This window comes from Pagrus major, chromosome 3 (genome assembly GCF_040436345.1).
Source record: "Pagrus major chromosome 3, Pma_NU_1.0".
NCBI classification, from domain to species: domain Eukaryota; kingdom Metazoa; phylum Chordata; class Actinopteri; order Spariformes; family Sparidae; genus Pagrus; species Pagrus major.
In genome coordinates this window covers 8,557,495-8,629,583 of record NC_133217.1, presented here as the reverse complement: position 1 = coordinate 8,629,583, position 72,089 = coordinate 8,557,495, and the positions used below count along the sequence as shown (strand labels likewise).

The 72,089-nt window shown below is 40.0% G+C and overlaps 1 long non-coding RNA gene across 1 annotated transcript; it reads right to left on the bottom strand.

The window, feature by feature from the left end:
• Positions 1-31,780: 31,780 nt before the first annotated feature.
• LOC140993811 (uncharacterized) lies at positions 31,781-59,617 on the bottom strand. Its single transcript, XR_012178683.1, has 4 exons — positions 59,513-59,617; positions 59,041-59,258; positions 32,602-32,737; positions 31,781-32,013 (listed from the first exon to the last, which is right to left on the bottom strand). It is a non-coding gene; the product is annotated as an uncharacterized lncRNA (long non-coding RNA).
• Between the last annotated feature and the right edge of the window lie 12,472 nt (positions 59,618-72,089).

Genomic DNA, 72,089 nt, shown 5'->3' with positions numbered 1-72,089 from the left:
AATGGCAAACTGAGTACTTTCCAGTCCTGTTGAGCATTTTCAAAATCATCCATCAGTTTTTTGATTGGTTTCCTTCTTTTAAGGCAGCAATTAGTATCAGTTCATTTCATTTGAAAATCAACTTGCAAGGATTTAAGGACAACCATGCCTACACACCAGACTTCAGAGGAAAACAAACACCCAATTCTACTGTATTTTTTCCTACAATTACTTCAGCTATTGTGTGTTGTCACACACCTTGATAACAAGAAGCTTAGTGGGGACATTTCACACACCACGTTGTCATCATTTATGGGGACCAGTTGTCTCCAGGTCATCAGAAACCTCACACAAAGTTTGCACTCGTACACCAGAGTAAAAGTGCACTGTGGGGACATCGTGAATGTCCCCGATTAGAGCAATATTTCTTGCTAAGGAAAATGTCTATTAAAGTTCAGATCTATCCTAAATGTCCCTTAATCATCTGCCTTATGGGTGCAGTAGATTAAACTGTTTGGCTGGCCTGATTCACAATAGATTTCCCTCATAATGACCTTACTTTTTGCATTTACTTGCTTAAAGATAACAACAGCATTAAAAGAAGACTCACAGAGACTCCAGAAGTTAAAAGAAGTTAACATCAACTATGAACATACCTGTTGATAAGTGTCCTGTGGACAGGAAGCGTCAGTTATCTCCGTCTCTGTCACGACAGCATGGTGGGAGCCTGTGACAGGAGGAACATCCCTTGTGGTTGTGGTCATCTGCAATGATTTGATGGAAGAAATAATCAAAAATATGTTAAGCAATTGGTCAATTTGATGTAAACACTCAATAATTTTCAATTAGAGTAATACATTTCAACATTCAACGTTGTGAATGTCCCCGATTAGAGCAATATTTCTGCCCAAGGAAAATGTCTATTAAAGCTCAGATCTGTCCTCAATGTCCCAAATTCGTGAAAGCATTCATACATAGATTAATTAGATTTAATTTATTTTTCAAATGACACTACATTCAACCACCATGTTATTCTGAGACAATATTAAACCCTACACACTTAAACACTGTGCTGTGCTCTTCTCCATAGTCATATGTAATTTCTTCACCTTCCTTCATGTCTTTTAGAGCAAAAAGACATAAGTGTGGTGTTCCTTCCACGTCAATTTTTTTCATCTTACAATTTGGATGTCTGTGTTTATCATTAACTAAACGCCCAAATGAACCGTCTTCTCTGGAGGCATCAATACTAAAAAAGGACAAAAAACAAGAAAAGGGAGTGGAAAATATTACAGAAATGAAAATAGTCTCCTACAGGTCATATATTCTATTTGTTTTAATTTTGATACATTTTGAAATGTATTTCATTTACATTGCAGGATTACATTAGCAGATGGCAAAATGGCAGTCACTGATTGTGCAAGCCTGTATGTCAAATTTAACAATGTATTCCCACTTCTCTCCGTATTACCATCTGGTTTTGCTCTGATACAGGAGAGACGAAACATAAGTGAGTAACTCAACGACAGCGTTGCAGACTTACTGCAGGAAACACATTTGACAGAAAATGAACATGTTAAACTGAAACAAGGGGGTTATAGTCACATATTTTTCTCATCATATACATCTCAGGCTAGAGGAGTGGCCATACTACTTCATAGAAATGTCCCATTTCAGGTGAATTCAGTCATTAAGGTCCCTTTCGGAAGATTTGTGATAGTGCAAGGGTTATTACACTTGGAACCCATAACACTGGTTAATGTTTATGGGCCTAACACAGATAATCCTCAATTTTTTGAGAAACTGTTCTTTACCTCATCTGACCTACACACAGAGGTCTACATGGGAGGAGACTTCAATTTAGTTTTGGATCCAATCTTTGATCGGTCTTCTCAGAAAACCAGCTCTCTAACACAGAGTGCTATATATTTAAAAGAAGAGATGCTAGGAATGGGGCTTGTAGACATTTGGCATACACTAAATAAAGATACTAGAGAACACTCATTTTATTCTCCTGTCCACAATAGTTATACCCGTATAGATTTATTTTTGATGCCCTCCTCTAAGATACACCAAGTCACTTCTTGTGAGTACTTGGCTAGGACCTTGTCAGACCACGCTGCTTTGTTAGTAACTATACCTGCATCCACACCAATTATCAGGTGTTACAGATGGAGATTTACCTTACACTTACTTAACAATTCAGAATTTGTGAATATGATTAGCAGGGAAATTGACTCTTTCTTAAATATTAAGGGTGTCACGATTTCGATTTTAAATCAAAATCGATTTCGATTTTAAATCACGAAATCGATCGAAATTAATTCACAATCTCGAACTTCAAATTAAAAAATTAAATCGTCGATGCTGCCACGCCCCCATGTCACGTCCGGTCGGCTTGCCAAGGGGAAAAAAACACACGTGTTGAAGTGCTGCGAGTCAACCTCCTCTAACTTAGCTACTAGCTAAGCCAGTAGCTATTAGCTACAGCCAGTCAAACGATAGCATGGTGTTACACCATTCCTGTTCGGCTCCTGGACCGTGGTCGGGAAGCACAGGGGAGATGATTTCCTCCAGGTCTGAAGTTTATGTTTACCTTCGGGGTGAACCCCCATTCACGTGTTAAGCTGGTCGGTAAATAATACCAGGGAGCTTTGCTGTATCTTGAGGAGCCGTCGCCTTTATTCACAGCCAAACTGCAGCCTATATTGTTCACTTTATTGCTCTCGCTACTACTGCTACTCCTTTCACTTCTCCTTCCTCTCCCATTCATTCACTGTCCGCACGTACGCACGCTCCCTCACTCTCGCTCGCCCACTCACACCTTACGCACCTTGTGTCCAACTGTAACTGTGGGAAATAGTTTGTTAAGACACTTAATTGTTCAGAGAAGACTATGGACATGGCTGATTTATTTTTTTGTTTGTTTTGTTGTAAACTTGAATGTCATCTTCTGTGAAGAAGACTGCAGTTACAAAAGAGAAACTAGATGGCAGGTTATTTTGTTTAAGTTTAAGTGTTTTAAATTTGACAATGTAGTGTGGGTTCATTGCTAACAAAGGTCAGATATTATATTGCATAAAAGTCTAGTCTAAAAATGGCATAGCAACCTGTGCTTTAAAAAAAATAAATGTAAAAATCAAGAATCAAAGCGAATCGTGACCTTAGAATCGAAAATTGAATCGAATCGAGGATTTGGAGAATCGTGACACCCCTATTAAATATAAATCAAAACACTGCAAACCCTAACATTGTATGGGACGCTATGAAAGCGTACCTCAGAGGTCAAATAATAGCTTACACCTCAAGTAAACGCAAAAAGTATATAACCAAAATCCAAGATCTTGAAAATAAGATTAAGAAACTAGAAAGACAACACGTACAGTCATGTGACAATATCATTCTCCAACAACTGAAATCAAAACAGCTGGAATACAACATGCTTAATACACATAAGACAGAAAATGCTATAAAAAGAATGAAACATAGATATTATGAACAGGGAGACAAGGCAGGGAAGCGTTTAGCTTGGCAGATAAAGAAAGAGGAGACAAACATGGCAATATACATAATCCAAAAGGATGACACATTTACTAGTAATCCTAGAGAGATTAATGAGACTTTCTTGAGTTATTACCAGTCATTGTATACATCTCAAGGATGTAACACTGTGAGTATACAGCATTTTTTGGATAAGCTCGTTCTCCCTACTCTATCTGATGATAAGAACGATGATAAGTTCGATCGTGTAGAGTGGCAGTACTTGTTTGATACGATGGGAAGAATGAACATAGGTCCCAAATTCACCAATTTGGTCAAACTGCTTCACGAACACCCTACAGCACAAATACAAACTAACAAAGACATTTCGGCCAGATTTGTTCTATCACGCAGCACTAGACAAGGCTGTTGCCTTTCGCCACTATTATTTGCTATCGCGATTGAACCGCTAGCTACAGCTATAAGGTCTAACCCAGCCATTCATGGTATACAAATTGGTGACTGTACTCATACTTTGTCTCTATATGCGGACGATATATTGGTATACCTCTCAAGTCCAGATGAATCTATCCCAGCTCTTATGGACACACTGACAGAATATGGTAAAATATCTGGCTATAGATCAATATAAATAAAAGTGTTGTCATGCCCCTGAACGCCAAAGCTAAAGCTGACCCTCCTGACACTATGTTTCGATGGAGCCCTAATCACATTACCTATCTTGGACTTAAAATTCCAGTTGAAGAGCATAATTCAGTCTCCCTTAACTATACACCATTACTAAAAAAGACAAAAGAGGACTGTAAGAGATGGAATGATTTACCTTTGTCTTTAATCGGGCATATTAATTGCATAAAAATGAAAGTATTACCAAAATACTTGTATCTTTTCCAGATGTTACCAGTTCGGGTCCCGAAGCAATTTTTTAAACAACTCAACCTTTGTATCACACAGTTTATATGGAGAAACAAACCACCCAGGATAAAGATGACAATATTGCACAACCCTCTAGAAAAAGGTGGACTGAAAGTCCCCAATTTTGAGCGTTTCTATTGGGCAGCACAAATTAGAGCAATATGGGTCTGGCAAACAGTGCAAGCCCATTCACCTAAGTGGAAACAAATTGAACAGAACCATTTAACAGAGTTGAAACTGGAATCAGTTCCATATATCAGCTCGCTTAGCTCTCTTTTGGTTACAACAACAAACCCAGTTATTGGCCATACTTATAAGATATGGCAGCAAATTCGGAAGAAAACGGGCTGTATTCAACCTATTTATGACAAATCCCCTTTCCACTTCAATCCCTCTTTACCTAAAGCCCTTAGAGATATTATTACAAACCTATGGTTTACAAAAGGTATTACAGCTTATGGGAATTTGTTCAAAGATGGAACCCTTCAGACTTTTGAAGAGCTCTCATCTCAGTATGGACTACCCCACAGCCATTTTTCAAATAACTCCAGGTTAGGCACTTTGTTATCTCCGAACAGGGTGGCCATCTTCAACCATTAAAAGAGCAGCCTCTAGATAAACTTCTGCGTAGTAAACAGGGAGTGAGGGGGTTTATATCCTACTCTTACTCAGGAATTTCTCAGATTATAGGTTGGGAAGAGCTAAGAGTGAAATGTAAATGGGAAGAAGACCTGGAGTCTAATTTTGAAGAAGGGGATTTAGAATCATTGTGTATTAGTAGTCAGTGTTTTCCTTTTAACTCTAGACATAAAATTACACAATACAATCTTATTCATAGAATATACTATACCCCTGACAGACTATATAAAATAAAGTCTCAGTACTCCCAGTTTTGCCCAAGATGCAAATCGGGAATAAAATCGTTGGTACGTATGTTTTGGACTTGCCCTTGTTTTAATTCATATTGGGTGTCTATACACAAAGTGCTTAATGATATCACAGGACTAACCATCCCCGCAGAGCCAAGAGTAATTTTCTTGGGTGACACATCTATGTTGAAAGTCAATAAAAACTAGAGATGCACAGATCGATTGGCAACCGATCGCAATCGGCCGATAATGCCCCTATCGGTTTTGATCAGAGTTCTCAAAATAGATCAAAGCAGGCCGATCAGAAGACGTTTCAATATAGAGACAGTGCATTGACTGCATGCATTCCCACTTCTCAGACCCAGGTCTCCTAAAGGGGGTGTGGCAGTCTCTACATTGAAAGGCGGGCAGGCGAGGAGGGAGGGTGAGAGAAAAAAAGCATCAACACTGAAAATTTACACTGTGTGGACAACAAATTTGTAGTTTGCAAGGTGTGTGCAAAGGAGATACCTCGAGGAGGAATGCTACAAAAGAATTTCAACACAACGAACCTGATAAGACATTTGAAAGTTTCTCACATTGAGGAGTATACTGAGTTTTCAAAGTTGGCTGCTGCTAAGGCAGAGAAAGAAAAGGAGCGTGTAGCAACCCAGACACCACTTACTCAGCTGACTGTAACAGAGACATATAAACGACAGCAACCCTACAGCAACGACAGCAAGAAAAAGAAAGAACTAAATAAAAAGGTAATGGAATTCATATGCCTTGATCATCAGCCTCTTTCTGTTGTAGAAGACATCGGGTTCAAACGCCTCGTTAACTGCTTGGATCCACGGTACACGCTGCCTAGTCGTAAATATTTCACTGATGAATGCCTGCCAGAGCTATACCAAACTATATACAGTCACATCCAAAGCCTTATGAAGGACGACAAGATCGTGTCAATCGGCTTCACGAGTGACATTTGGAGTTCTAGTGTGAGTCCCATTTCGATGCTGAGTCTAACTGCACAGTTTATTGATGAAAAGTTCGAGCTGAAGAGAGTTGTGCTTCACTCACAAGAGTTTCCTGGGTCACACATGGCGGATGCCATCGCTAAAGCTTTTTACAGACATGTTCCAAGCATGGGGGATCCCAAAGGGAAAAGTACACGTTATCCTACGGGATAATGCAAGTAACATGGCGAAGGCTATGAATGATGCTGGTTAACCAAGCCTACCGTGCATGGCGCACACACTCCAGCTCGCTGTGAATGAGGGCGTTTTGGCACATATAATAATCATATACATATATTATATACATATATAATCTGCCTGCCATTTTCACCGCCAACCAGTGGAAATTGATTGAAAATATGATTTCACTGCTTGACCCCTTTGACGAGCTCACACACAAGATAAGCGAATCAACTGCATCGGCTGCAGATGTAATTCCATCCATCAAAGCCTTAACTTGTCTTCTTGAGAAAACACAAGAGATTGACCATGTTGTGAAAACCGTCAAAGCCACGCTTTTGGAATCTGTCAAGAAGAGATTCAAAGACACTGAATCTGAGCCCCTGTACACGATTGCAACACTCCTCGATCCAAGGTGTGAATAACTTCACATTCCTCTGTGTGTGTGTGTGTGTGTGTGAGAGAGAGAGAGAGACAGAGAGAGAGAGAGATTGATTATTATGCTTATCTAGCTTTGATTGATAAAAGGGGGTATGCTTAAAGATAAAATTTAACAATAGCGTTGTGTTGTGCTATCCTGTAGTGTAGGATGGTTTGCATTTCCCTCAAATTCGATTTCAAAATAAGCAGTTAATAGAAACTAATATAGAATAGATTAACCACGTTTGGACTATGCTATGAGGCCAGCCAAGCCCATGACTAATCAAAACACAAGTTAGGCATGACCTATGAAATCCATCATGACAAATTAATTAATGTTTAGTTCTGTCTTTTGTTTTCTTCTAATAAAAAGGTATAAAGACAGATTTTTCCACACTGCACTCAAGCCACAGATACGCAGGCTGCTTTCTGACATCCTGGCACTGACACTGCAGCGTAGCAATAGGTTGGTGAGGAGAGTTCTGCAGCGAGCGACTCCGAGCCCCCACAGAAGGTACCACGGACTGGCTTGCATGCTATGTAAGCTGAACTGTTGGCTGAAGATGGGCAACATGAAGCTGCTGCTGACATCAACACAACATCATCACAGATTACTCTTTACCTATCAGAGCCAGTTATCCCAGACAATGAACAGCCACTTGATTTTTAGAAGGTCAATGAAGGCCGCTTTCCTGCTCTCGCACAAGCAGCACGATCCTATCTCTGTTCACCTTGCACAAGCGTAGATAGGGAGCATCTTTTCAGTACAGCAGGACTTATTATGGATGAGAAGAGGAGCAGGTTAACTGCAAAAAATGCCGAGATGCTTATATTTAGCAAGGCAAATCTGCCATTCATGCTGCTTAATCAGAAGTAAGCTTTGAGTCTGACTCTAACCCCCCCTCCCTCTACCCCCACCCCCTCTCCCTATATTTCTAAAAGTTACATGAAATGCCTCAGTTGAAATGAGAGGAGATATAGCCAGGCCTACAGATTGAGCTACAATGTTTATTTATTTATTTTTACTTTTGTATTTTATTGTGCACTTCATTGCCCATGGCTCTCTCCCTACTCCTCTCTAAAGGGCACAGAAACTACCTCAGCTGAAATAGATATGCCTACAGATATAGCTCAATAGTTTTTTGTTTGATTATTGCTAATGCTGTGAACTTGTTTGCACACTATTGTCTGTTATCTCTTACATGCAGACAAATTGTCTTGAAACTATATTATTGTATTATATTATTTTGGCTATAGCCTGTTTATGTTGCAGTTTGAGTTTATTTTTTGACAGGAAACCTCGAGTATAAGCTCCAAGTTGTATGTCCAAGAAAGTGTCTCTAGAGATAATGTTGCAGTTGCACATATGTCAGTGTACATAGTTCTTATTCTCATTTGTATGACATATTTATTTTATTTTTCCACAAAAAAGCTTGTAGCTAAACTCCAAATTGTGTCTCTAAGAAAGCGCCTCTAGAGAGAGTGAAATGTTTATTGTTGGTGCACATGTTGTGTGTTGTGCACATAATCCATTTTTATTTAATTCCTTTTTCCACAGGAAAACTAAGGTTTATTGTTTACAACTTGTATCGACTCTAAGAGAGTGAAATGTTTACTGTTGTCTGTGTTGGTGCATTGCACATGTTGTGTGTTGTTGTTGTACACATAATTATTGCCACAAGAAAGCTTAAGCTAGTAAGCTACAGTTACTCTATGTAAGCTGAGTCCAAGTTGTCTCTAAGAGAGTCTCTAGAGTGTGAAATATTGCACATTGCCTCAGCCTGCAATAAAACGGTGGTTAATTCATGATACTTTCTCATCTCCCAATTTTTATACTTAATAATACAATGTCAATGTTGTGTAAGAAGAATCATTAATTAAATATATGAAAGTTACACAAGACAACAATATAGAAGAATTTATGGATTTGACGCTGTGATCGGTGATCGGCAATATCGGGATCGGCAGATACTGCTTTCGGTGATCGGTGATGGGTGATCGGCCCCAAAAATCCTGATCGGTACATCTCTAATAAAAACCAACTCAAATTTATTAGAATTGCCCTTATTACAGCCAACAAATGTATAGCTATGCATCGGAAAGATGCATCACCACCTACATTTGCTAGATGGATGAATGAATTAGCATCATGCATACCAAGTGAAAAGATTATGTATAATTTGAAGGGTAAACCTAGAGAGTTCCAAAAGATCTGGGGTGGTTTTCTAACATATGTGGACACGGAGTCCACAATACAGTAATCCTCTTATATTTAAACAATGTCATGTGATTGTTAAACATGCTTATTCAACATTTGGTGCTGTTTCTAGCTTTATTTTTTATTTGTTTTAATTTTCTTTTCTACCTTTCCCTGCTATTTAATCCCTCTCTGCAACAGTTTTGTTTTAGGCTATTTTTGTTTATGTTTGTTTGTTTTATGATATACTGAAGGCTTGTATTTATTCTTACTTATTTGACTTGGTACACACTCTGAAAGAATGTACGGTCTGACCTGTAGGGGTGGGTTGAGTGGGTGGGTGGGTGGGTTGAGTGGGTGGGTGGGTGGGTGGGGGGGATGGGCTGATCTGGTACCTATTTGTTATATTGATGTACATTGCCCTTTCATTCAGCTCTAGGGTTCTTATGTAAAAAAAAAAATCCAATGAAGATATTGTTGAAAAAAAATGTAACAATGTATATAACTATAAAGCAGTATAGTAACTGAAACTCTTACCACCATGTTTTCCCTCTCCACTTGAATGCAAACAAAAATGCAGAGCATGAGGGGTGGTAAGAGCTTCTTCTCCTCTGGGCTTCATCATCATTAATCAAATCTCCCCTGTATTCAACTACAAAGTCTCCTTTGCAGAATGAACCTCGGGTGAATAAACCACGTCCTGTGAAAAAAAATGAAGACAAAGAAAACAAATTATGTCTACTACAATTGTTTTTTGATCTGTAGCTAAATGTATTAAAAAACACACACTGTAGATAAAGAGCGAGAATAATGTCTAATTTGAATTTATGAAAAAGTGGTAGTGGTGTGCTCATGCCCTGTCTTTATACTGTCAAACTCAAGAAAATGCCGGGGCTCTTAAAGAAAAGGGTCAACATGAGGAAAAAAAGCAATGGAGCAGGAGCATGGAGCAGGACAAAAATACTTGAATTGGATTTAAATGCCTTTGTTTAAAACATGGCTACTTATGTCACTATAAAACACTGCCCTGTTTCAACCTAGAAGGCATTCATCAGGGTACAAAATGGTGGACAGAGAGCAAAAATGTTTATAACTTTGGTAAGGGGTGCCACCTAATCCTGATTGAGTGAATACAGGAGGCTGACATCAGGACATCCCAATACAAGTCATGTTTAAGATGACACACCTCCCCCACATGTTCTTCCTGTACATCCTACACTCATAAGAAATACCCAAACATTAAATTGCATCCATTATTATATCCATCACAAGAACACATTCCTGTACCTAGCCATGTTTTGAATAAAGGATTTTAAATCCATTTTAATAATTTTTATTAGGGATGTCCCGGTCCCGATCCCGATCGCGGGATCGGGATCGGGGCCGATATGGGCATTTTTTCACTGATCGGGATCGGCAATTTTGAACGTGGACCCAAGCCCGATTATTTTTACGTCAGCTGTCGTCAACGGAGCACAGTTTGTGGCAGAATGCAGTCGTGCTCGTAACGTTAGTCTGGAGAACCTGTGGATGAAATGTCTGCAGTGTGGAAATATTTCAAATTAGAAAGCGAACGCAGTCCAACGGCAACACGTAACATCTGCGATACGACCGCTTCACGAGCTGGTAACAAAAGAGCTGCATTTAATACTACAAATTTGATATGGCACATAAACAAAAACATGAGTTCACTCAAACAATATAGGCAAAGGCACCAAAGCGACAAACACTCGTGGATACTTTCAAAAGGAAAGAGAAATATCCTCGAGTCAGCGACATGGCCACAAATATTACAGAGAAGGTCATTGAATTCATCGCTCTGGATAACCAGCCCACCTCTGTGGTAGAGGATCAGGGTTTAGTTACTGACTTTGTTTACTTGGTTGTTTTTGTTAAAAAAAACAAAAAAAAACTAATGAAAACCAATGTTGCAATAGGATATACAGAATAAGAAAGAGCCATATGAAAGTATTTACTTTGTTTCAACAAAATAAAAAAAGCTATTAAGAACAGCTTGGATGCAGGTGATTTTTTTCTTAATGCAGCTGTATTATCTAGAAAAATTCTAGTTAGGGCTAAGTATCGGATCAGGACTCGGTATCGGCAGATACTAAATATTAAATGACTCGGATCGGGATCGGGGTAAAAAAAACCTGATCGGGACATCCCTAATTTTTATCTTCCACTTCCTGCTTTTTCCCTTTTCAACATTTAAGTTCACTTCATGGCTGCTTGATTGAGATGTGCTGCCAACTGCCAGCTATTAAGGTGATCCTGTTGGTATACGGTTCAGCCATGCAGCTGCTGCTGAGGTGATACATGCAGGCAGTGCATCACCTCAGCAGAGGGAGGAGGACAGGATGAATGGCTGTTACTGTATGACGTCTGTATGCTTTATCCTTTCTAAACTTCACTCAATATTATGATTTCAGGAATATGTATTTATTTTACTGACATTTTGACTCATTTCCAGTGATATATTAGTTTATATAGTGATGTTCCTGCTGTTAGCTTTACTGTTGCCGCTCAAGAAACAACATAATGTTACATAAAAATGAATAAAAAATTCTTATCATCTGTTTCTGAATCTATTCTTGGAAAAAGAAAATAGTAAGCAAAATAACTGATAAGGAGTATAGGTACTGATAAGAAACTTATCACCATCTGTCCATCTATACATCTAGATAGATAGCCAGATAAACAATACCACATTTAACACCATCTTACCTTTCACTGCATTGCTGTAATTCACCTCCAATCTCCATGTTTTGTCAGTCTTTAAAACAACATGGTGACAGGCATCTTTAAGAGGACTGATCCTTGGTGGCATTTCAAACTGCAAAGAAATTAATAAAAAATGAGATAGAGTTTTAAACAATATGTTACCCGAGTAACATATGGACTCTTCCCCTTAGCAAACTGAAAAACAGGAAGTGCAAACATTCCATTTTTACCATCTCTCTCCACCTGCCACTTTTGAAGCATTTAAACTGATGACGAGACTCAAACAAAAGAGTACCTGTTCTTCTGTTCTTTCTATTGTGCTATGCCAACTCAATTTTTGTTAAATCAAGCCTAAACTTAGTTGTGAAATATTGAGTTTATTGTGTAATGAAATCAATCAGTACAGTAGGGTCCCTAAATTCTTCATTTAACATATTGCTCGCTTAATATTTTCTTCTATGATATATAGATATATATTCTCTTAATTTTATTTCCACTGGCATGATTTAGGTTACACGTCCACCACGTTCTTAATATTCCAAGCAAAACCTGGCTTGCTACACTGTTTAATAACTATAACCAACCAACATTAAAATCGTTTGAAATTAACTGCGCCTTGTCTGGAAAGCATGGCTCTAAAAACTTTGCCCGCTTCAATATGGTTGGATTATCGTCGCCCACATAAGCATGACTTCAGGTCAAATTGTGATCGAGTCAAGTGCATTGTCCTGCGAAACCAACCACCCATCCCCCCACACCAGGTGTGATGGACTCGGTGAATATAGCCGCTATATTCCTACCCTGGCACAGATAAAAAATAAAAATAAATAAAATAACTGACACCCGAACATACAAATGACCTTAATTTTAACGAGTCAGTCCACCCTGGTACCCGAAAACTCTGATAACTGTCTTAATTAGCTGACTGTTAACGCTAGCAAGTGCTAATTTATGATAGCTATACCTGTGTTCGGCTAGCGAGTGTGTTGATATTAATGTGTCATTACCAGTGGTGACCAATAGAGGGGGCTGGTGATTGTGAACAACATATAGAGGCACTTCCTGTGGTGGTCATTCAGAACGTGGATGAAGACGTAAATAAAGGTTTTGAGTGTTAGCTCATATGAAAGACAAAAGCCTCATCATTTTAAAAGATGAACAAGACATGGTACCAGGAGTGAAAGGCAGGTCAAGCATAACTTTCTACTCGAGATGGAGACTTTGAGGCCACCGGAGGGACTGAAACTGGTGGGAAATGTCAATGGCAACTGGCGGTGTTTCAAGCAGCAATTTGAGCTGTACATGGCTGCCATTGGACTGGACTCAAAATCGGGAAGTTCCAGGCACATTGCTCACCAAGAAAAAACAGTATATGAGAGATACGTGTTCCGTTCACGGATGCAACAGCCTGAAGAGACGTTTGATTGCTTTGTGACTGATTTAAAACTAAAGGCGCAATCATGTGATTTCGGGGATCTGAAAGACTCCATGATCCGTGATCAAATTGTGTACGGGATCTATGATAAGCGGACCAGGGAACGGCTGCTACGGGATGCGCAGCTAACTCTCGAGGAGGCGGAGAGACAGTGCCATGCAAGTGAGTTGGCACAACAGCATGCAAAGACGTTCAGTGAAACAGGTATCACTGCGGGATATGACAGTGTAAAAGTAGCTGTGGTTAAAAATAAAAAGAAAAGAATCACGCCACAAAAGAAAAGCACAGATGATGCGAGCTACTCCTGCAAACGCTGTGGTGGCAGACACGAGCCCCGGAGGTGTCCTGCGTATGGCAAAAAGTGTTCAAAATGTAATGGAAAAAATCATTTTGCAAAACAATGTCTCTCTAAAAGCAAGCCCAATTCAGTGCGGTTAGTGGAAGAGACTGACCTGAGTGAGACTTTCTTTGTCGGGATGGTGTCATGTGATAATACACAAACAGAGCAGGAGGAAATGACAGGCGCTCAGAAAAAGGAGACACGTGGCTTGTGTCATTTCAAATAAATGGAGCTATAGTAGCACTAAGGATTGATACAGGTGCACAGGCGAACCTGATCAGCATGACAGAAATCAGTACTATGAAAGAAAAGCCCAAAATAATCAAGAAAAGAGTGCCGCTGAAGGACTACAATGGAAAAGACATTGAAAGCAAAGGTCAGTGCAGACTGAAGGTAACAGTGAAGAATAAAACTTACAATGTGCTGTTTTCAGTCGTACCTGAGGGCCGTGAGTCACTGCTGGGCGGGGTTGCATCAAAGGCATTAAACCTGGTGAGGAGAGTGTACCACATTAACTGCTCAGAAGCAATAAGTGTACACTAATGCACAGTTGACTCCATTTTGCAGTGTTATGATGATGTCTTCAAAGGATTGGGATGCCTGCCATACACATATAAAATCCAACTAAAAGACGATGCAAAACCAGTAATTCATGCGCCACGCAGAGTTCCAGCTCCACTTCGAGAGAGTCTCAAAAAGGAACTGGACAGGATGTCTCAGCTGCAAGTCGTCACAAAAGTGGAGGAACCTACTGAGTGGGTAAACTCGATGGTGTGCGTGGATAAAAAGAATACAAACAAAGAACTGAGAATATGCATGGATCCTGGAGATTTAAACAAGAACATAAAACGTGAGCATTACCAGATACCAAAGCATGAGGAGATTGCAAGTGAAATGGCAAGAGCCAAATATTTCTCAAAACTTGATGCAGCGCAGGGATTCTGGCAAATCAAGTTGGATGAGGAAAGTTCAAGATACTGCACTTTCAATACACCTTATGGCAGATACAGGTTTCTCAGAATGCCATTTGGCCAAGGGAGTAGGTTTGATTTTGAGATTGGTGGGGACACAAAAGTGCTCCAAGGCAGCACTCCTAAAAGTTGACGTTTTTTGCATTAGCAATCATAATTTCACGTCATATCTGCATGACGTGAAATTATGATTGCTAATGCAAACACATACACACTAGTAATACATGATGAGGCCTCTTAGAACACCAGACTTGATATAAAGCTCTGATTTTAAAGCCACATGGGTGAAGCATTGCTATTCAGATCATCATCACACTAACATTTGTCACAGTGCTGAATCTCATGACTAACATATCCATCATTATTTAACCTCACCTGTGAATTTCCAGCCTCTCTTTCAGCTTCTCCTCCTCCATCTCCTCCAGCTTCTCCTCCTCTATCTCCTCCAGCCTCTCCTTCTCTACCTCCTCCTGCTTCTCTTCCTTCATCTGCTCCAGCCTCTCCTTCTCTACCTCCTCCTGCCTCTCTTCCTCTACCTTCTCTGGCCTCTCCTCCTCCATCTCCTCCAGCCTCTCTGCTGTCTGTCACCATACAAAAATATGTTGATGCATGACATGAACAGATACATTAGGGATACAATGATCATAGAGCTTGATGGTACAGTTATTGCCTGAGCAAAAAATGCTTTTACTAAATATTAGGATTACTTAATATTAATTAATTATATTTTATAATTATAAAATAACATGATCATCTAGAATCTGATGTTTTATTGTATTTCCACCACAAATTTTCTTTATTTGTGTTTTTAAACTCTCTGCTCTCTTCTACACAAATACATGAAAATAAGAATTAAAAATAACTTTAAAAAAGTGTATCTCTTTGGCATTAAATATTCTCTTTTATTCAATATCTGTATTGTTGAGCCTCTACCTATACACCCTTGAAGTAACTTACACTTTGACTCCTAAAGAAGTCTCTTATTTCCAGTTTTCTTTTCTTTGACATTCTTCAAATCCTATACAGCACACACGCACGCAAACAGACACAAACACAAATGTAAATGACACCACTGATATTAAAATCCATCTAGCTGACGTGACCCAGGAAGAACAAATGCCGAACATGTTGACAACTTACACTCGCAGTTGCAGATAACATGCACTGCCTCTCCTCCGGTCCAACTAGCAGATTGCAGGTAGTTTTTACAAGCAGAAGGAGTGACAGTGGGGACAGCCAATCACATGTAAGTTAGTGAGAAACCGGCAGCCGATCAGGGAGCGGTATTTAGGTTAGAGGCGGGACTTCTAGCAGAGACCGACATTTAACCCTTTGTGTGCCATAATCATTGACTAAACACTACGGACAGCGGTTGTATTGATAGTGACTACACAGTAGCGGCTGAATAGTGGTAGGGACGTGTCCCTAGCGTCCCTACCCAATTCTACGCCCTTGCATTTGGCATAATCTCAGTTTCTGAGATTTTTCATCCTGCCATGGACAACATGTTGGAGGGACTAGTACATGAAAATGGACTGAGACTAAACCGTGCCAAGTGCCAATTTGGTGTACAGGAGATAACATTTTTGGGTGACACACTGTCTGCTCAGGGCATTGCGCCTGATGAAAGAAAGATAAAAGCTATCCTAGGCATGCCACGCCCTATTGACAAGAAAGGTGTGCTTAGAGTAATGGGCATGATAAACTTTATTGGAAAGTTCATACCAAACTTGTCAGTGAGAACGTCAGCATTAAGAGAGCTCCTTCATGATTCCACAGACATGAGTGGACAGAGACAAATGAGAGAGAGTGGAATGCTTTAAAGACCACAATGACAGCTGTCCCCGTGCTGGCTTATTATGATTCAACCAAGAGACTGAAGATTTCCACAGATGCTTCAAAGGACGGGCTTGGTGCTGTCTTGCTACAGGCAGAAGGAGAAGGTTGGAAGCCAGTAGCGTATGCTTCCAGATCCATGACTAAGACTGAAAGCAGATATGCTCAAATTGAAAAAGAGTGTCTTGGACTGACTTATGGACTGGAAATCTTTCATTGTTAGGGTTAGGGTTATGGACTTCCCACTTTCACAGTTGAGACGGATCACCATCCTCTTGTGTCGATCATCAAGAAAAGCCTGAATGAGATGTCGCCGAGGATTCAGCGCCTCATCATGAAAATGCAAAGGTATGACTTCGAGTTGATATACACACCTGGCAAGCATCTAGTGTTAGCCGATGCACTGACTGCTAAAGACAAGGAGCTGCAAGCTGTGATAGAACACCTCCAAAGTTGCTGGCCCAGGGGGTCCTGCCCAAAGTACTATCACATCAGATCTGAGCCAAGTGTGGCAAATGGACTGTTATTAAGAGACAATCGGATTGTCATTCCACACAGCCTGAGACTGGAAGTACTACAGAAACTACATGAGGGACACTTGGGAATTGAAAAATGTAAAAGGAGATCCAGAGACACTGTATACTGGCATGGTATAAACAAGGACATTGAAAACATGATAGGAAAATGTGAAACATGCAAAAGGCACCAGAGCAAGCAGGCAAAGGAACCCATGATGATTCCTGATCTTCCTACTGAACCCTGGAAGAAAGTAGGAACAGATTTGTTTCATTGTAATGGGAAAGATTATGTGTTAGTTATTGATTACTATTCCAATTTCCCAGAAATTGCTCTGCTCACAAATGCAACTGCCAACAGTGTTATTACTCATGTAAAGTCCATATTCGCTAGGCATGGAATACCAGAGACTGTAGTTAGTGACAATGGTCCGTGTTATAACTGCAATGAATGGCGGCAGTTTGCAGAACAACATGGTCTCCATCATGTTTGTTTGTTTATTTTTATGGATCCCCATTAGTCACTGCCTCAGCAGCGACTATTCTTCCTGGGGTCCTACATCACAATACAAAATTTAAAATATATACTGTATATATATATGCTCAATCCGAAAACATATATACACATATACATGTACAAATATTACATACATGTTAAAATATTTAAGACATTCAAGACAACAACAACTACAAATGACACTTATCCTGTAGCACTTGTCCTGTAACAAACAACCACTACAAAAAATAAAATAAAATAAATGACAGTTGAAAAAAAAGAAAATAAATGAGGCAAATGTATGTCTAAATATTAAATGCAGTCCAAAAAAATCTCTTTCTGTGCAACACTTTTTTTTAGTCTTTTCCGGAAACCAGCTCTACTCGTGATTGAGACCAGATGCTGTGGGAGTCTATTCCAGCATGTAATTGCCCTGTACATAACTGTTCTTTTTAAAGCATCTGATCTGGGTATAGGCAGGGTAAAAACACCTCTTAAGGCTCATCTAGTTCCATGGTTGTGACTGTCACTAGCACGCACCAGCTGAGAGTAGAGACAAGAAGGCTTAGTTGATGTATAAATGTTTTTCAAAAATAAAATTAGGCTACAAGCAAGTCTCTCACCAACTCTCATCCATGACAATGGTGCATTTTTTCGACACTGTGCCTAAATGAGCAACGTAGAGCAAGTCTTGCAGCCCTATTTTGAGTGAGCTGAATTTTATTTAGTTGTAGTTTGGATGCATTTGCTGGTAAATAGTCAAGATGTGTAAGCACAAGTGATTCTATTACTTGCTTAGTAGTTGTTTTGGTTAAAAAGTAGGCACTTCTTCTAACGACTGAAATACTTCTGCTCGTTTTTGCTACAATGTTGTTAATGAGAGTAGCCCAAGAAAGTGTTTCATCGACTGTAATCCCCAGCAGTCTGGCCTCCTTAACTTGCTCAATATTAGCTCCAAGCAAAGAAACACATAATCTTTGTTCCTTTCTATGAGCATAATTTGAGCTAATAACAAGACATTTGGTTTTTGATATATTCAGTTTCAACTTATTTTCAGTGACCCATTGAGAGATCTGCATTAACTCATCTTGAAGTACACTACTCAGATCTGTATCATTCTCTGCCGAGGCATATATTGTAGTGTCATCTGCGTAAATTATACTGCGAGCGTTTTTTAAGACATATGGAATATCATTTACAAACACTGAGTATAATAAAGGTCCAAGGCAGCTTCCCTGAGGGAGGCCACAATTTAATATTTTGCAACTTGAAAGAGATCCAATAAACGAGACACATTGCTGTCTGTTAAACAGGTAGCTTTTCATCCAGTTAATGGCTGGAAGTTTAAAACCATAAGCAGCTAGTTTTATAATTAGCAATTCGTGGTCGATAAGATCAAAAGCTGCGCTAAAATCCGGCATCACTGTTCCAACTAATAATTTGTTGTCAATTTGTTTCAGCCAATCATCCGTTAATTGCGTGAGAGCAGTGCATGTTGAGTAGCCAGTTTTGTAAGCGTGTTGAAAGTCAGAATTGATACTATTACTAGAGAAATAGTTTTGAATTTGCCTAAATACAATTGTCTCCATAGGTTTTCCTAAGACAGGTAAAATACTGATTGGCCTACTGTTCAATCCAGTGAATGCTTCTTTCCTGTTTTTCTGTAGAGGAGTAAGCTTAGCTACCTTCCATACTTAAGGATACTTGAGGACATTTGGTATGAAGTCAGTAGAGAAAATATGCAGATTAGATGTCAGATTTATAAGACACACTAGATTTAGAAAAAAGCAGAGGCAGAACATAAGCCACCAAAACATATAGACTGGAAAACCACAAACTACCATGAATAAAGGCAGAGTTGTACTCCTATGCAAGATTGTCCAAATCCTTCAAACTCCTGACCATCAACACTTTTGCTTGTCCTGGAGTGCCGTTTAGCTCTATGTAAATGTTGCAGTTGGAGGTCCATGTTGCTTGAATTTTTTTCTCTTTGTGTAGGTATCAAGCTCTCTGTCGATACCACATCCAGTCCCCAGCATGCACATCCACATCCACATCCAGTCCCCAGCATGCACAGGCAAATAGCAAAGCTGAAAAGGGAGTGCATATCATTAAGCAGTTTTTGAAGAAGGCCACAGATAGTAAGTCAGATCCATATTTAGCTCTGCTGAGCTACAGGTCTGCCCCCCCTTGACTGTGGTCTCTCCCCAGCAGAACTTTTGATGAATCGCAAGCTGCGCACTACACTGCCCCACTACACAGAGAGCAAACAGAGAACTGAGATTCAGTCGAAAATGTAGAACTTGAAATGGAAACAAAAACAGCGTTATGACAAGTCAACAAAAGCTCTCAGACTACTTGCAAAGGATGATGTGGTGAGAATCCAAGACCAGGATGCATGGAACAGAAAGCGACAGTTCTTCAAGAAATAGGACCAAGGTCCTATGAAGTGAGAACTGAGGATGGACATGTGTTCAGAAGGAACCGTCGTAACCTTCTGAAAACCAGAGAGACTTTTCAAGGGACACTGTGTGGTGATGCAGATGGAAAGAATGCTGTGTCACAGGCTGACACGGTGCCTGAGTTGAAATCAGATGGACATGTGCAGGTGAAAACAAGTGATATTTCCACAGAGTTACCTGTACTGAGGCGATCTGAACGTCAGATCAAAAGACCAGTTAAACTTGATCTTTAAATCAGTGTATTGGATGCTGAGGTTCTAATGTTAAAAAAACAAAAACAGAACAAAACAAAACAAAAGAAAGAAGGATTGTACAAAGTATGGTTTTGAAATGTGTTTATTTGTCTATAAGAGCTTGGTGTTAATTGAAAACATGGTGAACAGTTCAACAAAAACAAGCTGGAGATAACAGTTTACAAGAAGTTGATATAGAAATGAGAAATGTTGTAATTGTGGTTACAATAATTCTGACTTATCGTACTGGTACTACATAAGTGTGTTAAGGCATATGTTTTCTTATGCTCATAGTTAATAACTTCAAAGAAAGGGGGATGTGTTGATATTAATGTGTCATTACCAGTGGTGACCAATAGAGGAGGCTGGTGATTGTGAACAACATATAGAGGCACTTCCTGTGGGGGTCATTCAGAACGTGGATGAAGACGTAAATAAAGGTTTTGAGCGTTAGCTCATATGAAAGACAAAAGCCTCATCATTTTAAAAGATGAACAAGACAGCGACCTTTAAACAAGAAAGCCGACAGTTTTAGTAAATAAATAAATGGCTACACAACGCATCAAACTGTCATGGCATTACGCTACTGTATATTTCAAGAAAATACTTAATACTTACTGAACACGCCGCTTGTTATACCCTGTTTAATCGACTTCAGTGGTGGCACGGAGCTGTTGCGGTGGCTCGGAGCTGTTCTATGATAGTCCACTTCCTGTTAGATTTCACATTAAAAGCCTACCGGCGGAAGTCACAATGTAATGGCGATTTAATGAAGGGAAGGTAACGTGCTACTCAGCAAATTAAATGGATTTCCTAGTCTGGTCTGCTGGGGCTCTGTCACAAATCATTTTGCTTTTGATTGAGTTCACCATACTTGCCATAAGAGCAAATATTGATATCTCATATCTCAATTAACATATATAAATATATATTTGTTTTCCCCTTTTCATTGCTTTTAGAAATGGAATCATGGACAATATAGAAAATGTATACAAAACAAAAAATATGCAAAAAAAAACAACTCTTCAATGTCAAAGTGAAAATAGATTTCTACAAATTGATGTAAATTAATTGAATATATAAATGATTGCATTTTCGCCCCTTAAAGTCAGTATTTAGTAGATGCACCTTTGGCCTCAATCACATCACTGAGTCTGTGTGTGTGTGGATAGATCTTAATCGGGCCTGCACATCTGGACACTGCAATTTTACTCCATTCTTCTTTGCAAAACTGCTCAAGCTCTGTTAGGTTGAACGGGGATCGAGTGTGAACAGCCCTTTTCAAGTCCAGCCACAAATTCTCTTTTGGGTTGAGGTCTGGGCTTTGACTGGGCCACTCCAGAACATTCACCTTGTTGTCTTTAAACCATTTCTGTGTAGCATTGGCTGTTTGCTTCGGGTCATTGTCTTGCTGGAAAATAAATCTTCTCCCAAGTAGTAGTTGCAGACTGCATCAGGATGTCCTCCAGGATTTCCATATATTTTGCTTCATTCATTAAACCCTCTCCCCACAGCATGATGCTGCCACCACCATGCTTCACAGTGGGGATGGTATGTTTGTGGTGATGTTCAGTGTTTGGTGTCAGCAAAACATAGCATCTAGTCTGATAGCTAAAAAGCTCCATTTTGGTCTCGTCAGACCAAAGAAACTTCTTCCAGTTGACCTTGGAGTCTCCCGCATGCCTTTGGGGGAACACTAGTTGAGATTTAATGAGCTTTCTTCAACAGTGGCTTTCTCTTTGCCACTCTACAATAAAGCTTTGACTGATGAAGAACCTGGGCAACAGTTGTTGTATACCGAATTTTCAGCTTTCCCCCATTTCTGAAAATGTTTTGTTTTGTATATTTTTTATATATAAGAGGAAAACATCCAAGGGGGTGAATAATTTATACAAATATATATACAGTATATATGCACACAAATATATGTATACAGTGATATAATATATACATATTTATGTGCATAGGTGTGTGTTGACACAAACAAAAGATCAAAAAACAAAATATAAAGGATTAATTTTACCACATTCTCTAAGACAAAGTACATGCAAAGTACATACAGTATTACCTGATCCTTGATACTATCAATTAACAAATATACATTAGGACGGACCTGAAATGTGAATGCTCAAGGAGAATTATAGTTGAATCTTAGCTTTATCATCTGTCTTTCTTATTAATTAACCTGATCAGGGCACAAGATGAAGAGTAACAATCCACAAAATTAAAGGGACATGGGGCAGGATCAAGAAATAAGATTCGATAGTGACACGACGGCCATTGCGGCCGTTAGGGTAACTGCAGCCAACGGCCAAGCCGGCACGGGAGCGCGCATGAACTCTTCACATTATTGCAGCTGATGCTGTGACACTACCATTGTTTCTTTACTCGTTGTTCACGTGACTGTTTACAGCAAGACCGACGTTGGTAGCCTAAAACTGCAAACAGCATCATGTCAAGCGACAAAGTAAGTAAACTAACAATGTTTATTTTAGTGTAACTTTTTGTTTGGTGACTGAACTGTATCTTGTATTTATCCACTGTACAATAACACAATGCCATATACAGTCCTCTATATTTATTTTTATTTTATTCTTATCTCTATTTTCTATTTTTAACCAAGAATTTATTGTTTATTCTTTATTTTCAGCTAAGAGTTTATTGTTTATTTTTTATCTCATTTATGTATATATATATATATATATATATATATATATATATATATATATATATATATATATATATATATATATATATATATGTGTGTGTGTGTGTGTATATATATACATATTTATTTTTATACACCTCTTTGCAAGTAGTTGTTGTTTGCAAACTGCCCTGTGTGCTGCTTCCTGCTGGAAATTCAATTTCCCTGAGGGAGTCATCCCAAAGGGATCAATAAAGTCAAGTCTAAATCGTAGTCTAAGTCTCTTTTCATCTATCTCCTTAATATTTCAATTATATCATTATGATGATCATGACATCTTTTGACTTCCAAGGGAGCCCTCAATACTGTCTTGAAGGACAGCAAAGTCCTCCTCATTCATGGTGCTGAAAGTTCCTTCAGTTACTGCAGACTTTAATCCAATCACACCTCAGACAATTGCGCTTCCATCGCGCACGCTGTTTAGCGTTTTCCAGCATTTTTTGTGGGGTTGGCACCTGCAACGTGGCCTTGATAATCCCTGACCATTTTTTCTGAAGAGAAAGAATCCAGAAGCAAAATAATATCAGATAGTAGTTAACATCTAACTCTGACATCTACACTACTGACTGTGCAATGGAAATATGATGAAATATGGTATATTTACCATAAGCAGGGGTTTGTGATGGCGAATATGTCTTGAGGCGTTTGTACTTAACAGCCTGGAATAAAATAAAATGAAAGAGGCATCCAAACTACCATTACACAAAAATCTATTTATAATTTAGCAGTAAAATCACACAAATAGATAGTCAGCTATATTCCTGAGGACCACCCTACAACTCTGCACATCTGCTAAATGAAAAAAGGTCAAAAAAGCTCCCGTAGGTTTGTTGTTTTTGTCAACGCCGTCATTTTCTCTGTGTGACGGTGGTGAAAGAAAGTAAAATTTACATGATGTGACACAGCATAAAAATTGAATGAAAAAGGAATATTCAACATTTAACATTTGTGTACTCAAGGTGAAGACACAAGGGTTTAAATGCTCTAAATCTATATCAGACCAAACAAATAGTATAGTATAAGTTGACAGGAAAAACACATACTTTATGAACAAATGACATAAAACTTTATTTACATTACTTAATTGTTGAGAAATTGTTCTATGAACATGAGTATAGATTTCTTAATTGTTTTGTTTCAAACCAGTTTTATCCAAATTCACAAGAATTTAATTCAAAAAGTGACAAAATAACAGAACACTAATGTCCTCATTACTTTATTGGAGGAAATGTCAACCGTGAAGTTAACATTGTGTTGTCTGATGCAGATATAAGTAGGAATATTTACCTGGTCTGTCTGGTTTCAAATGTGGTCAAAGTTTTGGCAAGGGTTCAGTATCAATCACATCCATCACACCCTCACAGATGAAAGTCTGGAAAATGTGAGAGTTGAACTTTCGAATGATGTCAGACAAAGAAACAGTGAGATGGTGAAGCAAAACCCAGCAGCCGGAGAGTTTAAAGCCAGGTGGCCTGCATTCTTTCATATTGATGAGGTAAACACATGCTTGCCTTTTCCCCTATTCTTATTATGCAATTTCAGTGTGCAGCTGTTAAAATTTAACGTCTGATAAGGTAAAACAAAAGATGACCAACATTTGGAGAGAGAAAAGCTCCTGTAGAGGAAGCAGTTCTTTATTTTGGCCACTTGGGGGCAGAAGAACTCTATGGCAAGCTACTCTTTTAACTTCTAACAGATAAATGCTGAATTCCAGCAGATTACACTTCCACTTGAGACAAACTTCATGGTACAGTTGGACAATCTTTTACCCCAGCTGACATCTGTTTTCCAGAAGAAAGGAGGTGTTTCTGGCCAGAAACTATCCAACCATCTGTAAATCTGTGTATACAATGTTATGGAATTTTTTTTCATACATACTTCATACACTGTGTAATTGTATTGTCCGTATGAAGCCCCAGTTTGCATCATCAGTAACAGCCTGGATTATTTGCAAGGTGCAAAAATAATTTCTAAGGAAATGTATTGTCTTTTTAAGGCAATAATACCATATGGGCTAGAGATGCAGCCATGTGATCAGACAGGTGCCAGTTCAATCCTGTGTTCCCAGGTGGTGATAATAAGATCGGGCTGTAGATGTACTAAGCACTTATGTGTTAAGAGGACAGCATTGTTGTCAGTTGTACTCAGAGGTGTCAAAAGTATTCACATTCATTACTCAGGTAGAAGTATAGATACTAGGGTTTAAAAATACTTCTGTAGAAGTTGAAGTATCAACTCAAGCTTTTTACTCAAGTAAAAGTGTAAAAGTACTGGTTTCAAAACTACTTAAAGTATAAAAGTAAAAGTAATGTAAGGGGAAAAAATGCCATTAAGGACAAAAGCTTAGGCTGCGCCACAGGGGCCTATAGTGCTACCCCACCTCCCCAAAAAAACATTTTTCTAAAGGCCATAATGACTATAATGTTATGGGGCGATGGATCGCGTACAAACCAATAGGGTGTCGGACAGGGTTGGAATTTCGTCATTTTAGGGGCACCAAGGCCACATGACAGGGCACAAAGGCCATTGAGTAAAATTCCATGGTTTTACCTTTCAGATTGATACCATAACAACCTAATTTATAATAAGACATGGATTATGTATTAAAACATTTTTTAATGTCAATATCAAGTTAATGTTACATTAGAAAACAGTTTTTTTAAAGTACATACAAAAAAGAGTGTAAAAGAGTGTAATTCACACAGAAAGTCGGCGCCGCAGCTCCAAAAGAGGCGTGACGGTACACGTCATGATGATGACGTGTGTGTCCTCCTGTTAATCTAAACATGTATCCGCTGACTGTTTATAATCATATGGATGCTGTTATAATGTGCTGTGATTGGGATCCTGACCCACCAAACATCCTGTAAAATGACAAAGTTACGTTTTTTTCTTAATTACATAATCGCCATCAGTAAACAGGATGCTGTCTGACTCTATCACTTGCGGGGAGGGAGGCTGTTTATGGGGGAAAGTTCACTGAAGTCTTCACCGCAACAAACATTTGGCGAGTTAAAGTTTTTTGCCGGGGACGCTGTTTTTCGGGCAGAAATGTGACAAAGAGTCGGTCGGACTTCTCCACGAATAACTGCAGTATTTTTTTCCTCATATAAGTTGCCAAAGACACAACCAGTTACTACGTTACTGTTGTATGGTCATGTAACGTTGCTTTGTATCTATATTTTGTTGAGTGAAGGATCTGTACAGTTATCAGACAGTGAACACCAGACCGACACGCCCCCGCTCCGCGCCGCCGGCTTATCCGTTCACACTGATTCGGTTCGCCAATACTGTGCCTCTCCGGAGGCGCATCAGAGGTGCAGCAAAATTTCACGAGTAACTAGGCTATTTTTAAAATGTAAGGAGTAGAAAGTACAGATAATTGTGTGAAAATGTAAGGAGTAGAAGTAAAAAGTTGGCTGAAAAATAATTACTCCAGTAAAGTATAGATACCCAAAATTTCTACTTAAGTAAGGTAACAAAGTATTTGTACTTCGTTACTTGACACCTCTGGTTGTACTGTATGTCTAACCCTAACCCTAACCCTATCTTCCCTTGTTATAATTGCCTTTTTCCAGGGCTCAGGAAATTCATTACTTCTGATAGAGCAGTTGACTACATGAGTCACTGGCACTTGAACAACAGAACTGTGTTTTTTAATAAATAAAGTATCTAATCCAAAATAATCCTTAGCTTTAGATTGCTATAACTGCATTATAACTTTACCAATTTCACTGATTAACCTTGATTAACCTCTTTAATATGAAAAGAAGTCGAGAGATCTCTCTGTATGTCTTCGAACTCAATTGGTCAGAAATTAGTCGCCAGTTCCTCAACTGATTTAATGAAAAAAGTATTAAATTCGTTTGAAATTTCCAAAACATCATTACCAACTCTTCCATTTATATTCAGTTCCACGTTAGATCTTTTCATATTTGATGCCCGATTGGTCAAAATATTTAGATGTTTCCAGAGTGCTGTGCTTTTCCCTTTTGAGTCAGCAATTAGTTGCATAAAGTAACAGCTTTTTGCCATACGCAACTCCTTTGTTACCTTATTTCTTAAGCCTTTGAAAATAAGTGTGTCTGAATTATTTCTTGTTACCAATGACTGTTTGCGAGATCTCTTTTCTTCATTATCTGGTGAATATCCTTATTTAAGCATGGTGAAGCCCTGGAACGTCATGGCTGTTTCAATTTCTGAATGTATTTCTGCATCAGATCAGTAAATGTTTTCATCATTGTATCACAAGAGGTGTTTACATTGTAAGATTGTATAACATCGTCCCAATTAATATATCGTAACTCATTTTCAAATTGTGTTGTTTTGTTCTTTGGAATACCTGCAAACTCTGGTTTACCATTGCACCAGGATTTTAGACGTTTTTTGGTAAGTTTTCTAACTATTAAAACCATATTGTGGTCAGACAGGCCTGTGATTAAATTGTATGTCTTTGTCACTCTCTCAGTTCTATTAGTGAAGACCAAGTCAATAAGGGTTTTGCTGACTTTAGTAAGTCTCGTTGGTCCTTTAATTATTTGCTGAAAATTATGGTTTGAATTGTTTTTAATTTTTGCTTGCTGCCTTTGTCCAACCAGTTTATATTATAGTCTCCCAAGAATATAGTTTCACAGCTACAATTTAGTTGTTTAAGTAGTTCGTCTAGATCTTGGTAAAATGAGACACCATGTGAGGGAGGATTATATAGGGTTACAATATTAAATTTCATTTTTGTTGACAACACTACATTAATAGCAGTACACTCTAAAGGTGTGTCCAGATTAATTTCAACACATTTAAAACTCTCTCTTATATAAATCATTGCTCCACAACCGCCACCCCCCCACCTCCCCACCCCCCGCCCATCAATCTAACTTTCCTAAAGCATACATAACCTGATACTTCAGTCATATGTGTTGGGATATTACAGTTAAGCCATGTTTCAATCAAACATAAATAATCTACATTGGAGTCTGTTAGTAGGTGTTGAACCTGATCTTGTTTTGAAATAATACTTTGAATGTTTAAGTGTCCTCCTACAATACCCTTTGGTTTGGTCTTTGACTCCCATATGACCTTTGCATGATTTACAGTCTGGAAGAATCTAAATCATCTTTGTTTACCTTCAGCACTACCACTGTGTTTGCAGGATTCACTGATTGCCCGTTTCACTGCATATTTTCTTCCTGTTGTTGTGTGTTGTTATGAGCAGGAAGGTTCTGACACTGTTGGCAAACTAAAGTCGACAGCATGAGGAGTGGAATCCCAAGTGTGTTGTTGTGGGTCAGGCAGCAGTTTCAAATGGAGCAGGTCTGTGGGTTCCCTCTCTCCTGTGGAAACATGCTGCACCTGCATGGCCTCAGCTGTATCTAATGTTCTCTGATTGCTCAATTCATTATGGATTTATCACTGTAATATTAAAAAAGTCCCCATTCCATGTGCGTGTGTGTGTGAATGGTAATATCTCCAAAATATTTACTGTCTGTGAGCCAACTTCCTTAAAAGACTGAGCTCTTCTTTGTTTTTCACCTTCTCTGTGACTTTGAGATGCTGCATTATATCCACGTAAGTCCACAAATAGGACACTGATGCCCAGCTGTTTTATTGCTGGGCCTTCTTCTGGGGTGAGGAGACTTTGCTGGCACAGGATTTTTCTGCGCTTCGGCCTTCTCTGGTCTCTGTGTTCAAATGGAAGAGATGGAAAAAATAACATGATGATTTACAGAAATACAATCTTAATCATGTCAAATTTTGCACTAAAATTAGGCGAATTGCTACTTTTTTTGTCCAAGAAAAATGTTTTCAAAAGTGGCATCATCTCACCTGATTGACAGTTGTTAAAATGTTTTGCTTGTTATTGTTGTTATGTTTATTACTATGCACAGAACTGAATTGCTGAGGTTTGCACAATAACTGCCCTTGTTTGGAGATAATAGTAACTCAGACCTCTATATATTCACAAGTTGTCACACCCTCTTCTCTCCCTCACTATTTTCACTTATTCTATCATTATCATATTAACTTCAAGGTTATGTTAATTCATGTGTTTCAGCTCAAGTTAATTCATTTGATTTATAAAATGTTGTATTTTACATGTATATCTACAACTGCCTATTTTCATACTAGTGTTTTACATTTAGCATTAACATGTTACATATTTCCAGAAGCATCTTTAAAACAGCTATAATAATGTGTTGAAATTGGTTCACATTGGACTCTGAGTGGATAGTGTAGTCACATGAGAGCTGATAAACAGGAAACTTAACATGTGAAGCCGCACAGTGACAGAAATACTGTCCTATAAAGTGGATCTGTCTCCCCCTGGTGTTTCTTTTTATCAAGAGTAATTGACTACTGTCTACTGTCATGTCATGTTATATTAATGCAATATAATTACAAAGCAACTATTATTTTTTTGTTATTATTATCATTAGGCTTGCTCAATAAATCCAGTTATAATCAGATAATGTCAGACCACTGCATGAAGACACGTTGTTACACATGCACCCTCTTCTCTCCCTGCAGGTTTCAGCAATGGAAATATTTTATATTTAATATTATTTCATATGTGCTGGCTTTATGGGCTAAATATCAAGTAGCAAGAGTTCATAGTAAAATAGATGTTCTTTGCTCAGAATTACTATAGAAGATATAACAACAATTAAGGACAATGTAGTGGAAATAGGACTCTTTAATGTTTTAAAGTTTTAAAATTTTCATTCTGCAGTTTGAAATAATTCATGCAGAACAAACACTATCTGACACGTTCATTTTAATGGAACGACAAAGTCAGGTGAGCTATCTTACCTCTACATATGCCATTATTTTCCCTAGCTGTAGCAGAGCGCAGTGACTCGGACTTCTCCAATTTCGGAACAAATTAACCACTTAGCGCCCGCCACGGGTTTAAGTTGCTATAAACAAGCGACACTGCATGAAAGCATATGAGACTGTGGGCGGCACATCCGGTTACGAGATGTAGGGTGCTTACCTGAGAGGTAGGTCCCTCCAGTTGACCAATCACCGCGAATTTGACGTTGTTCCGACGTCATTGACCCTTTTTACTTTTTTTTTCGCAACTTTGACTTTTCAGAAATATTTGCCGCAAAATCAGGTATTTTTGAATTTTAGCGCAAGGTTTTTGCCCGCTTTTTTGTTTCTTTTTTCCAAAGTTATATTTTGTGTGAAATCAAAGGTGTGTTTTCTGAATTTGATATGGTAAATCGACACCCATTTAGTCTTTAAAATCTCCTCTACTGTAAAAACACAGACGGAGTTGATTGTGTTGTTTTATATAACACAGCACTGGTATGATAATTCTGAGGGCATCATGTACTATACTATATAGTGGTGTCTTTGTATTTAGCAAGGACAAAATAAAATGTAATTTTTTAAAGAGGGGAGCATTATTTGTGAACATGAAAGTAAGAGTGTGAGAGTAAGAGTGTGGTGGTAATTTGTGCCACAAGTTCAATTACTCATTATTAAATTAATTTTTCATGTTAGGAGTTTGTGCAAAGGTTGGGTCCTTTGTCAGACTTATACTGAGGGGACAAAGCAGAGAACTACGGGAAGGGAAGATACTGGAATAGTAACAGGCATCAGTGGGACATGCATGTGTACAGATGAAGAGGGAATGAAAGAAATAGAAGCTCAGTGCATCATGGGACATCCCCCAGCAGTCTAGGCCTATAGCAGCATAGCTAAGGGATGGTTCAGGGTTCAGCTGAGCCAACCCTAACAGTAAGCTTTGTCAAAAAGTCTACTCTTAAACAGAGAGAGGGTGTCTGCCTCATGGACCAAGACTGGAAGTTGGTTACACAGTAGAGGAGCCTGATAGCTGAAGGCTCTGCCTCCCATTCTACTTTTAGAGACTGTGGGAACCACAAGTAAGCCTGCATCCTGAGAGTGTAGTGCTCTGGCAGGGTAATAGCAAACAATTAAAATACAATACTTCTTGTGAAGGCTGACTCCAAGACAGGTGTACCTTACAGACATCAAGGACATTGAGGTATAGACACCTGTGAACACACAATACTGTGCTTCCACACACACACAATGACTGGATAATCATTAATGCTATCAAGACATGTTTTTAATTATGCTCCTTTGTTTGTATTAACCAGCCACCTGTGTGGACCGGAAGAAAAATTTACAACGCTGTATGTGACAGGCCAAAAATGTTTCTAACGTGTGGAATTTCAGGGATTGGTTTGACGTAAACAGTTTTGTTTTTATTTAGAGTCTACACCACCATGCAACCAACCTGCGTGGAACAAATCCTCATTCCGGTTGACCACAATGATAATGGCTACCATTAGTCACCCTGTGAAAAATAGGTCTTTACTTTCTTGTGTTCATGTAGGTGTGCTGTCTTCATTTAATGTTGAACTTGTACACTTCATACTCTACTCTTGCCAATTCATGAGCAAAACCACCGAGACTGTAATTACCCTGTATAACATACATCCTTACATGTTTCCTGGTACTCTTGTAAAAGTGAGCTATGATATAAAGTATTAACATAATACAATATCTAACTTATAAACTCCATTTTCTATTCTAGCCCATTCATAATGAACACTCACCCCCCTATGAGGCTGGACAACATCTGATGGGACAAGTGCAAGCACCTATTATTGTGTTGAAGACAGGGGTAAGTGGCTGCACTAGAAAATGGTCATGACTACAGAATCTGAATTACAGTGGCCAGAGTGACTGACAGATTACCTTTGCCTCCTTTGTAGTGCTGCTGTGGAAAGAACTCCATGACTATTTTCCTCGTGGTCTGTTTTGTCGTGGTGTTAAGTCTACTGCTCGTCTACATTGTCTACCTCACATTATTTATTTGGAAGTAAGAAGTTTGTGTGGAACCCACGTTACCTGTTTTATCATTAAAAAGTATTACACTTTGTGTTCAAAAGCAGTAATTGTGTGTCTTTCTGTTTATTACATCTTTATTTACATGTTCAGATCTTCCATCACACAGATTAAGAATTCCAATGTTTCAATTCAATTTTATTTATATAGCGTCAAATCAAAATACAGGTTAGAGAGAGGGAGGGAGAGAGAGTGGCAAAGCACATTCCACTAGATGCAAGATGGAGGAAATAAACAATGACAATGTCAATGATACTAATGATACAACAACAATAATGACAATATTACAGATGGTGTTGAGCAGAATCATGGGACAGAGGGTGGTTTGTACAGGTCCAGGCCCTACAGCTCCAAATACCTACAGAGAGTAAGAGGGGAAGAGAAAGTATAAAATGGTGGGAAAGGGAAGATGTTGGGTTAGTAACAGGCATTAAGAATTTCTCAATGAACACAAAGATGGTTTCTCCAGATAATATTGCTGTATTTACACTGCAATACAAACATGCAGACAAAGGCAGATGATGTGGCTTCTCCAGCATCATTTATATTAATATTTATGTAAGTTTTAGTTTGAATGTATGTAAAACAATGGCAGTCAGAGCCCGTCATTTTTCATCAATATCGCTGAGGTTCTTCTGCAACACAGGAATATATCTGTTATAGGGACTTCCTAACTCTGTTGTAGGCTACAATAAAATAAGTAGTAACTGGTAGAAAGAATAGAAACAAAAGTGCTACATAAATATATACATACATAGGCCAAATATTACTAAAGCAATAATTCTGATTTCATTGAATTTCACTGTATTGAGTGTGGTGTCAGAATTTTCAGAGGAGAATCTCAATCTCTCGTGCACACACTGCCTGTCACAATGCAGCACCATGAAATAAATTAATACAACCTTGGAAGAGGGCACAGTAACTAAGTTTGATGTTAAAACTTTACCTTTTTCCATTTCTGGTGACTGGTGGTAAAAGGCTTGTGGAGGGGTCATAGGGTCCTACTGTACTGCTGCATCACTATAGAGTGCATCAGGCATTGGGCTCTTGTTCTCTTCTCCCTGAGTGGATATAACCTGACTCTGAAAAAACCCAGAGGAAAACAAATTACAACAATCTCCATTAAGTAACAGTCATACCACAGTACTACAGTAAATTAGACATGTCTTGAGTAAAACTGAAAGACCAGTATTGGGGTTGATTCAGACAAATGAAGTTGATCCAAATCTAGTCCTTTGTTGATTGTATTGCGTTTTCCCCACCTCAGCCTGTTAGCTCTGCTGCTTTCCTTTACAACTTCTTGCCAGCTTTTACATAGCCAGGAGCCACAACCTAGGACAGGGCAGTTGATTAAAACCACCCCAAACATGGATGGTACCCATCTATTGAGCATCAGTGTTATCAATGATATGAGGTTCCTGTACAGAGTCCAAAAGCTATTAAAAGACAATATCTACCCCAGCAACAACATGTTCAAGGTTGGTAGAATAACCAAAAGCTGTACTTAAAGTTGGGTCCAGGGTCTGAATATCTGGAGAACTGTGGGAGGCTGAATTCAAGTTTCTTTGTCCCATTGCATCCATCTGTGTAATTCAGACTGTAAGTTCAACAGTTCTTAACCTGAGGACTACGGGCCCCCTGGAGCATCATTATCTTCCTCAGAGGTTCCTGTTTTTCAACGTGCCTTTTAACAGTGTTAATGGATGGGCCCTGGGAACATTTAACCCACAATGTCAGTACATTATGTCTACATGATCCCACTTCTCCTTCCAAGACACTGTTTGGTAGAGCTGCACAATATATCGTTTGAGCATCGTCATCGCGATGTAGGAAGCAAATGAACTCATCTAATTCCAAGGGTACCTGACACACGCTGTACATGCGGACTCTGCATGTGCAGCGATCCACCAATCACATTAGTTCTTATTCAGTGTGCCTCAGCAGACCACGCCCCTGCACATGGAGTGAGTCGCTTGTAACAACATTAAAAAATGAGCAACGAACAAGAGAAAATCACCAAAAAGGAAGACTTGGTGCCAAAAAGAAAAGCGACGTCAGTTATCTGGAATTATTTCGGCTACAAGAAGGATGATATTGACCAAACACGTGTTCTGTGTCGACAGTGCCTTGCATCTGTTGCCACAACGAGAGGTAACACAACTAATTTGTTTACTTATTTTCTACTATTTACAAAACAAGGGGTTGTGGACCACTCAAGAATCTGATGTAGAGCTGCTCTTATTATTTTATATCATTTTTGATAAAAAGAAAGATGTTTAGTTTTGCTGTAAAAGATTTCAGTTGTTGAATCAAAGGTTGAATAACCCGTTTATCACTCATTGTTAGTTACTTAATGTAAGTATGAAGCTAGAATGTTCCATTTTAAGATGGAGAGCTCAAAAGGTTCAAAGGTTTGTTTATTGTCATTCAATTCACGTTTGCACATGATAGAACGAAACATGTACTCAGGTCCCAGCACAATAAAAGCAAGCAATAAAAGATAACAATAAGAATAACCCATTGTTTCGACCCTGTCTGGGTTTTCTTCAGGCTTGCAAACAAATGCTAATTGTCTGACTGACTTGTGGAGAGATGCTTCCCTTTCAGTGGTCTGAGCAAAGGTGAGATCCTTCTCCTGAGCGTATCATTTCATACCCCTCTACTCTTGTGTTTCAATGGTCCCTCCCCCTTTCGACGTTACGGAGCAATACTATAGTTCCCCTACGGATTTAAACTTTTTGTACATGAAATAATCTGAATGTAGGTTTTTAAAGTAAGTATGAATTTATGTATTTATGAAATGATCTAATTTAAGACTAACTTTTTAAGGTAAGCATAAATTGTTGTTTTAATTTTTTAACCCTTGTTCAATCCTCCCAATTGCCATACACCTTTTGTCCTCTGGGGTCAAAAATGACCCCGTCTGGTTTGACTGTTATTTAAAGCATATAGTATAAATTGTCAATCAATTCTGTGTTACACCTTTCGTCTTACTTCAGTCCAACCCATTACCACAAATTTTTCCCTTTGTTTTGGAATTTAGGGCCAATATAACTTGTTTACATAAAAGTATACCCTGTTTTTGAGTGAAATTAAAATGAAACAATTAATTATTTTGACTTTATATCATTTTTAACTATTTGACAGACCCCGTCTGGTTTGACTGTTATTTAAAGTATATAAAGTGGATACTTTACCCAATACTGTGTTACACCTTTAATTACAACTTCATTCAAACACATTAACACAATTTCTTTATTCCATTTGAAATTTAAGGCCTGTAAGACCTCGTTTAAATGAACTTTTACCTTGTTTTTGAGTAAAAATAAATAAAATCATCAATTATTCTGACTATAGTTAACGCGTCACGTGTGTTGATAGATCATCAGACTGGTATATGTCAAAGTAGAGTTAGGACGCTGTTTTTAAACCACTTCAATTTTTTTAATGGCAGCAAATAATCACACCTGTTGTCCTCCCGGGTCAAAAATGACCCCGTCTGGTTTGACTGTTTATGAAACAAAGTATAAATTATCACCCACCTCTGTGTTTCAACTTTTTAGTCAACTTTATTTCAACTCATTACCTGACATATAAAACATGTCAACATTCATTTCCAAAATATTTAACTTTTCAAAACTAACTTTTCAGAATAGGGAGAAGGAAGAGCAACAGAAATGTAGCTTAATGCTGACCTTGCGTCGCTTGATGTGAGGTATCACCAGTTGTCGCCCGAGCTCATATTCAGGAAAGGAAGTTTTTTTCCCTACACACAAATTCAATGCATTACTCCTTTCCATATATATTATAAATATTATGAATAATAAATGTGTATTACCTTGTCAAGGTTATCGACACCCCCTTTGTTGTGATTGTAATCTTCGATGATTTTTGGCCTTTTAACCTGGCCTTTTAACCTAACCCTAACCTGGCACGGCCTGCTGCCCATATTTTTAGCCCTGGTTTACTCGGGATGTACTGTTTGAATGGACAGCGACATCTGAAGGGGACCAGGCGCTCATCCAGTCACATCAGTGCATGGATCGTACATCAACGGCAAGAGCGACACCCACTTGGTCCCATACGTCTCGAACGGGAGCAAGTTTGTCTCGTGCACGGCGATCTTCTCTTGTGTGATTATCATCAAATCGAATCGCTCTTGAGATTTTATGAAAATGGTAGCACGGAAAATTTCCATGCCAGACTGGGCTTGCAATATACTAGCTGTAGCTTCTTAACTGGATCGGTACACACCAGCGAGAATCAACATACCCACATATGCCTGCAGGACCATTCGATCCATCTTTCTCCACTTGTTGCCATACACACGTTGCCCCTCCTCGTTTCTCATGTTCAATAGGCTTGGGCAGAAACATGTCAAAAGTGGACTTTATGTCATCAATACGAAACCTTGCATATGCGGTTGGACCATGGTGGTTTGTCTCTCTCTCTGCTGTCAACATGCGTCGTTCGTCACTGGGAGGGATGGAAGACCAGATCAATGTTTCATCCTTTGACTGGAAATATTCTTCTATCTCAGCTTGGTCCTTTTCCTCAGATTCTTCCTCATCAGTTGATTTTCATCTTCTCTTCATCATCGTAAGTGCATTCCTCCACTTCTGACGCTTCTTCCATTTCAGCTTCAGATTCTACCTCATCATCATGTTCATCATTTTCCTTCACTTCATACCCTTCTTCCCTTTCTGCAGCAGGCGATGTGGGGGCTTCTTCAGAGGAAGAAGTAGCATGTGGTCCGTATGTTGGATCAATCACCTCATCATTATTTCAAGTTCAAGTTACTTTATTTGTACCCAGAGGTAGATTTTGTTTGCAGTAGAGTCCTCGTACACACATATGGAAAAAACATAGAGGCACATATCACGCATGTAACGGTATGAAAATTTCACACCACAGTTATAGTGACCAAAATTATCACGGTTATCGGTATACCGCGGTATTTTTAAAATGTCTTCAAAATGTTGAAAAAACACTGATACACTGATAAATTGAAATAATTTCACCAAGATTTATATTTAAATAGATTTATTATATATCAAAAGGCTTAGGGTATAAGCAGCCTGTTTTTGAAACGCGTCCTGTAATGTCTGCGTTACAGAGGTAGAATGAGATGTACTGGCAGTAGCACTCGATTGGCCAGCAGACCCTCTCTGTGAAAAAAATGAATAGAAAATGTCATTATTAATTATTACTGTCATTGTTACTTAATACTAAGGGTGCAACCAACAGATCACAAAACTCACAATCTAGATCATATCACTTTTGTGAGAAACAGGTTGGATATTTTTTTAGATCAAACAGGGCTCTAGACTAACTTTTTCCCAGGTAGCACTGGTGCTACCTAGCTTTTCATTTGGTAGCACAAAAATAAATTAGGTAGCACACCTTATTTTTCTTTGTTGTGTGACATTAATAAAACGTATCATGCCGGTGATAGTTTTTATTTCTATACCATAGTTTTGCCTTGATATGACGTAAGGATTGACAATGACCCAAGCTTGACATTTGTAAAATGTTTTAATCACAACTGATTAAACATGAACAGCTGATTACTGCATGAGCAGTAGACAAAAGGTCTTCTTATAAAGAAAAATAAAATCAAAAATAAAAAAAAACTTGTCCAGCAATACTATTGAAATAGGTCTACATTCTACAACGTAGTTTTATTTATTTATGTTATTTTATTAAAGTATGGCTTTGCATTGTTAAAACATCATGCGAAAACACACGCAAGGGAATTTCGTCTTTACACACCATACGCAGATACCCGGTAGTTGCCCGAATTAAGGGTTCAGCTTCGGGACAAAAAAAAAATATTTCTTTCTATTTGAGGCAAAAGTCATGAACAAAAACGTGTTGAAAATGCGCTGAAATTACAAAGTAAACGAAACAATTGTAAGATAATCCACAAGACAAATCACAAGTTTTAAATCAGTCATCACTTTGGACTGATTGACTGACTTACCGGTAGAAGAGGAATCGGCGCATTGTCTACCTTTGGAGTTGGCGGAGTTGTTCAGAAGTGACACCGAGGAAGAAGATTTCGTTGGCTTTAGTGATTATGAGTGACACTGATTGTTTGGTTGTAGCATGTTATATATGCGGGGGCGGCTGTAGCTCAGTGGGTAGAGCAGGTGACCAGTGACCAGAAGGTCGCTGGTTCGAACCCCGGCTCCCCTGGGCGGAACTGAGCTACATGCCGAAGTATCTATAGCAAGATACTGAACCAGTTGGCACCAGGTGCAGTTGGCACCTTGTGTGGCAGCCTCTGCCGTCAGAGGGCCCTGCGATGAGCTGGCGACTCGTCCAGGGATATACCCTGGCCTCCGCCCTATGAGAACTGGATTTGGCCCCAGTAACCCCCGCAATCCCCTGAAAGGCGGGGATAAAGCGGCAACATCTCCGCGACCCTCACGGAAAAGCGGTAGATAATGAACTGAACTGAACTGAACATGTTATATATGCTATATTTAGTCGAATGACTCTACCGTAATATGTTACGTTAACATAGCCTACCAGGCACGTTCTCAGTTCGTTGTTTATGCGTCATATAACGCAGGCTACACTTATTCAGCCTGTTGTTCTCTATTCTATTTTTATTTTAAATTGCCTTTCGTGACATGCGCATGCTGTTATTACTATTCTGTGGAAGCGCATCGTTCGTTTTTCCCGGCAGAAATGTACGTTGTTTAAAGCCCCCAACAGTGCGCTGATGGTCATGAAAATAGAGCCCGAAATGTCTATCCTTGGTGTTGGATATTATCAAATAAATTTCCCCAAAAAATTTGATGCGACTTATACTCCAGTGCGACTTAGCCTATACATGTTTTTTTTTTCGTTCTTTATTATGCATTTTTGGCTGGTGCAAATACGGTATATATTATATTTATTATCAACCACACGTCCGCACGGTCACGGCTGAGGAGGGTAGTGAAAGGGGGGTCCTCTCCAAGTCGCACCGGTGCGACCTGTTTGAAAATTAACTCGCACATTTTGAAATTAGGTCGCATGTGCGACCTATTAGGTCGCACTCTAGAGCCCTGAGATCAAAACAAAAAGGATTATTGTTAAATTAATTATGAACACTATTTTGGCTCTTATCTCTATCTAGACACTTGTTATATTCACCATTTTAGATTATTCTTTATATATAGTCTATTCTACAAATAATCCACAAGTAGGGCCTATTATATATTTCTGATATTACTTATATATATTGGCTGTCTGTCTCTGTCTGCTTGCTCGTCTGTTGTCAATGGACTCGGTCAATCTGATTGGTCTAATGGCTGCTGAGCCACAGGTAGACGCTGCTCCGGTGAACGGAGCTGAGATGAAAGTCAGTCATCTCAGTCAGTTTGCATTCACTAACTCAGTCCACCCAGTACGTGTTTGTCTCAAATCCTCCTCACTGCAGCTCTGCATCAATATTTGGGGAATTATTAGGTCGACTTTAAAAAGTGAAATCTACAATTAATAAGAGGTTCAGATAACGTGCCAAATCACGGATCAACTTCGTTCAGTTATACCACTATCTGGTCAGTTTGCATTAGTGACAGCAAATTAGACAGAGAAAATTCAACATACACACACATCATGCACCTGAGCTTAAGGTTAATTTACCTTGCATTCACTTAACAGTTGAGGGTGATGGTCGCGCAAATGAGTAAGTAAATTGGACGTGTTACTGCCCCTCGCAACAACTTTCTTCTTGCAGCTCCTGCAGATAGGGCTGCCATCCTCGACCAGCTGTCCCTGAGCATTCTTATAATAACCAAAATACGCCCAGACTTCAGATTTGGTTCTCTTTGAAGGCGGAAAAATGCCGCTACTATCACGTCCTCCCTCCGCCATGTCTTCTTCACTACATAACAAGCGCACGTTGCACGCTGCGCCTGCGTAGGGAGACTTGGATAAAGTATCTCGCGAGTTTTCCACACCGTGGTTATCGACCGCGGCGGTTACCATGGTAATTAAAACTTAAACGGTAACCTTCACCGTCGGGAATGTTACCATGGTTTACCGTGACACCGGTAACCGTTACATCCCTACGCATCATCCAACTTAGGACAGTGGAAATAAAAAAAATGGCAAATTATAAAGTTCTTACAGGTCCAGATCATACTAAGATATTGAAGTGAACTACAATACTAATAGTAAAAAGAAAATAAGTAAGTAAATGAAATAAATACAGCAATGAGTAAATAAATAAAAGCAGCAATAAATAATCACCTGTGCAAAATATAGCTATGACTTATTCCTCAGTGTAATGGCTGCAGGGACAAAACTGTTTTTGCGTGTTTTTGTTCTACACCTAGGGATTGTAAACCTGCGCTCAGAGGGGAGAAGCTGAAACTCAGTGTGCAATGGATGGGAACTGTCATTTAAAATTGAACCACATATGCGCTGTAGCTGTTTTGTATGCAAGGTCTCCACGTTGAGTTGTGGCTCACCAATCAGCCTGCTAGACCACTTTACTATTTGGTTGAGTGAGCTTTTATTTTTCAAAGAGAGGTTCCCAAACCAGGCTGCTAGTGCAAATAATAAAACGGATTCAATAAAAGCATGGTAAAAGAGAGTCATGATGGATTTGTCAATGTGGAAGCGACTCAGTTTCCTCCAACAGAACAGGCACTGATGCCCTTTTTATACACACAGCTTCACAGTTAGTTTCAAATGTGAGTTTTGAGCCTATAATCGTTCCAAGGTTTCCCTCCTCCCCTCTTCTGACCCTGAATCCTTCTCATCAGTTGATTCTTCCTCCTCATTATGTTCAGCATTGTCCTCCTGGTCATTCTTTTCCACAACATGGTTAAAAATGAGCTCACAAGCCTCCTGTGCAGTATAGCGCGTGGGTCAATGACGTGACGCAATTTTTTTGTGTTCTTATGGTTCAGTTGAATTTATAAAAGGTTTAAATTAGAAAATAAACTTACAAATTACTCGCATACATTCTCTTTTTGAAGACCTCATCTAAAATTTCTGGATTTAAATCAATTTTCAGAGAATATTCAGCAGATAATGGCAAAAATGTCAATGTGGTGTAACCATAAAAACTTTGTATCAAATAGTTAAACTTGTTCAGAAAAGGTGAAATTCTCAATAAAACACCCTATCAACTAGTTTGGCATAATCTTACATTTGTGTTGTTTAATAATGAATAAAATACATGGAACACCATTGTTCTGAATATTATAATTAATTTGGGGAATTGTGTCTCTAAAGTCAACTTCCTAAAGTGTCAAGGTGGTGTAACCAACATTTAAGGAGCCATTTTGTTAATTTGTGCAAGAAGACCATGTGACAGGAAATTATATCACAGAGAAGGACCCCTGATTAGCCTAACTGCTGCATGACGAGGTTAGTAACTCTCTTGGAAATCTTGATAATTTGACATTTTTAGGGTATGGTCAGGTGTGCTTAGGGTTACATGTCAAATGGTATGACCCCAGGAAAACATTTATCATTCATAATAATTGTAAAAATAAGTATTTATTTAAAAAAATGTGTTTGAAATCTTCACACCAAGGCCATGTGCTTACATAGGTGTCCATCATAATGCCTGTTAAATTTGAATTTAAATTGAAATGTCAAATGGTGTAACCGGTTTCACCATCTGACTTTTATTACATTCCTTTTGGTTAGAGGCCGATTTTGTCAAATATCAGTAGTTTATGATGCTGATTAAAGATGTAATATGAACTAACTTACTATGTGGAACTATGTTTAAGTGTTGCGTGTTATATTTCTCTTGACGAAGTGGTGATTTATCCACAACTTTATTATCAAAGCTCTGGAAGGTTAGGATAAAATCATTATTTTGCATGGCTTTGATATTTTTTTAAATGTTTAGCTTTAATATATATTTGTATTCCATTCACTTACAATTTTAAGCAATATATAGTGCAATATATGTAATTTCATAATATAGCAGAATGAAGTGGGTGAACAGTGACAATGTTGAACATGAACAGCAGCTTTAAAAAGACTTAAAACTCCAATATGAGAAATGTTAGTCAAAGATTAAAATGTAGATCTGTAAAATTACATTTATTAACTTTCTATTGTTTCATAATTATTGCAATATAATAGAGCCTCTTTTCCCCCAATAGATGCCATTATCAAGCAAAGAAAAAGTGGCTCGTCACAGAGCACGAGTCAGTGCATATCCTGCTGCAAGGGCCAATTACCTTGCCAAAAGGCGCGAAAGGTGGTTTTACACACACACACACACACACACACACACACACACACACACACACACACACACACACACTTTAAATACTGTGAAAGAATATCAGGTTAAAGTCAGTAATATAGTGATTTAGGCTAATTGCTTTTATTTTTCTATTTTACCATTTAGTTATCAAAGGAGAAAAAGAGAGAGAAAGACTAAAAGTACTCCAGCAGCTGAGCTTTCCAAAACAAAGCAGGAGAAGTTGAGGGAAGAGTGGAGAAATTACCAGCGAGACTACAGAGAACAGAAAAGGGTGCTTGCTGATGTTCTCAACTTAACCCCACAATCTATGGACACGTCAGATGAGCAAATTCAGCATCTCGACAATCCAGAGCCTATGCATAATCATCTGGACGATCATGACTATGAGCAGCCAGTTGTAGAGAGACCGCAAGCATACTCAACCCCTGCAAGGAAAGGAAAGGAAAGAAAGAACAAATATTATAGCTCAGTGCTGAAAGAGAGGGAAAAGCTGAGGTCTGAACGTCGCAAAGTTAAAAGGGAACAGAAAAAAAAGAAAATGGTCAGTGAAAAGAACAAAATGAAAAACAAAAAGAAAGCCTCACAAATGAAAAGAGAGGAAGTGGCCAGCTTTCTCTGTAAGGATGAGAATAGTCGCATGTCATCACGCAAAAAGGATACAATAACTAAAAATAAAATCAAGCAGCAAAGGAGGGTACTGCTGCACTCTCTCAAGGACCTCCATGCACTGTACAATTCAACAGCCATGAGACACCTCAGAAGTCTGCATTCATGTAGGCTCACATGGAGCCTGTATTGAAGGATGCCATAGGCAAGTGATGGACCAGTGACCCAATACAGGAACAAGAAAAACTTTTTTTTTCTCAGCACAGTGCCTTTTCTGAGTGAGTTTCAAAGGGTCACTTGGAATTTCAGTGAGAAATCGCATGGGAAAGGAGCTCCTGATGGAGTGGGAGGGGCTGTCAAGCGTACTGCAGACACAGCAGTCCAAAGAGGCACTGACTTGCAGACAGCTGAGGAACTTTACAACTTCCTGAAGGATCAGCCCTCAAGCATCAAGTACTTTTGGATATCCGAGGAAGCCATTGCCAAGTACGACGAGTCCCAACAAATGTCCCAGCCGTAAAAAGGTACACTGAAAATTCACCAAGTGACCTCTGAAGAGCCAGCTGCGATTCAGTGGAGGGAAATTTCATGTTTCTGTGCAAGACCTGATATCTGCAAGCACTATGATCCAACTGCAGTAGATCTCCGCAACCTGCAATCAGAAGACCTCCCCTCAACATCTACCAACTTACAGCAGGATCTTAAAGGCAAGTTCATTCTGGACAGATATGAAAGTAAGCCTTTCGTGGGACAGGTCATCCAGGTGGTGGGTGAAGAAGTGGAAGTGAGCTGCATGCAACCCTCTGGGTGGGAAGAATGTCTTCACCTGGCCTCATCCACCTGACATCGTATTCTATTATGAGTCTAATGTGCTGCACATAATCTCTGAGCCAGAACATTTGAACTCACGTCATTCAAAACTCATGACAGAGGACTGGAAACATTTCCCAGCACACACACAGCCCTAAACACACAATTCTCCCTCTCTCTCTATCCCTTCCAGCACCACCTCACACACACAACTTTTGACATGTTTTTACACTTATTCATTGCAGTCAAAACATGAGTTCACATGATTTTTTGAAGTTTGTTTTTTAAATTAATTCATAAAATAACAAGTCCACATGATTTTTGGATGTTTAATTTGTAAAAATGAATTAATCTTGATGTTTTTTTCTTCATTGAAAATAATAAACTGGTTTGTTTCAATTGGTGTAACCAGTATTTTTCATAAAAATATTATAATATTCAGGAAAATTCATGTGGAATAAGATGTAATCCTCTATTGCAATGTATTAACATGTTTTTTTAACAGTTTATACATAATTTGTCAAATATTATTTAGAAAAAGTGTTTTCAGCATTTGTCCTGCTCTATATTACAAGTAGTACACTTGCATACACTCTAGGTGGAAATAAATATTTAATATTTCTCCTTTGTTGTGGTTACACCACTTGACATTTTCAGGAGCAATCAGTCTTACCTTTCGTAAAAAATAATTCAAATGCTATTTCAAATTACATGAAACCAACATAAATACAAAATATATATTTTAGCAAATCTGATGCAAGCTTTTAAAACATTTTTGAATTGCTCATAATGCAAACCCTTATTTGTCACTGACCCGCCTCTGCCTCCTCATTGTGCTGCCTGTCTCTCTCAGACTAAAATGTGAAATGCTCCAACACCTGTGAGAGAAGACCTTTTTTGTTGTTGTCATAACCGTTGCTTGACCCCACACATCAAACATCCAAGATCAAAGATGTTTTGGAAAGCAGTATGGTGTGACAATTTGCTCCATCGCACCACTTTGTGCTGCAGGGTCTTATTGACCCCAGAGGACAATTGTTAAGGACAAGTAATTTTATTGAACAATAATTCAATCAAATTATTTCAAATTTATTTAAATCATGAAGAGCATAGTATCGGACAACATCCATTATTTTCAGACCATTTGATGAATAAAAAACAAATTTTGACGGGAAAAGATTTAACTTGGGGTCAGAACCCCAAGTCTACACGAGGGTTAAGGTAAGTATGAATTGTTGTTTTAAGTTTTTAAGGCAAGTATGAATTGTTGTTTTTAACTTTTATCGTTAGTATGAATTGTTGTTCTAATTTTTTAAGGCAAGTATGAATTGTTGATTTTCACTTTTATGGTAAGTATGAATTGTGGTTCTAACTTTTTAAGGTAAGTATGAATTGTTGTTTTCAACTTTTATGGTAAGTATGAATTGTTGTTCTAACTTTGTAAGGTGTTCTGTTTAAGCCGCACGTGAGTGGTCAACTACATGATGTGTGGTGGCGTCTATGTGTCCGCACTGAGCGGGGGGGAGGGGCGGGGGTTACAGACACAGCACACACAGACAGAGAGAAACAGGAGGGAGGGAGACGCGTGCGTGAGAGAGAGAACAGCCACTACAGAGACAACACGCTGGAAAGGTGAGAAAATGAGTGACGGCAGGAGACGCAATAAAATTGAGTGTAGAGTATGCAAGGCTAAAATCTCATATCGAGCAGGCTCTACAAATAACCTGCACAGGCACATTAGAACTGTACATTCATCGGTGCAGTTGGAAGAGAACCTTCTACTAATGAAAGTGCCAGTGTGTCTGCTGCATCTGTTGCTGCTGCTGCAGTTGTAACCCAGCTTTCATTTTGAATTGAAGACCGTCCGGTATTGAATTGTTCTCAGGGGTTGAGAAAGGGACTCCCAATTCAAACAGACAAGGAGCATCTTGTCCGGTGCCTTTGTAAAGAGTAAAAATAATAATTTCATTGTTTATAGAGAATGTAAACAATCATTTGTTTTCACAAAGAAAGAAAGAGGGAAATACATTTGTGTTTTATTTTTATTTTAATCTATTGATGCAGAGTTAAGGTCATACAGTTGTGGTTGTATGTTGATGGTTATGTATATTTCTATGGTTTCCACTTCCAGCATTTGTAGCATTTCAGTTCAGAAATTGAAAATTGTGAATAAAACTGGATAGGTAGTAAACTGCTACCATAACCCTGGATAAATTCCACTTATTGGTTACCCAGTGTCTACACTACACCACCACAACCCAGAGCTCTATAAAGATAGTTTGTGTAAAAGGCTATGTACTTTAAAATTTATTTTTTGTAGCACTCTGTTGAGTATAATAAGCCATATAAATAATGAATATTTGTACATTAGTAATAAAATTTACACATAATTTTACATTATTTTTTGTAATCAATTAATTGAAGCAACAAAAAAATCGGAGGAGCCACTTGGGAGCTGAAAGAGCCGGCTCTTTTAGTGAGCCGAGCCATAAGAACAGGCTCTTTTAAAACAGCCGGAAGTCCCATCACTAACGGGAGGTGCACGGTCCTTCCCACTTGAAGCCTCAATCACTTTGTCCCAACTGGGTTGACGGTCGCGCTGGCGCCTCCTGCCGTAGCGTACCTCTGTCCAACCCCCATCCATTGTTTTGTTTTGGAGCTGTGTATTTATGTAATTATAGTTATTGAAATATTTTATTATTATTATTATTATTATTATTGTCGTCTACGAAATGAAAATACATTTATGTATTTTTTAACTAACTAAAATGATCTATGAATTGAAAAAAATAAATGTGTGTGTAAAATGAAAAGAAATTAAATTGTTTTTAAGTATATAAATGAAAAAAGCGTGTGCCAAGGGTGACGTTTTGACCTGTAGCACTTCCTCAAGCCAAGGCGCACTAAAAAGAAAACAAGTTGGCTGTTCTTGACTGGCTGACTGAGGTGCTTCTCTTCCTGTGGTCAGAGCAGAAGTGAGCTCTCTCTCCTACAAGCCTCCTTTTATTACCTCCCGATTTTGTGTCCCTTAAGCTTTAGTGGTTTCTTCTTAGATTGTCCTTTTCACTTCATTTGTCCCTCCCCCTTTCCTCCAATGTTATAATCTCCATATGAATTTAGATAAATTTAGAGTTTTTAAGGTAATTATGAATTGTTGTTAACTTTTTAAGGTAAGTAAGTAGAGGTGTGTAGCACTAGTGTCCGCCAGACACACTATTAAAGCACCGATTCTTGAAACTTGGCAAAAACATGCCCCACTAAGAAAAGTGCTAATTTTGTTGGAAATTAATAACATTTTCATGAATAAAAAGAATCAAGGTTATAATCAGGGGGTCCTTTGCACATATGTAAGGTTCTTTTATAGGTTTATTTTTAATTTTTATTAATTTAATGATTATATGCTGGCCCATTGCCTACAAAATCAGTTGTCCTCGGATAGGAGAATCATTTCAACTTGATTAAAAAAGAATAATATCTTTACCACATGACAGAGTACATTGTAATATGTACGAACAGTGAGTTTTGAACAATATTTACTATTATTTTGTGGTTGCTCAAAATGTGTCCCACATATTCGTCACCACTGTCAGATATTTATAAAAAGCAATAAAATCAGGCAACTACAAGGTCAACTACATTCCTGAGGACCCCATTTTCAAACCTTCAGCTCTACTGCATGCTTCAAGATCAATCAAGCTCCCGTAAGTTTGCTATTTTCTCTTAAACTTGTTCATATTTTTGGACACTGCTTCTGTCACAACCATAACATGTCAACACCGTCTCTTTTTTATAAAAAATATTAGATTAGATTATGACATAAATGTTTACTTTTTACGAAGAGGTCTGAAGTAGCTAGCAACAGAGGGGAAACAAGATGGCTAATGTGAACAACTCATGCATATCATGTGAAAGAGTAGGTTTTTGTCACCACCGTCAGGTTTTCTGTCTGACGGTGGTGGTGACAAAAACCTCCAAATGGTCCTCAACAGAGGCTAGAATATAATTGTTGATCTGTAATGTTTCATTAACCTCTTTTATATTTTTATTTATGTAATTCCCCCTATATTTCTTCAATATCGTCCAACCCTAGGGGATGAGGTGTGCCTTCCTTCTCTCTCAATTCACTATTATGCCATGTTCATTTGGCTTACGTCATTTGGGATGCACATAGTGCACCTACTACCTACGTACATAGCACATAGTATACAATATCCCTTGTAGGCTATGCATCTCCAATGACTAAAGCCAAATGAAAATGGCATGACAACATTTAACCAAATCTAACATTCACTGTAATTGTTATGTGCTTTATTTCTCACTGCGCATGTGCAAGTTACAGGTTTGTTCTGGGGGAGGAATGCGGAAGTCTGTCATTGTTATTGGTGTGCTGAGGTTGCAGTAAAGTCATGAAAACCTACAGTTGTCGTCGTAGTTATTGAGCCAACATTGGTAGTAGAGGATGGCCACTGGTAATTATAAAGTTCCGCCAGCGTTTGATGAGAAGAAATCTTACGAAAGCTGGAAAAATGAGGTCGAAATCTGGAGACTGGTTAGTGACTTGGATAAGAAGAAGCAGGCCCTGACGGTTGCCTTGTCGCTAATGGGAAGAGCGAGGGACAGCGCGCTGGAAGTAGCCGCAGAGGATTTGAACATAATGGATAATGGAATGACTACACTTCTGAAAAAACTGGACTCTGTGTTTTTGAAAGGAAAAGGACCGCCAATACGAGGCTTACATGGAGTTTGACCGGATAACGAAAGACAATGGCGTTTCGATAGTGGATTACATTGTTGAGTTTGAACGGAGGTACAACAGAATTCACCAGTTCAAAATGGAGCTCCCGGATGCAATGTTAGCATTCAAGCTGCTAGACACTGCGGGACTGAATGTTAAAGATAAACAGTAGGCGCTTACCGCTTGTCCACGCCTCACGTTTGACAACATGAAGGCCGCATTGAAGAGGATTTTTGGCGATACTACGCCACAGAGGGGCGCTGATGCACTGCAGGTGAGCGGAGATGCAACTGACGCTGCCTACTACACAAAGATTACCAGCAGAAGAGAAAGTAGGTCAAATATGCAACGTCAAACAGCTATTCAAGGTACCAATCCGCTTGACAGATACGGCAGGAGAACGAGATGTGCAGTCTGCCAAAGCATATATCACTGGGCAAAGGACTGCCCCCACAAAAATGAACATGCTAAACTGACAGAAGATGAAAGACAAACAGAGTTTGAAGAATGCAACATTACTTTATTGTCTAAAGACACATTGTCTAACACAGAGATTTTCATGTTGGAGTCTTTGGGATCTGCTGTGATTGACACGAAAAATGGCTTGATCATTATGTCAGTCAACTAACACAGGATGAGTTACTTAAAATGAAGGACATAAAAAGTGCAAGACCATTCAAGTTTGGTGATGGGAGAATTGTCCATTCCACAAAGAAAGTGAAAATCCCAGCTGTGATAACACAGACTAGATGTCAAATTGAGACAGAAGTTGTCCCAGCCGATATCCCTTTGCTTTTAAGCAAAACGTCACTGAAAAGAGCAGGTGCAGTTTTGGACATTGAGAATGACAAAGCCATTATTTTCAAGCAACCTGTGAAACTTGAACTGACATCGTCAGGACATTATTGTGTGAACTTGAGGGATGAGAGTTCCCCAGATGGAAGTGACATCCAAAATGAAGATGACATCCTAATTGTGACAGAAAACATGACAAAACAGGAAAAACAAAAAATTCTATTGAAACTGCACAAGCAGTTTGGACATGCCTCAGTTGACAGACTGAAAAAACTACTGACCTGCTCAGGTAATACTGATGAGGAGTGCACCACAATCCTGAAGGATATTGTAAAGAACTGTGAGACATGCATTAGATACAGTAAACCAAAGCCAAAGCCAGCAGTAGGTTTACCCATGGCCTCAACCTACAATGAAACTGTAGCTATGGACTTACATGAGCTAGAGCCAGGAGTGTGGTATCTGCATGCCATTGACCACTTCACACAATTCAGTGCAGGGAGCATTATAACCACCAAGAAACCCAAAGAGATAGTGAAGCACCTTATTCACTGCTGGATAAGTGTTCATGGTCCTCCACGCAGACTGTTCACTGACAATGGGGGTGAATTTAATAATGAGGAAATGAGGGACGTAGCTGAAAACTTTGAAGTGAAAACGACTGCAGCTTATAGTCCATGGAGCAACGGTCTATTAGAAAGGCATAATCAAACTCTCACTGAAATCCTGTTGAAAGTAAAGAGAGACAACGGATGTGATTGGAAGACAGCCCTAGACTGGGCCCTGATGGCAAAAAAACTCTATGCACAATGTACATGGCTACAGTCCCTACCAGCTAGTGTTCGGGCAGAACCCAAATCTGCCGTCAGTTCTCACTGATAAGCTCCCAGCTCTAGAAGGGACTAGCATGGCTACTTGGATGGCCCAACACATCTCAGCACTACATGCTACAAGGAGAGCATTCACAGAAACAGAATGCTCTGAGAGGATACGAAGAGCCCTTCTTAAACAAGTGCGACCCACTGATGACAGATATGAAACGGAGGATAAGGTTTACTACAAACGGGTGGATTCTACAGAGTGGAAAGGTCCAGGTGTGGTCATCGGCCAAGATGGTGTGGTGATATTTGTTCGCCATGGAGGCACTTATGTTCGTGTACTTCAATCCAGACTTCGAAAGGTTGATGGCTCGCAAGATATGCTGAGAGAAAGAGATAATCAGTTGATGGGAACTGAAAATGCCACATTACCAGAAACTGGACTCTATAAAAATAAGACTGACAATGAAAGTGAGGAAGAGGCACCCTCAAATGATGAAGATGCTGAGGATAACAATGAGCCCCCTCACACATCAACACACTCAAATACTACTTGTGAAGGACTTAAGCTGAAAACTGGACAAGTAGTTACATACACAGACAGTGGAAGTGACCAAGTACACACTGGAAAAATCCTCAGCCGGGCAGGAAAGGCCACTGGAACGCACAAAAACTGGTACAATTTACAGTACACAGAGCCTGAGGAAATTGCTGGTACAACTGGATCAGTGGACTTAGGACAAGTAGACAATCTTCAACTGGGTCCATCTGAACATGTTGAGTTATGTGCAGACTGCCATAAAGAGGACGTACTGATTGTGAATGATGATGCCTTCATACCTGCCAAACACGCTGAACTCAGCAACTGGAAACAGAACAATGTGTTTGAAGAGGTGAAAGATGAAAGTCAGAAATGCATCTTTACAAGGTGGGTGTGCACACTCAAGGAGACACCAGATGGTGGTGTCCCTAAAGCCAGACTAGTTGCAAGAGGCTTTGAGGAAAAGAACACTGAGGAGCTACCAAAAGATTCAACTACGTGTGCTTCAGAGTCCCTAAAAATGATCATGGCTGTTATATGTCAAAAGAAATGGCAGCTGAACTCCATAGACATTAAAGCAGCCTTTTTGCAAGGTAAAGAGTTAACCCGAGATGTCTACATTCGGCCTCCCCGAGAAGCTCAGAGCAAAGGAACTGTGTGGAAGTTGAAGAAGTGTGTTTATGGCCTGACAGATGCTTCTCTGTACTGGTACAACAGGGTAAAGGACATTATGCAGCAGTCGGGAGGTACTGTTTCATAAGTTTACCCAGCAGTGTTCTACTGGTTGGATGACTCCTACCATGTGATGGGAGTCCTTGCTTGTCATGTGGATGACTTTATCTGGGGAGGTTCGGAAGAACGTTCTCCATGACAGTCATTTCTCACTTGAAAGCAACTTTTCAAATTGGACGTGAAGAACACAACAGCTTCAGCTACATTGGAATGGAGGTACTCTCTGTAGAGGATGAAATACAGGTACAACAATGGATGTACATAAAAAATCTCCAACCCATTCATGTGGACCCCACGAGAGCCCCCCCCTAACAGACACTGAATATGATATGCTTAAGTCAAAGAGTGGCCAAATATTGCGGGTGGCGAGGCAGAGCAGACCCGACAGAATGTGTGACATATCCATCCTGGCGTCAAGTACAAAGCATGCCACTGTTCAGACTCTGCACTGTGCAAATAAACTGATCAGAAAACTGAAGTCAGAGGAGGTGACTTTGAGGTTTCAGTACTTGGGAAAAGACAGCTCCCTAAAGCTGGTGGTGTTCAGTGATTCTTCCAGATGGAGGCACTCAAGGTGGGCACCTGATCATGCTTATGGGAGAGGTTGGAAGATTCTCGCCTATATGCTGGCAGTCAAAAAGGATCAGGAGAGTTGTTCGGAGCACTTTAGCTGGAGAGACTTTGGCACTTGGAGATGGCATTGACAGTGCAGTCTTCCTAGCTACACTGTACTCAGAGATCACCACAGGTGACTGTACAAGCAACAATTTGCTAAATGGACTAAACAACAAAGTTTTTTTTACTGTTCTACTTTAGTTATTAAAGCTGAAACTTTAAACCTGGCTATCTGTTAAGAACACTAAAAAAGGAGAAAAATAAATATTTTCTTTGCACTGTTTTTCTTTAAAGAGAAAAGGGGAGTTTGTTATGTGCTTTATTTCTCACTGCGCATGTGCAAGTTACAGGTTTGTTCTGGGGGAGGAATGCGGAAGTCTTTCGTTGTTATTGGTGTGCTGAGGTTGCAGTAAAGTCATGAAAACCTACAGTTGTCGTCGTAGTTATTGAGCCAACAGTAATTCCCCCCAATTTCATAGTCATTACGCTCAACTTTGACTTTATGTGTTTTAGGAAGTTATGGCTAGGCAGCAGCTATCTGTGGAGGAGAGAAGGAGAAGAAACAGGGAATATCAAAAGAAGCGTAGAGAGAAAACACACAGTGATGCAGAGTTAAAGGAGGAATACCTCAGAACGGAAAGGCAAAGATGGAAGAAGAGGGTGAAGGAAGGGAAGATAAAAAATATCAATGACTTGAATGAAAGGGAAAAGAGAAGTCAGAGAAAGGCTTGGAAACGTAGTCAACAAGTATCAAGAGAACATAAGAGAAAGGGCTCAGATCACCCAGAAACTCCCCCAGACAGTCCAGCGGATCATGCCATACACGAGCCAGCTCGGAGTAGGCAGGCTATAGCAGGAGAAAGGGAAAGAAAGAAAACAGGAGCGAGATACTCTAGAGAGATGAAAGCTATTAGAAATAAACTTCAAGAGGTAACAAAGGATAGGAACAGAATGAAAAAGCGTTGGGTACGAGAACAAGCTTGGAATAAAAAAACACAAGAATCACCAAGAAAAAAAACAGAGCAGCTGCTGCGGGGAAGCCAACTCAAAAACCCCTCCATCAAGAAAACTCTGCTGTTCCACAACACACTCATTCATGAATTGAAACAAAACAAGTCTGCCCACAAGAACAAGAACTTGACTCTGTCAGGCAAGGTTCTCATATAACACACTGCGGAAGAGGAGGCCTACTGACAAAAAACCTACATACATTCAAGCAATTACTCAGAAGGTTCAGGATTTCTACCATAATGCAGCACGAATGACAACTGACAAACAGGACACAATCACACGCAAGAAAATAAAGCATCAGAGAATGATTCTGACTAGGACTGGGGCGACATGTCGACGTCATCGATTACGCCGACACAAAAAATACGTCGACACAAAAACTGTACGTCGATGCGTTGTCCGACCAAAACAAAAAATGGCGGCAGCGAGTAGCAGCAGCAGCGCCAGTGAGTCAGCTGATGCTGAACTCGGCAAAAAAAGAACACGTATTTCGAAGGTATGGGACTATTTTACAGTAAAAGGGAGCGACTCTGTTGTTTGTCAGCTTTGTAAAATGGAAATGGCCTATCATAAAAGCACGACGGCTATGCACCAGCACCTCAAAAGGCGGCATCCAGGAGCAGCTTGTGCAGATGACCCCTAACCCTAACACCGTAAGTTTTCAACTTTTTTTTCTTTTCTTGTTTGTTTTGTTGTACATATTATATTACGCAATGAGTCGTCACATTTTAATACCGTATTTAAACATCATAATGTACCCTGTCATTCATCCAAACACCCCCACGTACACATGCAGGCACACCCACCCACACACCTCAAACTCAAAACTGATACAAGCTGCTCTCTGTATTGTTGGTTTTTATTTCTGATTTTTGTTTGTTTTGTTTTTGTTTGTTTTTCTGTCTGCCCGCTTTGTTTTGCACTGTATTAGTCCTGTACTACATTGATTGTTGTTTTGTAATTTCTTTTTTGTAATTTTCATTTTGTAATTGGTCACTGTCATGCCGTGACAGCTCAACTACACACATAGGATTTGATTACTTGCTGATTTAAACGATGGCAATAGACAGTATGATTAGGATATATTAAAATCCTCTTATTATTATTATTATTTATATATAATTAATATTTTTAATTATTATATATATATATTTATATTTAATTATTTTTATTAATCTGTGTGCTGTGTGTGTGATTTATGTTTTCAGGAATAAGCAGAAAAGTGTGGAGGACCACTTTCAGAAGAAAAAAACAACCCCCTGCACCCCCCAGGAGGCTGCTGTACTGACTGAGAGCGTCCTATCTATGATTGTGAAAGACATGAGGCCGCTTGCTATGGTTGAGGGCGAGGGATTCAAAGAAATGCTAACCACTTTTCAATCAGGTTACACTCTGCCCTCTAGGCGCCATTTTACAAGTATGATGGAGAGAAAGTATGAAACTTCAGTGGAGAAACTAAGGAACGAACTAAAAAAGGCCACATCCAAAATTTCCCTTACCACTGATGCTTGGACTAGTCTGGTCACAGAGGCCTACTTAGGAGTAACTTGTCATTTCATTGATGACAATTGGGATCTTGTCTCCTTCAATTTAACAACACTACCAATTGAAGAGCGACACACTGCAGAAAACATTGCCTCCTGGGCGGAGAAGGTGGCAGAAAAATTCAACATTTCCTTGCATAACGTCCCTGCCATTGTGCATGATAATGCAAGTAACATAGTCGCAGCTCTCCGCATCCTCGAAGAGAAGTTTGGAGTGGCATCTTATCGGTGTGCTGGGCATACACTGCAGCTAGTTGTACACCATGCAATGAAGGACCCCATGATTGATAAGGCACTATCAGCTGCACGGGGCCTCGTGAAGCACATCAGGAAAAGTGAGCCAGCTAGCACCAAACTTAAGCAGAAACAAAAACAAATGGGCACAGCTGAGCACAAACTAATCCAAGATGTAGCTGTCAGATGGAATAGTTCATACTATATGGTTGAACGTCTGTTAGAACAGCGATGGCCAGTGGTTGCGACGCTGTCAGATCCAGAAGTCACACACCGTGGGAAACATTACCTTGATCTGAAAAATGATCAGTGGATTCTTCTGGATGAACTGAAGGAGGTGCTCAAGCCATATGAGCAAGCTACTGTTTTTCTTAGTGGACAATCTTATGTCACAGCTTCTGTTCTCTCCCCCCCCCCCCCCGCTGAAAGGTCTCCTGAAATCCACCCAAAACAGATCCTTTGATTCTGCTGCCGTGAACCTGTTCCAGAGCCATGCAGAAGGGGAAATCTTGTCAAGGTGGCAGCCGAAGGTATCTGCATTTCAAGAGGATGGGAAAAATGTGTCACTCATTGCTGCTGCCCTTGATCCACGTTTCCAAAAACTGAAATTCCTTTCTCCAGAGGATGCTCTGAAACTGCAAGTAAGAGTACAGAGTGTTGCACTTGATCTCAAAAGGGAGCAGAGAGCACAGCTACAGCAGGCAGCTGTGGGGCAGGAAGCCTCAGCAAGTCCCTCACCAAAGAAGAGGTCTGTGTTGGACACTTTGTTGGGCACAGATTCTGAGGAGGAAGACAGCAACGAAGTCATGGATCAGGATGAGGATGGGGACAATGAGACCATGAGGAAAAAAGTACTGTTGTATTTTGGGGAAACGCCTATCGCAAGGGACAATGACCCCCTTAAATGGTGGAAGGATAACACAACAAGATTCCCCACACTGGCTGCTTTAGCCAAATCGTATTTGGCTGTACCTGCCATCAACGCCATCTGAAAGGCTTTTTTCAGTTGCTGGAAACATTGTCACCAAAAAAAGGGCGAGCCTGACTGCTAAGCATGTTGAAATGTTAACATTCCTCCACTCCAATGCATGACTACATCATGTCTTGAATTAAACACACACACACACACACACACACACACACTCACTGAGTATTCTTAAGGGAAAAGTGGCAGAGTGTATGTTAAGAGCACTTTTTTGCAGAAAGCAAAGTAAATGTTATATTTTGTTGGTTCAAGAAGGACACCACTGCTGCTGCTGTTTATATTTTATTTATTTATTGTTAACATTTGTTTGTTTGCACAACAGTTTTACTTATTGAAAGACAGTATTTTATTTATTTTATTTTTTGTTAAATGCTATCTCTGGCATCAGATTGCACTACTGTATTCATTACTTGAATTTTATTTTGGAATCGTTAGATTAATCGATGCATCGAAAAAATATTTGCTAGATTAATCGATTACAAAATTAATCGTTTTGCCCAGCCCTAATTCTGACTGATACAGTATTGAACCGCCACAAGGAGTTCACCAAGAAGGAACCAAGAGTGAAGCTCAGTTATTCATCCTTCTGTGCCTTACGTCCATTCTATGTCACAGCACCAAGACCGTTGGATCGTAAGACACACCAATGTCAGTACCATGAGAATGCTAAGCTGATGCTTGAAGTCCTAAGAGAAAATGGTGTTGTCAAGTCTAGCAAACTGGAGGATAGTTTTGAACTTGTCTGCTGTTCACAGACAAGCGAGGCATGTCTTCTGTGCTCCTGCACCCGGTGTCTCCACAAACATACACTTCCCACACCACAGCAAGACCAGACCAATGTTGAATGGCAGCAATGGGAAGGAATTCAGGATCAAACAGCAGTTCAACACAAGACTTGCGATGCACAGTGGCACGCTGGGAGAGCTTCTCCAACGATATAAAGACAAACTGAAGACAGAAACAACAACACACGTGTGCTCAGTTCAGAACCAGACCAGAGAGTACAGGAGCATGATCGAGAAGTGCAATGATAGCACAGTAATTGTGCACGTGGACTTTTCTGAGGTGTGGAAGTGCAAGTATAGTTCTGAGGTACAGTCATGCCATTTTGGTCAGAACCTCCCACAGCTCAACCTGCACACTGGCATGTACTATACAAAAGAACAGAAGACAGGCTTTTTCACAGTATCAGAATCCAAGCGACAAGATGCGTCTGCCATTTGGACTCACATGGAACCAGTCCTGCCCAGCAAGCAATACAAGAACAAGAAGAACGTTTTTCTCCTCTGCAGTGTCCCTCCAACTCTAGGTTTCAAGAGAACAACCTGGAACTTCTTCCCCACCTCACATGGGAAGGGAGCCCCAGACGGCATTGGAGGAGCTGTGAAAAGGACTGCAGACAGCCTTATACTGCAGGGGAATGACATTGTGAATCTTCCATGAGATGGTTGGCAGAAGCCGCTGCAGCACTAAGCTCTATATCATTACTGAAGCTGACATGCAGCCATATGACGCACTCCTTTCTCAATCACTAAAACCTGTACCTGCAACAAGGAAACTCCATCAGGTCACACCAACACACTGAAACGACTCTGAGATCGATTGCAGATCACTGTCCTGTTTCTGCAGTGAGCCACAGATGTGCGAGTGTTTCAGCACAACAATATTCCAGGTGACTGCCAACACACCCAGAGTACAGGTTGAGGATGATGGTCCTATACCAATGCAAAAGAGGAAGGGTCCTTTGGCAATGTTGATGGAGAAAACGGAACAGGAGGAAAGTGAGCAGGAGGAAATGGAACGGGAGGAAAGTGAGCAAGAGCCAACGGAGCAAGAACAACTGACCAAAAGTGGTCCTGACGGGACTGTGACAGATCTATCTGCTGATGTAGTTCATTGCGGAGATTGGCTTGCGGTCATTTATGACCAGAACTGGTGGTTAGCAAAGGCTGTCACTGTGGACTCATCATCAAGATGTGGAAGTGGAGTTTTTCCACCCTAATGGGCCCAACACACGATTCTATCCAAAAGGAGGTGGAAAGGATATGTGCTTCACCATTTGACCATATTCTGGTCAAACTTGAGGAACTGTCATCACCAGGTCGTGTAAGCAGGACGAGGGAGATATACAACCTGTCTGCTGAAGTCATGGATTTCATAGAGGAGAAACATATACACCATATACTTCCTGATAAAGCTAAATGAGTGGTGGAGTGATGTAAAACAGTCAGGGAATACTCACAGGAGGTCACGAATTATTATTATTTTTGTGTCAGATGTGTTTTGTGGTATTTACACAGAATGCTTTCTGTAATTTGAAACATTTCAGTTTATGGAAAAGAGACTGTAAGACGTAGTTATTCATTTATCTGTTCTTCACGTCCAATATACAGTTTATAGTCTAGTTTACAGAAGAATATGATCTATATTATTTTATGAGTGGGGGGCACTACATGACAGTTAAATATGAGGTCAGTGATGAATTCTATCTTATTGCTACTGGTAATGATTTCTTTTTTACTATGATGATTATTAAGGGGTACTTTTATTAATGATAGCCTATTGCTAATTGAACATGTTTCTTATTGACTGTTTGCCACAGTGCTCACAATTGTTATTTGTTATCTGTTCTTCATGTCCAATATACAGTTTACAGAAGAATATAATGTATTATTTTATGAGTAGGGGACACTAGATGACAGTTTAAGATGATGTCAGTGATGCATTGTATATTATTCCTACTGGTAATGACTATTTTTTACTATGATGATTTGATATTTGATGATATGTAAGTAAACGTTGTATGATGTTAGATCTTTTAAAAGGAGTACACGTGAAACAGTATAAAAAATGAACAAAAGTGAATATTCAACATTTAACAGCATATGTGTACTAAGAATGCCAGATAATGATTTAAAAGCTCTAAATACATATTAGACCAAATAAATAAAAATTAATTTGCTTTTTATTGTGTCTGACAGTGTTGACAAAAACAAAGTAATAACTGGAAAAACGCCAATTTAATGAAAAAAATACAAAATGAGGAGGTTGCACCGGTACATTGATGAACAGCCAAGACCTTGGTCTATAATGATATACCTTCAGATTTTGTAATTTAACTAACTTTTTATTTTCAAAATTAAAACCTGTTTTATCCAAATTCCCAAGAATCATTGAAAGCCACTGGACCATTTCTAGGTTCTGATGGAGTGGGGCGACAAATTAAACCAGAGACCAGGTTCTTTAAAATTAAAGCCGGTACTTTAAAGTAAACAAGAACAATAAACATAACGGTGTTCAGACAGTGTCTAAGGTATCCTGCAGGTATGGGTTAGGGTTGGTATTCACTTTCCCTTTTTTCAGGTTTATTTTCCTAAATAAGAAATATTCTTCCTTAATAATTCATCCAGGTAGGATGATTTAAATTAGAGATTTTGTTATGTTAGACCGGTCTGTGACTAACTATCTCAATTTATGGTAATAGGTTGCACCTATTTTGGTTTCCTTATTTTTCTATTAATTCCATAAGTAGAAAAACCTTTTCACCAAAAAGCATCTAAATCCAAATAAAGTGAAACAATATTACACCTTAAATCACAATATTGACAATTATGAAACAGAATGTAAACATGTAACACTTCAGTTCAAGTTCAATAAGTTTAAGTTCAGTTCAGTTATTGTTCCAACTCAGTTCAGTTCAAAAGAAATATCTACAACACTCCTACCTCTCTGGCAGTTTACCAGTAATCCATCCGGCAAATCCTCATTGAAGCGATGAATATGAAGGTGAAGATGAAGATGCCTTTAAGGGATGTAGTCTGTGGGTTTGGCTCGCCATCTTGTGTCCCACGGTCGCGTGCCTACGTGTTGTCTCCCGCACCGAGGAAGAGTGTCTCTCTTTAGTCAAACTTCATTCAGGAGCAAGCAAAAAAAAAAAACTGACCTTTACAGCAGGCCATAAACAAAATAAATTACTCTGTCCATGCAAATGAAATAGCCTTTTACAGCGAGTTTAAATCATAATGTAATGTACATAATGATGTAATCTTTTTACATGAAATAAAACTCTTTGGTTGATAACCCGCAGACTATTAGCCGCTAAACAGTTTAGCTAAGGCTAGCTCTCTTTGCTAGACCAGTCACTCATTCAAGTGCAAACAGTACAACGAAGCATCAATAAAACGAGCTGAAACTCACCAGAACCGCTGTGGTTTATTCAAACATGGTCCTCATGAAACACCAAGTAGATGGGTATTATTTTCCAGGCGTTAAACCAACTGTCTTTGTAACTATTTCACTCGTTAATTTCTCTGCTTCTCTCCCCTCCCCCCTTCGCTCTCGGCTCAGCTCAGCTCTGGCCGGAGCATGCATAAACACGGGCAACGAGTGCCTTAAAGGGGAAGCGTCATCACATTTCTTAAAGGCATTTTTAAATAATTTCCATTAAATTATTGCCGAATCTGTGTTAAAGCAACACTAGGTAGTTTTTCGACCTTAAAATAATGTTTCTAAACTCAGTTAAGTGGTAGAAAAACGTATTGTTATTATTGTATTGTCTGAGGAGGCGAAGAAAAGAAAAAGAGAAAGTGATAGAACAGAGCCCGGACACAGATAAATACTGGACTAGCTTACACTCGGTGGAACTGAAAGAAGAAATGGGTTTCAAGACTGATGGTGACCTAGCCTAGCCTTGATGCTACTGGATTTGTAAGTCATATATTACATATATACATATTTATTATCTTACCGACTTTTACTTTGAGTTGATTTGTTGTTATGTGGTGTTCATTGGGGCACTATTTGTCCACAGTTTATAACCGTAATAAAGCCGGGAGATAATCTAAAGCTGTCCGTTTCGATAGCTTGCACGTTTTCATGTAGCGACTGTAAACGATGACTAACTTATTAAAACACTATGAACATCTTGTCTCGAAAAGTTGCAGATTCCTTAGTTCATGCAGATTATCAACTTAATTGTTGAACAGTGTGGTTGGGAGATAATGTTAGGCTATTGTTGTTATCGGTAACGTTAGCATGCTACTTACTGTTGTCGTACCGAGTTGGTTGTAGTTATTACACCAAACACAACGTGAACTTGCGATTGTATTCAGTAACTCCCGAAAACATAGTTACATTTTCAGACGTTACTAAACGCATTCATTTCACTCATTCATTTTTTCAGACGATTTCATGATTCGCCCGCTCCGTCAACAAATTCACGTGTATTCATTTTCCCCAGGGATGCTCATACAGCAACAGTATTTACGACACTGGTAACAGATAATTGCGCTTCTCAACCAGCTGGGGGTAGTAATGAGTCCAAACTACCTAGTGTTAGTTTAAGTGGCTCTTAATGAAATGTATGCATTTAATCCAAAAACATATTGATGCTTCTTAACAAAATAACCATATTTATGCTTTTAAAGTAAATATTTATATTGTATCTATTTTCCTTCTCTGGACTGTGGACCATCTTGGATTACACTGTAATACTGTTGCGGTAAGTGAAGACCAGTCATGTTCTACAAAGTGTTTTACCAAAAGAGTGTGTGCGTTTTTCTTTTTAGAAATATTATATCTGTGTTGGATGAACCTGGTAAGCATTGTATTACCTGTTTCACCCACATATTGCATTCCGCACTGTTTACGCTTTATCAGGTAGACACAGTTTTTTAAATGAACATTGCCATATTTGTGTGTTAGGGTTAAAACATTGTTATTTTGATGATGGCGCACCCAGGGTTGGTGCTGAAAAAATTCTCTGTGCCATTTAAGTCTGGAGTGAGAATGGCTGTGTGCAAATTCAGGGGCTGCAGCCTTCAAGGACGCGGCCTTTGCGGCCCACGGAGGCCGGGTCCTTCGGAGAGACCTTGAAGGCCGCGTCCACCATTGTTAAATTGGACGGTCCAGCCTTCGGAGTATTTCCTGGTTGCGTCACCAGGTGTTCATGCATTAAAGTCTGTTTTGGTTCAAATCTATCAAACGTGTACATTATTTGTGTGTGTACAATGTGTCAAATCTAAATTGAATTATCAACATTACAAAATAAACATTAACCCATTGGTGATTAACAACTATATTTACCATAGCAGTACCAGCGTCACGTATTTTAACTGAAAGTTAAACTTTGGAGGTTTTATAGTCTCTTGAAGTTTAACATATCTGGCGTTGGATGTTCAAATGAGTACAAACCGAGTATAAACCCATTACTTAAATTTAAATGTCATGTCTGCGCCACTTGATGTCGCCATTTTCTCTTGCTTCCTCTTCTGTTTCGGGACTGAGCAGCGGTGCGCAAAGGATCTTGGGATATGTGAGGCCGCGAAGGATAGTAGCGGTGCGTCCTCCTAAACGAGGGTGGGGAAGGCTGCATTTGTGGGCTGCATGTGGAGCAGCCTTCGAATTTGGACAGCCTTCGCGCAGCGTTGTGACGTAATTGGCCTTCAAATGCGCCCTTCGTGGGCTGCAGCCCCTGAATTTGGACACAGCCACAGTGTTTTAATTTTCAGAGTGGCCTTTTATTGTGACCAGCCTAAGGCACACCTGTGCAATATTCATGCTGTCTAATCAGCATCTTCATATGCCACACCTGTGAGGTGGGATGGATTATCTCAGCAAAGGAGAAGTGCTCACTAACACAGATTCAGACAGATTTGTGAACAATATTTGTGGGAAATGGTCTTTTGTGTATATAGAAAATGTTTTAGATCTTTGAGTTCAGCTCATGAAAAATGGGAGCAAAAACAAAAGTGTTGCGTTTATATTTTTGTTCAGTGTATATTGGTATAGAGACTGTCTAAATCCATTGTAAATAAGAATGAGCTTAAAGGGATGGGAATTTGTTTAACCTTTTCTACAAAATCATATGTATCTTTGATATAACCGGCATGCTTCGTCGAGAGCGGATTAAGATGAAAATCAATGAACTCAGCTGTATAGTAGGTTTCACTGCTGCAATCAGACACAATGGGCTTGGCTCCCTGGAGGGATTTCCCCTGGTTTGCTCCACTTAGAAGGGTCCTCGTGGATTTTAGGCAGCATATAAAAAATTCTGCGTCTAGGCTCCCAGAATATATGTTTTTTTGTTTGTTATTGATACATTTTTTACTATATAATGATTGAATAATCTTATCAATAAGTGGTATAGTATCTCTATAAATTGGCTTTATCAATTTAGAATAATACGTTTTATCATGTAATTGTCTATATCCTTCCCACAGGTATTGTTCCCTATGCATAATAACCACTGCACTACGTTTATCAGCTGGTTTGATAATATTTTTGTTATTGCTCAATGAAAAGAGTGCTTCAAATTCCCCATTGGTAAAGTTCTGTTTAACCCAGCCAATTTTGTCAATTAAAGCAGTGATTTCAGGAGGCAGGGTTAGGTTTGGGGAAATTGATACCCCCTCCCGAAGGAGAAGGCGGTGCACTCTCCATCCACCCTTGAGACTACCCGTAATCCTGGTCACCCACCTTAATTGGAATATAGGCTATAATGAACTGATTGGTTATTAATAAAACTATAATTACGTTATATGTATGTATATTATTTGCCCCACTTTGACCATCACATGTGCTAAGGCATCATATGCTGCAGCCCGTGTCCTCAGATCTTGAGCATCACATGTGCTGCAAGCCGTAGCGTTTTTCCACAGCCAAATCCTAAGTGTGGCGCTCTGTGCAGTGCCCCTGGGCGGCCACAGGAGGGGGCAAAGACAGCCATGCAGACAGCCAGACTTGCAGGCAGGGTCAAAGGTCAAAGCTCTAGGTATTCAAGGAGTATCTCATTTTTCTTTAGGAGTGGGTTCTAGACTAACAGAAACTTGTGATCTGTGGTCACTTATCTCCATCTAGTGGACAAAACAAGCCATTGAAGCCACCTTAGGAAGTGACCACCATTAGACTTACACTCAATTAAAAAGCAGTGATTTTGACCTCAAGTCAAATGGAAATGTAATCAATGGAACCCAAAGACTTAGCAGAAGTAAAGTGTTTGTTTCATCTTGGACATTTCCTTTGGTTCTGTAGGCACGTCCAAACTATTCTACAAAGGGCCGAGTGGCTGAAGGTTTTCTTTCCAACCAAGCAGCAGCACAACAGACTTGACTCATTTCATCAGCTGATCTCAGACAGCTGATTGGTCAGACTGTGTGGTCTTGGTTGGAGGAATAACCTGCAGCCACAGGGCCCTTTTTGGAATTGTTTTTGACATGTCTCTGGTAGAATGAAATGCATTCCATGGCGCCTGCCCCCCTTTCTCTGTCTTAAGCATTTATTTATTTGGTTTTTTTTTTCTTGTAGCTGCTATATGGCAATAAATTTCTTCATCCTTGTGACAAAGAGCACATCGTCACCTGGCTTTGCACACATGGCACCACGCACTTTGGATTGAGTGTGACTACATATGCACTTTAATAATTGCACAGACCCTTTAAGAGGAGCAACAGCACTTTATTGGAGATTTGCAAAATACATTTTAACACATTGCTTTTTTGCGCATTTGTATGGATATGTTTACCGTATTTATCGAGTGTTGGTCGCCATGTTTATTGTCCTTTGTCGGGTCTTGGGTTTGCTGGTGGGTGCTGTGTGGGCCACGCAGCTCCACCTAGAGCAGAGGAACATAGGGTTAAATGTGCATATTAAATGTGTTAATTGCTTAAACAAGGAGCTAAGCTAAGAATGTGTATTGTGTTGCTCAATAAGTATGCATTGAATAAGTCAAGTGCATTGTGTACTCACCAGTCTTTTGTCTTCAGGGTGTGCAGGCAAAAGGCTTCCCCAGGAAACAGACACCGCTTTTATAGTTTTGGGGGCAACCAAGTGTAAATTGGTGTGGGGGTGGTGGATGTGTGTATTGTATTTTAGTAAATGTAATATGAAGTGGATATGTGTATTTTCTTTGTTAGTGGAGGTAAATGAGGGTGTGTATTAAGGTTACCGATTATGTGGTGTAAATACAGGAATAAAAATGGGGGGTTAAACATGTTGGTAGGCAGTGGATCCCAGTGGATGGAATCTTCCAGGGTCATTAGCTGTGACACCCTATAAATAGGTGCCATTTTGACAACCTGTGTGACGTGGTTCTGATGTGTCTATGCTGTTTGCTGAAATGGATGAATAAAGAACTACCTCTGTGACCCACCTCAAACCTGCCTGTGGATCATTCTTTGCTGTACCTTCAGCCGTAATTGTGTTCCTTCTCACAATCCTCATGCCTGGTGATACAATTATCCCATATATCATTATGGAACGTTTCACATGCAGTGCGCATTTTATGTATGCCCTTTTCCTGCAGTAGCAATGTTTAAAGCCTTTGTTTCTCAAATGAGTTTAAGAAAAGACAGTGCCTTTGTGTTTTTCACTTTTTTTGTAACCCTTTCTATGTCAATCTAATGTTAACAAGAGAGGCAGGCAGGCAGGCAGGCAGACTCATTTCTTGAATTTCCCTCGGGATAAATAAAGTATCTATCTATCTAGACAGACGCTTAGTCCTAGACTTCAACTCAGATAAACTGTTGTGATATGTGGTCACTTGCCTCCATCTAGTGGACAAAAGAAGCAATTACACTTACAAACCATTAAAAAGTAGTAGTATTAAAAAGTAGTCACTTTGACCATCAATTCAACACAAAGACTATAGTTAGCAGAAGGAAAGTGTTTCAGTATTTTATCATGGACATTGCCATTGTTTTTTTTGTACTGTATAATAAAATGCATTCTATGTTGCCTTTCCCATTCTGTCTAAAGCAATAACTTATTTATTCATGTAGTCCTTAATTTTTTTGATATATATTTATATATATATATATATATATATATATATATATATATATATATATATATATACATATATATATATGTATATATATATATATATATATATACATATATATATATATATATGTTGAAATTATTTATATGGCAATGAAATTGGTCATCCTGATGTCTGGTGATTACAATTAGCCCATATATCATTAAGGAATGTTTCACATGCATAATTTTATGCGTGACTTTTTACTGCGGTAACTTTTCAATGTTTAAACCCTTTGTTTCTCCAATCAACAAGTTTAAGAGAAGACCCTTTTCGTAACCCTTTCTAGGTCTATCTTATGTTAATAAGACTTCAAGGTGTTGTCCTTTGTAGCAAAAACATTTATTTAACACATGACGCTAAACTACAATAACAACAACAAATGAGTTAACACTAAACAGCAATGAACCAATGCAACACAAGCCAATAACAGGCAGTCTTCACAGCATCCCAACACAGGTCTTTTTTTTAGTCGTCCAGCCAATCTAGGTCCATGCCTTTGCCTTTGAAGGACGACCGTCTGACACCGTAGTCCCAACACAGCTCCTCGTTGACGGCTATGTCTCTCGTGGCCAAGAAGAGGACAATGTCTTTGGGTCCGTCCGGAAAGTTCAACTGCGTTACCACAGGCTGCACATTGAAGGCCTTGCCCGAATGATTCAAGCGCCTTCCAAAGGTGTCCTTGCCGGGGTGACACTCGCAGGGGAATGTCTGGGAGTCGACGAAGAGCTTGGTTCCAAGCCTGCCCTTGATGAAGAAGAGGTAGCACATCGCTCCCTCCTCCATTTCGTCCGGCGATGGGAAAAGGAGAGGCAGTCCTAGTGAGACACTAAGCAGCTTTTCACAGACAGCATACAGTATCTGTTTGACAAAGACAAAGCCAGTGCCTACTGGCGACATGCAGCACACGCTTTTCCAATTGCATGCGCCTCCACTTGTGGTAATAACTCCGCTGATCTCCAAATCCGGCACTGACAATGTCATCTTTAGAGGGCGCGAGGGCACCGACCGTTACAGGGAATTCTTTTAGGTAGGCGTCCCATTCGTCGTCAAATGGCCATTTCGCTGACGCAGAACTGCAGGAAGAGAAAAGCACACATAGCAATCAGGCAGTTGTGAAGTCGGATGTGTTGACGTCAGCACTGAAACTGACAATGTTTACCTTTGGTCCCGGGAGGACGTCCCCGGCGCCTCGGCTGTACCGGACGGCGGATTCGAGCCGAGGAGGAGAGGGGAAAAGAAAAACAGGGACAGAGAAAAAGGAATTTTTAAGTCAGAGCTTATGTTCAGTGGTTGCAATATGCCTTGTCTGACGTGAAGAACAAACCAACTAACAATACTAGCACTAGTAATTACCAGTATATGGTCGTGTGACCATGCGACAACTGCTCGCCCGTTTGGAGCCTATGGCACGCCTCCTCCATCCAACCCTCTGCCATCTCCAGCAGACGCTGGTGCTCAGACCGGACCTTCCCCCCGATAGATAGATATATATACTTTATTGATCCCAAGCTGGGAAATTAAAGTGTAGCAGGAGCATTACACACACAGACAATGACAACACAATGAAATAAAAAGAATGACCTAGACATATTAACATAGCAATATAAAATGTAATATAAAAATGTATATATAAAAAAATATGTATAAAAATGTATAAATAAACAGTATTGACGTGTAAATAAGCAGTATTGATTGTGGTGCAAAATAAAATATAAGGTGCAGTGAACAGATAAGGTGCAGTGAACAGATAAGGTGCAGAACAGTGTACAAACATATAAAGTGCGTAGAGACTGTATGTTATTACCAGAGTTTTAGCTGTTATTGTACAGTGTGATGGCATGTGGCAGGAAGGATTTCCTGTATCTGTCCCTTCGACAGCGGAGCTGAAGCAGCCTGTGAGATAAGGTACTCCGCTGTCCGTCTACTGTGTGATGGAGAGGGTGCTGATCATTGTCCATGATGGATAAAAGTTTCTTCAGCATTCTCCTCTCCACCACGGTCTCAAAATAGTCCAGCCTGAGACCAAGTACGGGGCCAGCCTTCTAGCAAAGAAAATAGCGCTGGCAACAACAGACTGGTAGAAGATCTCCAACATCTTGCTGCACACGTTGAAGGATCTCTGCTTTCTCAGGAAATAGAGTCTGCTCAATCCCTTCTTGTACATTGCCTCAGTATTAGTTTTCCAGTCCAGTTTGTTGTCGATCACCGCTCACAGGTACTTGTAGTCGTCCACCTCTTCCACCACCTCCCCCCTGATCCGTAGTGGCTGTGAAGGCATCTTCTTCCTCCTGAAGTCAATCACTATCTCTCTGATCTTGTTGACATTCAGTGTCCTGTGCTCCCCCTCCTCTCCCTCTCTTATACACCAGACTACAGCTGAGTCGTCAGAAAACTTCTCCAGGTAACACGACTCAAAGTTGTACTGAAAGTCAGTGGCGTATAAGGTGAAAAGGAAGGAAGAAAGCACAGTTCCCTGTGGAGCTCCTATATCACTGACCACCACATCAGACAGGACATTGCCCAGACAGACGAACTGTGGTTTGTCTGTCAAGTAGTCAGTAATCCAGGAGCTGACATGCATCACAGATTCATAAAGGCAATGTACATTTGAGACATACAAAAAAAAGGGTCACCTTAAATGTTAATCAAATCATGAGCATAACCAACCTCGGCTCTGCACCCTGCACACCCTCCACTGGTTCACCAACGACAAAGAACCCTTGTTCTTGAGGTGGTCAACCAGCGACCGGCGAGACGCCTCATCCGGAACCACGGAGGACATTTCCTGGTAGTCCCAGCATCTACCAACCCTCGTCCACTCTCTCTGAGACTGCTTTGCCCAGTTCAATTCGGCATCCCGTTCTTCCGCCGTGTAGTCCTTCATGCACGCCCTCCTAAGGTGGACGGACAGTACACTGTACCCCCTTTTGCACTGTAGGCAATACACCAGTCGCCTGTCAGGGCCCTCCCTTCCAAAACAGAGGTGTGAGAGAGAATACATTCATCAGATATCGGCATATGCACTACCTTCTCCCAATTGTAATCAGGTGAAGTCTATAGTCACAAGCACATGCGTCTTCTTACTTACATCTGTCACAACCAATTGCAGAGACTTGCGTTATCTGTGAAAACACAACGCACGCACGCACACAAAGTTAAAGAAAGAAAAAACTTGACGCAGAAGCCAATTAAACAGTTTTCCAATCGTCCTCCCCCCCACCCTCCCCTCCTTTACATTGAATAAAATCCAAAAGTAACACCATAAAGTAGCAATTAAGTTGATGCTGATGCAAATTAAGGTAACATCTTACGTCTTACATCTGCAAATTAAATGTTAGAACAATGAATAGTCCTCTTACCTGCTCTCGACGGATTGGCCCTCAGCTCCGTTCTCAACTAGCTTTCAACAAGCCATCTTCGGACTGGTCTCCTGAGCCATCTCCAGACTCATTTTCAGAGCCACCTTCGGAGTCGACTCCGGGGCCATCTTCGGAGTGGTCTCCGGAGCCATCTTCGGAGTGGTCTCCGGAGCCATCTCCGGAGATGTCTGTGGTGATTCCTCTGTTGCCTCCCCTTTGGAGCCATCCCTCTGCCGGGGCCATCCCTCCACCTGAGATGTCTCCAGAGCCATCGGTATGGGCAGGAGAAGGCACTCTGCTGGTGCCTGCCGTCCAGAGCCATCCCTCCACCGGAGCCATCCCTCCACTGGAATGTGCTCCGGAGCCCTCTCGGGATGCATCCCTGGAGCTATCTCCAGAGCCATCTCTGGAGTTGTCTCCGGAACCTTCTCCGGGGACGACTCAGGAGGCGGGGAGGAGGTGATGGCAATGTTTTTGCCTCTCACAAACTACGCCGAGGAGGATCCCTATTCATCTCTGGAGTCGTCTCTGGAGATGTTTCCAGGGTCGAACCCATCTCCAGAGACGGCTCCAGATTTGGATTTTGGAGTAAGTAGATAATTTTTTAAAAAAAAATAATTTTCAATGTTAATGTTTCAGTTTCAGTTTTAAAATCGTTGATTTATAAGTTTTAAAATTGTTCGTGTATATACTGTTTATAATAAAATATTGTTAAAATGTGTGTAGTGTGTGATTTATTTGAATCCATAACAAAATTACAATTTATATCTTAATAAATACTTACCTTTAAAATATTTAATACAACCTGAAATAGTGAAATTCATACTTACCCTACTTGTTAAAATTACAATACATACTTACCTTTAATTGACAAAAATATATTAATACTTACCTTAGAAATATTTAATACAACTGGCAGAGTCCATGTGGAGGTATCTAACTCTAACTAACTACATCTAACTATAACTAACTATATCTAACTTAACTAACCCTATCTAACAATACAAAAATCTAACTATACAAAAACAAGAAAGGAAGCCAATGCTTGTAAAACAAAAAAAAAGCAGTTAGAATGAGGCAACACGAAGTGAGGTGGCCAATCAGAGGCCGGTTAAGGTCAAAGGTCAAATGGGAATCAGGGTTAGCGTTTGGGAGCATCGCCCGTGCTGCAGGACGTAGCGGTGTGTGGAAGTTATCTCTTGTAAAAATGACTGACACTGACTTCTCGTGGAGGCTCTTTTATTTTCAGGTCTTCTGTGATAAACACGCAGTAACACACTGGGTTGCCGGAACTACTTTCACAACGGCTCTGTGTAACCTGTGAGACTCAGATCACTGCGCATGGAAGCATACACAAAACAGTCCCTTATTACTACACTTACATGACATCTCCCCTCTTTTGAGTCGTAGACATGTATGTAAACAATAAACAACACCTGCAGTCTTTTCTTAAAGTAAGTAAACAACAGAGGCAGGTCAATAATAGGAGAAGATAGCAATTAACCCATAAGTCCAATTAACCTTCAGTATTAATCAGCAGAACACTCAGTAACTTGTAGCATATTAAATGATGCTTCACTTGTAAGCCTTTTTTTCTTTTAACAAGGCAGGAAAATACTGTAACACTACTGTAACAAGAATAACAACAACAGTGCACATCAACATTCACTTTTTCTTTTCCCTCTCTGAGGTGATGGGGTAGACTGCCCATTCACCTCCATAGCTGCTGGAGATTATTCTGCTCCATTTGTTAGCAAGCTATGTGTTAAGTAAATACAAAGTCTTTGAATCTATCAGGAGGACGGATGACTCCTCTGGAAGTCACCTGAGCCTGATCATGTCCCCCAGGCTCCACTGGTACAGTCTCTCTGACAGGTGAATCTGGTTGTGAGCACAGGGGTGATGGTGGTTGTTCACTCGCCTGCGTGGTCTCTGTCTCATCTGGCTGTTGAACAGGGAGGAAGGTTGAGCGCAGGTGGCGCCTGTTCCTCCGCAGTGTTCCACGGTCCGTCTGGATCAGGTAGGACCTTGGTGTTGTGTGTGGTTGTTGGACTGTCCCTGCTGTCTCCCATTTTGACTCTCCGTCGAGTTTCACCACTTCTCTCTCCCCTCTTCTGAGAGGTGGGAGTGCTCTGACACCGTGGCGCCTGTTGTAAGTGCGTCTGTAGTTCTCCTTCGCCTTGGCGTCAGCTTTACGCACCTTTGTGAAGTCAGGCCATTTTGGGGCGAGGACTTTGTCAACTGTGGGCAGAGTTGTCTTAATCTGGCGGCCCAACATGAGCTGTGCAGGGCTAGCACCCGTGGCTTGTAGCGGTGTAGCTCTGTAACTCATAAGAGCCAGGAACGGATCGGCCTGTCGAAGAATCTTTTTCGCCGTCTGAATGGCCCTCTCAGCCTCACCGTTGGACTGGGGGTAGTAAGGGCTGGAGGTGATATGTTTAAAGTCATAAGCAACAGAAAAGCTTTGAAATTCCTTACTAGAAAACTGTCGGCCGTTGTCAGTGTATAGCTCATCTGGACACCCCCACCTGGCGAAGATGTTCTTCAGACGCGCACAGGTGGTCCCACTGGTCATGTCGGGTAAGTGCGCTATTTCCAAGTAGCGAGAAAAATAGTCAATGACAATCAGGTAGTTTCTCTTTTCATACTCACAGATGTCGGCTCCGACCTTCTGCCATGGCCTTTGAGGTAGCAGTGTTGTCATCAGAGGCTCCTTCCTCTGTGTCGGTCTGATTTGCATGCATTCAGGGCACTTTGTCAGCAATTCTTGGATCTCCTTCTCTAGTCCGGTCCACCACACACTCATTCGCGCCCTCTCGCGACACTTAGTGATGCCCTGGTGCCCGTCATGCAAACGGTGGAGTATGTCACCTCTCATACTGTGTGGGATAACAATTCGATCTCCATACAACAGAAGTTCCTTTGAGGTTGACAGGCTGTTACCCCATTGGTGATATGCTCTGGCCTGTACTGGGACGCTGCCCACATGCTTTGGCCACCCATGTGTCACCAATTTACTCACCACCTGGAGGTCACGGTCAGTGCTCGTCTCTCGCTTGATCCACTCCAGCTTGGAGGGCGACACTGGCCATGCTGCGTGAGCTGCATCTTCAAACACTGAAACATCACAGGTTAGTTCTGATATTTCACTCTGTATTACAGTTAATGGTTGTCTGGACAGTGTGTCAGCTACTGTCAATGTTTTCCCTGGCACGTACTCTGCAGTGGGGTTGTATCTCATCAGACGCATAAGCAGGCGTTGGCATCTCAGGGGAACCATGTCGAGGTCTTTGTTGTTGATCAGTGGGGCTAGTGGTTTGTGGTCGGTGTGCACTGTGAAGCTGTCTAATCCGTACAGGTAGGTGGAGAATCTCTCGCAGGCCCAAACGACCGCCAAACACTCTTTCTCTATCTGCGCATAGCGCCGTTCTGCATCAGTCAATGTTCTGGAGCAAAAAGCTACGGGTTTCAGTCCCTCGGCATGGCGCTGTAGCAGTACGCCACCCAGCCCGAAGCTACTTGCGTCTGCGCTCACTATTGTGGGTTTGTTTACATCATAGAATGCAAGTGTGGGTGCTGTGGAGATGAGTTGTTT